Source organism: Dendropsophus ebraccatus, chromosome 9 (genome assembly GCF_027789765.1).
Source record: "Dendropsophus ebraccatus isolate aDenEbr1 chromosome 9, aDenEbr1.pat, whole genome shotgun sequence".
Taxonomy (NCBI): domain Eukaryota; kingdom Metazoa; phylum Chordata; class Amphibia; order Anura; family Hylidae; genus Dendropsophus; species Dendropsophus ebraccatus.
Genome location: NC_091462.1, coordinates 36,192,080 through 36,264,168, shown reverse-complemented (window position 1 = coordinate 36,264,168; position 72,089 = coordinate 36,192,080). Strand labels below are relative to the sequence as shown.

Below are 72,089 nucleotides of genomic sequence, written 5' to 3'. Positions count from 1 at the left end.
GTGTGGGGATGGAGGTCAGGTGGGGTAGTGTGTGTGTGTGGTGATGGGGGGTCAGGTGGGGTAGTGTGTGTGTATGTGTGGAAGGGTCAGGTAGGGATGGGTCAGGTGGGTAGTGTGTAGAGGTGAGTGAACCGGCCAAGGTTCGGGTTTGTATGAACCTGAACTATCGGCTTCTGATTCCCGCCTAGAAAACTGGGATACAGCCTATGGCTGTGTGTGTGTGGGGATGGGGGGGTCAGGTAGGGTAGTGTGTGTGGGGATGGGGTTAGGTGGGGTAGTGTGTGTGTATGTGGGGATGGGGGTCAGGTGGGTTAGTTTGTGTGTGTATGGGGGTCAGGTGGGGTAGTGTGTGTGTGGTGATGGGGGTAAGTACCTTGCGACAGGTGAAATACAGAGGTATTGACACACCTGGACTGGTACACTACAAAGGTTTCTGCCATCATGACACTGATCTCATTACAGCTCATTGATAAATGTATAAAAAAAAATTCTTAAACCCTTATTGTCCACTGTCTCAATCCGCCTTCCGCCTAAAGAATTCACATGTCAGTCCTGGCGAATTGATGGCTTGAGTCAATGGGAGAGGCGGACCATCAAGCGGAGTCTGCCACACGGCCACCGCTTGAAATTTCTGTGCGTATTCCATAGTGTGAACATACCCAAAAAACAAAAAAAAACTTGCATTAAAAGATTAGATTAACCTAAAATAAATGCTTAAACCAATATGGCTGGCAGCATTTCAAAGCAAGTACATGGCAGGCAGAGACATAGAAATACAATATAAAGACAAGAACTACAAGGATTATGGAAAGAAATAAAATCACAGTTCGTAATTTAAACAATGATAATAAATAGAAGACTAATAAAGTCAGAGGCTTAATAACATCCATATGTGCAAATTCTCCAATTTTCCACATCAGCAAAAGAGATAGCAGATATTAAATCTGTCATTAAGACATTATCTTGTTCCCACAAAGTACCAATAAATAATTCAAGCTGAAATTAATTAAAATATACACAAATTTTGTTTCTATGTTTCAAACTATTACTTCATGCTACATATATCTGCCTATTAGTATTTTCTTTACAGTCCATTTACTGATGTTAACATATTGAATTTAGACTTTTATTATATGTTGTACTCATATTTCCTATCACAAAAATAATTTATAGTAATGGTATTTCAATCATTAAGCTTCCTTTTGATAGTTGTGAACTTCATAATATACACTACTCACAAAAAGTTAAGGATATTTGGCTGAAATTTATAAAATGTGATATTATATAATGAATGTAGGGCATTTAAAGGGGTTATCTGAGTCATCCATTGATAAACAATCGCCCAGAATTATTGAACAGTTTCTCCCGTAAATAAAAATAGATGCACCTCTAAGGCTGCCTTGAAAACATGGATACAGGCATAGGCTGTATCAAAGTTTCCTAGGACTCCCTAGGGCGGCATCTAACTTCTTTAGCCAAGAGTAATCAAATACAGATAGTTGGGATATGAATGGAGCTGCAGGGTGGCATTGTTTTGGTGCAGAAACCACACAGTTTTCTGCATCAAAAAACTTTGAGTGTAACTTTTTACTAATTTTATTCTCTCTGTGGATTTTCATTCCGCTGCGAGAATGTTGTGAAAGCCATATTGAACTGATTAGCTGTCGATAACAATAATAAACGGCAAATGCTTACCTGCCCGCACTACCTTATTGCTTCAGTCTCCTGGTCCCAGCTGGTATGTGTGAATGCACCCCAAGGCTCTTTTCCACAAAGTATTTGTGCTTAGTATTTTGCAACCAAAACCAGGAGTGGATTGACACACAGAAAGGCTATGTTCACAGACTGTTGAATATTAGTTGATGTCGGCCATTTAATGGCAAATAACTGCCCTTGGTATTTTAAAACAACGGCAGTTATTTGCCTTAAATGGCAGCCTTCAACTAAATTTCAACAGTGTGTGAACATAGCCTTTCTGTTTTTTCAATCCACTTCTGGTTTTGGTTGCAAAATACTAAGCCAAAATACTGTGTGAACATAGCCTAAAGAAATATTTTATTTACATAAAGCAGCATGTTCAACTGTGGCTTTTTCAGTGGTGTAGTAATGTGGGAAACTAAAAGAGTCTCAGGAAACATATGGGTAATTCAAAACAGAAAAAGCTGCACTGTCAGGACCCCTTAGGGTATGTAAAAAAAGGATTTTATTTGCATATTGACAATCCAAAGTTACTTTTGTATTTTTGCCTGTCTAAAGTACAGTGATTTTTGCTAGCTTTAATATCAAATACATAATAAAAAGCCATGTTTGCTCACCAATGATATTTATTTGTATACTAACACACTTGTAACATACACCTTTCTTTGAATAAAAAATAACATTTCCCTTTCTATGTGACCACTATACAGAGGTTAGACAAAATAACTCAACCACTAACTACAGCTAACACTTTTTTTTGTTTTGTTTTTATAGTAATAGGTAGTACAAAACTTTTGCACATATAAGTGCCGAAAACCATTAAGGGATGGTGATACTTGGCAGTGGTTTTAAGGCAGTGAGGACTGCAGGCTTCATCCAGTGATCTCCAAATATACACCAGAAGTTGAAAAAACTGTGAAACTGTCAGGGTCTGTATTGATTATTGATTATGATTATAGAGAAACATTTCAATTTGTTATGAGTCTTAATAGTTAATTCAGATCGGACCTCCAGATCGGACCTCCAGAACTTCCTCTTTCTGGATGACTAAGGGTGCCTTCACACCTACCGGATCCACAGCGGATCTCAGTTCTGCGAATTTGGAGCGAGATCCACTGCGGATCCGGTACCATTCACCCTAATGATAGCACATACCCGCAGCGGGATTGACATCGCATCCCCGCCTCCTGCAGCTCCACCGCTGCCCCCATCAGCTCCGGCGCCTGCATCCCCAATCGCCGCCCGCACGCATCCTCGATCAACGCCCGCATCCCCCATCATCTCTGCAGCCCGTCCGCATTCCCGATCATCCCCGCAGCCGGCACACATCCCCGATCGCCGCCCGCAGCCCCCCCGCCGAGAGCATACATTACCTGCTCCTCGGCACAGCTGCTGGGATGATGCGGGCGGGCTGCGGGGATGATCTGGGATGTGTGATGGCTGCAGGGATGATGGGGGATGCGGGCGGCGATCGGGAATGCGTGATGGCTGCAGGGCTGATGGGGGATGGGGGCGGCGATCGGGAATGCGTGATGGCTGCAGGGATGATGGGGGATGCGGGCGGCGATCGGGGATGCAGGCGCCGGAGCTGATGGGGGCAGCGGTGGAGCTGCAGGAGGGGGGATGCAGCGGGGCTGCGGCCATCAGGGGGTTAAAGCTCATACTCACAGCGGGATGTCAATCCCGCTGCGGGTATGTGCTATCATTAGGGTGAATGGTACCGGATCCGCAGTGGATCTCGCTCCGAATTCGCAGAAGTGAGATCCGCTGTGGATCCGGTAGGTGTGAAGGCACCCTAAAGGAGAATCTTGACAGCTTGCAAATTGCTAGGCAGACAAGCTCCTAAAACTTGCTATATACCATATCAATGCAATAATATAACCGTTTGTTGCGCACTTTTATATACTATTTATATCTGAAAATCAGGTTATCCAATCATGCTATACCAAACAGATACATGTGACTATGTAACCACTCCTGTGTTCCGTGATTATAAAATGAAACATTTTTAATAAAGAGGAAGTTGGTGTGTGCACACATCCGTGGTATCTGGTTGTTCTGCGTCTAAGCTTCTGATGCGGGCTATCTGCTGTACCACCTGTTAGCGAATTAGGACAGAGACAGTTAATTGATGCAAGGTGACTAAAAATAGACTCATCACCTTGACAAAACTAGACACGATATCACATGCTTTTATGCCTCTAGAGTCCATGTTTGGTGGTCTTTAAACCAGTGAACACCGCTGGGCATTGTTTTGGGGTGTCAACAAAGGTTTTGCTATTGAGCTGTGTCATAGATATCTTCTTTGTGCAGTGTATGTCTGACACTCATACTGGTGCCTTAAGCTTCCATTTAACTTTGCAGTAATTTGAGGAGGGGGGCATAGTTTTGAGTTCTTTGGCTAAAATTCAACAAAATGCTTTTTCGTCTCGTGCACCAAGCCACTTTCAACCACAGGTTCTTTTGTCTCCAGATATATTTTTGGGCCCTTGCATAATTAGATACAAACAAGGAAACATTAGACCTTGACACATCCATTAACTCAGGTAACAGAAACGCCCACCAAAAGCGGTAAACAATCATTGCCTGGGACTTTCATGGCTGCAGCGCCATACCCCCCTGCTCCATTGAAAGATGGGAGAAGTCACTCATTGGAGAAAGACTGCTATACTCGCTGTCTTGTGACAGCTTGTCTGATGCACCCCTCTTCTCCACTGATGCCTTCCAAGCCTCTGCTGGGTCTGGCTTCTGTGTATCAGGATATTGCAGATGTCTTTTCAGAGAAGCAGGCTGAAACCCTTCCGCCTCATCGGCCTTTTGACTGTCCTACTGACCTGCTGACAGGAACCTTCGGGGCAGGGTCTATACACTGTTGGTCTGATTCTACATGGTCTATGTTTCCATAAGTCTCAGGTACCATGTTGGGATACATCAACAAAAATAGAAAGGGCTTACTCACACGTCCTTCTCACCAGCTGGTGCCAGGTTCTTCTATGTAGAAAAGAAAGATAGTTTCCTGCTTTCACCCTTTAATTTTAGGGGCATCAACAAAATAACTGAAGAACTTTAAACCTTTATCTCTGATCCCTGAATTGTTTGATTGGCTCTGTGGTGCCAAAATCTTTTCCAGGCTGGGCTTGCGGGGCACCTATATTCTTCTTCGGATGCATGAAGGCGACAAATGAAAGACAAATTTAAATACCTGGGGCGGGCATTTTAAGTATTTAGTTATGCCTTTTGGCCTATGTAATGGCCCGGCGGGCTTTGAGAAATAAGTAAATGAAATCTTCAGGAATCTTCTATATTCTTGTGTCGTTGTGTACCTAAATGACATTATGATCTTTTCGTCCAACCTAAAATCTCTTCATACTCATGTGCCCCAGTTGTTAAGACATGTAAGAAATAATTACCTCTACACCAAGCTGGAATAGTACATCTTTCACTAGACCAGCCTCCCCTTCCAAGGGTACATTATCTCTGATAACTCTGCAAACGGATCCTGCCAAGCTGTCGGCTGTCTTTCGGTTGCCTTGTCCAGTCAGCCTCTGGGCCATACAGCACTTTTTGGAATTCGCCAATTGTTACCGTTAATTCATCCTGCATTTCTCCAATGCTCTCTTCTGTGCCTCTGATATTATTGGCCAGAAAACCACATCTCAGAACATATAGTTCCTCCCGAGCACCTAATTACCGAAGGACCTCAAATGGACCTTCCCCCAGGAAAGACCTATGTCCTGACCTGCTCTCAGGAACAGAATAGTGAAATGGGGGCATTCCTCAGTGGTGGTCGGGCATCCTGGAGTATGCAAGTCTGGTCAATGTATGTCCCGTTACTAATAATGGCCAATTCTCATTAAGGACGTCAAAGACTTCGTGCAACCTTGTTTCATCTGTGCCTGTAATAAGATGCCCCGTTTTAAGACAGCATCTCTGCTGCAACCCTTACCTATTTCAGAGAGTCCATGGACTCACTCTGCAATGGATTTCGTCACTAATCTTCCACCCTCCTCCAGTAATACTAACATTTGGGTGGCCACAGATACCAGTGGGTGTCACACTTCATACCATATCATCTCCGATGTATTAAAGTTCTGGAAGGCGATCTGCTCCCATCTGCAGGTGAAACTGGACTTTTCTTCTGCCTACCACCCACAAAGGAACAGTTAAGTTGAGAGGGTAATCCAGGTCATGGAGAACTACTTGTGACATTTTGCTTTGGCATGTCAAGATGACTGGTCCAGTCTGTGCTTTGGGCAGAATTATCCTATAACCACCTGGATTTTGCAGGTGAGTCCCATTTTTTTTAATTTTTTTATCTATGGACAGAACCCTAGTCCTCCTCTGCCAATGTTCCCACTGTGGATGATTTGGTCCAAGATTTAGCATCCACTTGGATCGAGACACGCCAGCCAGACTTATTACAGGCATCAGCATGTATAAAGCCCCAAGCGAATAAAAAGAGGAGACCTCCCTTGACCTTAACTCCTGAAAATAAGGTGTGGCTATCTGCAAAGTATATATGACTAAAAATTCCCAGCTACAAGCATTTTGAACTCCTTCCATGTTCCTCTACTGAAGCCAGTAATTCCTAATTGTTTCTCTTAAAGAGTCACCTCTCCTGCAGATACCACAGACGTCTATGCAGTAAGAGACTCTTACTACCAAGATGATTAGGGGAAGATAACACTTTCTGATTGATGGTAGAGGTTTGGGCTGGAGGAGAGGTCCTGGAAGCTTGAGGCCAATATCCTAGACTAGGATCAACTTAACAAGTTCCTAGAGGCAAGAAAGAGGGGGAGGCTCCTTAACCTACTATTGGCATCTTGGGGCAAACACGCAAGCCCCGTCCCTAGTTCTTTTGCTCACCTCTCTTTGTGCCCTTTGCTCTCTCCACCTCCTAGGTCACGTAGGTGCTGGCTTTATAAAATCTAAATGGCCAGTGCGCCCGTAATTGGCTATTGTCAGTAGCTGACCTTACATTACCCAGCTATCCTATGTCTTCCTTGCCAGATCTTTAGTGCCCTTAGCCTATTGTCCCTACAGTATGCCAGATTCCTTTGCCTTTGTCCTTTGACTTCGTTTGCCAGCTGCCTGTGCTGATCCTCCTGCCTGTCCCTGACTACGAGCATGTCTTACAATTTTGTTCTGCACCACACCTCAACTGGCTCCGCAAGCTGTGCCGGGGTAGTGACATGTGTATTGCCTGTTGGTAGGATCAGCAAGAATGGCACTCCCTTGCAGTGCCTTTAAAAGGCATGATAAATTGCATGGTCGAGCCGCATGAACGATTGCTATGTCATTTGTGCAGCCTTTAACATGCATTGCTATTTACATGGAGAGATGTGTGGTTTAAATCAGCTGACAAGCGCGTGTTTGCTTGCTCATTGTCTGATCTCTGGTACTTTTACATGGGCTATTTATCGGCTGAATGGGTTTTTGTTTGTAGGAACTGGCAGCTGGTAACTCTGAATTTGACTGAAGCATACCACTTGATCACTAGACTTCACTAGACTAGAAGCAAAGTCTAGTTTAACTTCACTCAAATCTCAATGCGGCCTCTAGGAACTTTTAAGTAAATTGTACACCATGGCCAGTAACAACATGGAAAGGTAAAAAGAATAAATGGAAGATATGCTGCAAAAAGATGTTGGCAAGGTCAGTTGCAGAAGGCAGACATAGAAGCAGGACAAAGTGAGCTATCCTAGAAAGGTGATTAACCATTAACTAATAGAGTTTTGCAGCATTTAGAGGTAGTTCAGTATAGGAACATCCTTTTCCTCGCCACCTGGCCCAGACACCATGATGATTTATTGCAGCTACAATTCATATCTTCAGAACAAACATCTGTTAGACAAACATCTTAGAATCCATACTTTTCCAGCAACTTCTCCTGCTGTGCCCCCATATAGTAATAATGACCCCTGCTGTGCCACAATATAGTAATAATGCTTCCTGCTGTGCCCTCCATATAGTAATAATGCCCCCCTGCCCTTCTGTGTCCCCATAGCAATAATGCCTTTTGCCCTGTTTTGCCTCCATAGTAATAATGCCCCTGCTGTGGCCACCACATAGTAATAATGCTCCCTGACTTGCATCCCCATATAGTAATAATGCCCCTGCCCCCATCTAGTAGTAATGTCCTCTGCCCTGCCCCCCATATAATAGTCATGTCCCCATCCCTGCTGTGCACCCCCATATAGTAATAATGTCCCATGCCCTATTGTACCACCATATAGTAATAATGTCCCCTACCCTCCTGTGTCCCCCATATAGTAATAATGTCTCCTGCCCTTCTGTACACCCTTATATAATAATGTCCCATGCCCTGCTGTGCCCCCAAATAGTAATAATGCCCCCTGCTGTGTTGCCATATAGTCATAATACCCCCTCCTGTGCTTCCATATAGTCATAATGCCCCCTGCTGTGCCCTCCATATGGTAATAAGGACCCCTGCTGCATGCCCATATAGTAATAATACCCCCTGCTGCATGCCCATATAGTAATAATGCCCCCTGCTGTGTTGCCATATAGAATTTATGCCCCCTGCTGTGCCCTCCATATAGTAATAATGCCCCCTGCACTGCTGCTCCTCTGTAGAGTAATTATACCCCTTTCCTGCCTTTCCTCCCATAGTTAATCACCTAATCTGACCATGGAGCAGGTCCCTCCATCTTCTGAATCTCTCTTCTCCACAGGCTCTCAGCCATGGGATGGACCTCCAGCAGACACAATGACATCATATCACTGCCAGAATCCTCCTCCAGGCGCAGGTCTAAGAGATAGTAGTGATATAAAATAAAAAATGTATTAAAAGAATTATGCGACACAACGTCTGAGATCAGAGAGAGGCCGCTATGCAGAATCAGATGGGGGTGGGGTTGGATCTGACTGGTGCCGATGTCAGTGGGGTCTGGGGTAGGGGGTGCTGATTTATACCGATGCCAATGAGGTCAGGGGGGGGGGGTAAATTTGATGCCAATGTCAGCGAGGTCCGGGGGCGGGGCAGATTGCTATATATAAATGTAGATCTATACTGCCCATAGCAATAAATCACAGCTCACCAGCTGAATGTATTTGGAAAAAGATTTAACTTAAAGAGTCCTAGAAGTTTAAACTAGTTCTCCAGGGTAAAGCAATTCCCTGGCGATCAGCTGTTTACTGCCTGCACTACTGTAAGAACAGAGCCGGGAGCTGTTCACTCCGTTCCCTGTATAGTGGTGGCATTGATGTACTGCAGCCTTGGCTCCTGTGGTTGCAGTGCACCAACTCCTGTATGTAGTGTGGACAACGAACAGCTGATAGGCATGGAATCTGGTAGTCTGCAACCCCTGATTAACTTTGATAGCATATCCTGTATCCTGGACAGCCCCTTTAACTATCTTAGCAGGGATATATGATAAAATGTACAAGATGCCCCACAGGGATTTACATTGGGGAAAAAAAACTGAAATTACAAACTAGAAGCAATTTACCTACACACAATAAAAAGAAGTCTCAACACCACCGTAGGCCAACATTTTTCCAGGACCAGACCATAGAATGACAGATTTAAAGGTTATGGTTCTCAAAGGTCACTTCCAGAGTGACAAAGAGAGGAAGGTGTGAGAATTAAATTTTTCTTTAAAATAGGTATAGGTCTAAGAGCTTAAAGGAGAAGTCTGGCGAAAATTGTTATTAAAGTATTGTATTGCCCCCCAAAAGTTGTACAAATTAGCAGTATACACTTATTATGGGAAATGCTTATAAGGTGCTTTTTTCCCTGCCCTTACTACTGCATCAAGGCTTCACTTCCTGGATAACATGGTGATGTCACTTCCTGGATAACTTGGTGATGTCACGACCCGACTCCAAGAACTGTGCGGGCTGTGGCTGCTGGAGAGGATGATGGCAGGGGGACACTGAGGGACATAGGGCACTGGAGGAACATTGAGAATCCCTCTGCCGTCATCTACAGCAGCCACAGCCCGCACAACTCTGGGAGTTGAGTCGTGCCATCACCATTTTATCCAGGAAGTGAAGCCTTGATGCAGTAGTTTGTGCAGGTAAAAGAAGGTCTTTATAGGCATTTCCCATAATAAGTGTATATTGGTGATTTGCATAACTTTTGGGGGGCAATACAATACTTTAATAAAAATTTTTTACCGGACTTCTACTTTAAGTGCTTGACGTGTGTGTGTGGGTGGTGTAGCAGTCAAGTTAGGGAACCTGATAAGCCTGCTTGAAAAGATGTTTTGAGAGCATGTTTGAAGCTTTGGGTATTGGAGGTGAGTTTGACAGTCTTAGGGCCCTATTCCACAGGACGATTATCGTTCGAATTATCGTTACATCGTTCGGATCTAAACGATAATCATTCAGTTGAATAGCAGTTAACGATTAAACGACGAACGAGAAATCGTTGATCGCTTAATAAGACTTGGACCTATTTTTATTGTTGCTCATTCGCAAATCATTCGCATTGAATAAGACGTTGTTCGCAGTAGCAACGAACGCAATAGCGATGACAAGGCGACCGCAAGAACGATTATAAGTAACGATTATCGTTCCATGTAAATGGGTGAACGATTTCAGGCCGTTCGCAATAGCGGTTGTTTGAAATCGTTCATCGTTAACAATTATGCGAACGATAATCGTCCCATGGAATAGGGCCCTTAGGTAATGCATTCTAAAGAACTGGTGCAGCTCTGGTAAAGCCCTGGAGGATGATAGGTGAAGGTCATTAGCAGAGCGTAATTCATGGGTAGGGTGGCACTGGCTTATCTATATGATGTACAGTGCTGGCCAAAAGTATTGGCACCCCTGCAATTCTGTCAGATAATACTCAATTTCTTCCAAAAAATGATTGCAATCACAAATGCTTTGGTAATAATATCTTCATTTATTTTGCTTGCAATGAAAAAACACAAAATAAAAAAAGTCAAATTATTGATCATTTTATACAAAACTCCAAAAATGGTCCGGACAAAAGTATTGGCACCCTCAGCCTAATACTTGGTAGCACAACCTTTAGACAAAATAACTGCGAACAACTGCTTCCGGTAACCATCAATGAGTTTCTTACAATACTCTGCTGGAATTTTAGACCATTCGTCTTTCGCACATTGCTCCAGTTCCCTGGGATTTGAAGGGTGCCTTCTCCAAACTGCCATTTTGAGATCTCTCCACAGGTTTTCTATGGGACTCAGGTCTTAACTCATTTCTGGCCACTTTAGAAGCCTCCGGTGCTTTCTCTCAAACCATTTTCTAGTGCTTTTAGAAGTGTGTTCTGGGTCATTGTCCTGCTAGAAGACCCATGATCTCTGAGGGAGACCCAGCTTTCTCACACTGTGCCCTACATTATGCTGCAAAATTTGTTGGTAGTCTTCAGACTTCATAATGCCATGCACACGGTCAAGCAGCCCGATACTCCAAAACATCAGGAACCTCTGCCATGTTTGACTGTAGGGACCGTGTTCTTTTCTTTGAAGGCCTCATTTTTTCCCCTGTAGACTCTATGTTGATGCCTTCTTCCAAAAAGCTCTACTTTTGTCTCATCTGACCAGAGAATATTCTTCCAAAAAGTTTTTGGCTTTCTCAGGAAAGGTTTGGCAAACTCCAGCCTGGCTTTTTTTATGTCCCTGGGTATCCTACCATAGAGTCCCTTTTCATTCAGACGGCGATGGATAGTGTGGGTTGACACTGTTGTATTGCAATAAATAGTTCTTTTTAAATATCCCAGTCTTTTGTCTTATTGTCCATTTGTTATGTGAGTGTTTATATTATTGCGTTTTTATTTACACAAAATTATAAACTGAAGAGAAAACTTACCTTATTTTTCCTTTTGGACACTCTTCAGATTTGATCCTTACTGTCCAACGCGTTTCTTGTACCACACATTTTCAAGGGCCATGGGGTAGGACTCACATATTCTTAGGGTTTCGGTGCAGACGATTCACTCCCTACAGCTCTGGTGCTGGATGTACAATGAAACAACGCTCCCGGCTTCTTTTTATGTGGTGGACGTCTCCACCCACTCCTATTACAGACCGCTCCTCGCTCCAATCATTACCTACGTAGCAGTCACGCTGGAGCGATGACGTTGCAGTCCGGAGTGATCAGTGTCTTTGCATGGTTGCTTAGTAACTCAAGACGCTACTGCGTTTCAAGCCACTTTCTGGATCCCGTTCTTGAGCCGCAGGTCTGTATCTTTGTTACAGATGCTTGTTGTGACTTTACTTATTAGCGAAAAGACATGTAAGAGATATAATCATTAAGACCATTAGGTCGCATTGAATTTAGCTGAAAAGTCCATTGCGCCTCTCTTTGCAGTAGTTTCTTGTCATAGTTCCCTCTCATATTTGACTTCTGAACCACTTCTATCCCATTTTCCTTCATGTTCTTGGAAAAAGTGTGCTGCTACGGGGGTACCATGTTTATTTTTAATGTCACCAATGTGTTCACTCAGTCTTTTCTTTAAAGACCTGAATGTTTTCCCCAAATAATTCTTTGGACATGGGCACGTTAGTATATAAATAACTCCTCTAGTGTTACAGTTGGCAAAGTCCCGTATCTCATATTTCTGCCCAATGCTGCTACTTTCAAAACGTCTTTCCCGGTGTTATATACTGCACTTTTTTTCTTTATTGCTCCATTTTTTGCTGGAAAATAGCTTTGAACCAGTCTATCTTTGAGGTTACGACCTCTGCGATACGTGATTTGGGGTCTATCGGGTATAAACCGATCAATCACATTGCCCAGTTTCAATATTGGCTAGTATTGGGACAAAATTTGTCTCACCTCCTTGGATTTCACATCGAACGTGCCAATGATTCGACTTATCTGGTCAGTGTCATCTGTTTTTATCTTAGGTGTGAGGAAATCATTTCTATTTTTTTGCAAGGCCCTCCAATAAACACTTCTCAACACCTTTTTAGGGTATTCCCGTTTAAAGAGTCACTGTCCTATTTTTTTTTTTTGCAGAAATCAATAGTCCAGGCGATTTTAAGAAACTTTGTAATTGGGTTTATTAGCCAAATCTGCCATTATCTGCATGTAAAAAGCCTTTTCCCAGGTCCCCCCCTCCTTCCTCTTTTTCATCCACTCCCAAAAATCTGAAAATTGTGACTTGTTGCAGGAGACGTACCCTGTCTGCTCTAGGGAGAGGGGAGGGGGGAGGAGGAAGGAGGGAGTTAGCCGGCAGCAGAAAGCAGATAACAGAGGATTACAGGCACGGAGCTGGGTGACAGCTGTAATCCGAGCTCAGACAGGTCACTGGTGATGGTCAGAACAGATAACGGGTGAGGGATTTGTAGATTAACTCTTTGTTGTCCTGTTTTGGTCTTTTCTTTAGCTCTCTCCATAGGAGAACAATGAAGACAGGGGGGAGAGCTTCAAACTGCTTTTTCATGATAAAAATGCATTTTTCGGATAATAAACCCAATTACAAAGTTTCTTAAAATCGCATGGACTATTGATTTCTGCAAAAAAAAATTTCACGACAGTGACACTTTAAGTAATCTGTTCCTTAGGTCCATTGCTTTCTCTTTGAATTCAGTTATTGCAGTACAGTTACGCCATATTCTGTAGTACTGGCTCACTGGTATGCCAGCTTTTAAATGTGCACTGATGTATTTAATTTGCCATTGGGCATGACCTGTATGTTCAAATCTAAAAACACAATCTCACTGTAAGGCTATGTTCACACTACGTAAAACTACGGCCGTAGTTTTGTGGTGTGGACAATGCCTTGTGTGCAATGGGATCCCGGTCGGAGCCTACACACATCGTATGCACTCCGGCCGGGATCTATGCGGCGCCGGAAAAAACTGACAGGTCAGTTTTCTACGACCGGAATTCAGTGAATTCCGGCCGCAGAAAGACCTGTCAGTTCACACAGTGAAGTGAGCGGCTCAGGCCGCTCGCTTCACTGTGGGCTATGGAAAGCTCTGATGCTGGCGCCCGCTGATGCGCCCGCATCAGAGCTCTGCGGCGAAAGATCATCCGGCCGGTACTTAAGTACCAGCCGAGATGATCCTGCCAGAGACCGGCCGTTCCGTGACCCGGCCGGGGTCACGTAACACCCGGTCTAATATGTAGTGTGAACATAGCCTTAAAATAGGTGAGCTGTCATCCGCGCCCTTTAAAATCTTGCATACCAGTGGGCCAGTACTACAGATTACGGCGTAACTGCACTACAATAACTGAATTCAAAGAGAAAGCAATGGACCTAAGGAACAGATTACTTAAACGGGGATACCCTAATAAGGAGTTGAGAAGTGCTTATTGGAGGGCCTTGCAAAAAATAGAAATGAATTGCTCACACCTAAGAAAAAATTAATAAAAAGTGATCAAAACATCCGATCTTCACAAATATGGTACTAATAAAAACTAGAGATCATGGTGTAAAAAAATGACACCCCATACAGCCCCATAGGTGAAAAAAATTAAACCGTTACAAGTGTCACAATAGGCCCATTTTATTAATAATTAATTGCCAAAAAAAAGGATTTTTATAAAAAAAAAATATATATAACATTAGAGAATCTGTGTAAACCTGCATATGGTTGTGTTCGGACTGACCTATAGAATAATGATATCATGTCACTTTTACCGTATAGTGTATTGCGTAGACATAGGAACCCCCTCAAACGTTACCATATTGCATTATTTTTTTACGATTTCACCTATTTATATCTTCTTACTATTCCTGTAAAAAACAAGCCCTTACACGGCCTGTAGATAGAAAACTGAAAGTGCTAGAGCTCTTAGAAGGGGAGGAGGGAAAAACGATAACACTAAGATCAAAATTTAGGAGGTCCACTGGGTCATTTTGGGCCTGGTCCTCAAAGGGTTAAACTTCTTGAAGACACTGCGCAAGGTAGACACAGGAACATTCAGGCTATATTCACGCGCCTGTTGTTCTGTCCGCAAAACCAAAACCAAAGTTATTCAATGGCCCCGTTCACACGTCCATCCGTGCCGCAAAAAAAGGACATATTTTAATGCGGACCATTTTTTGTGGCATGGATCACTAGGGTAAGTCAGTGTGAACATAGTACTTTGTAAAGCACTGAGCACTATGGATGCACATTCGCAGTGCGTGCCGTGGCCGCAGGCGTCACTACAGGTGTGTGAATACAGCCTTAGGTCTTTGGAGATGTACTTGTAGCCTTAAAGATTGCTCATGCTTCCTCACAAAGTGGCTTCTCAAGTTCTCAGACAGTTCTTTGGTCTTCTTTCTTTTTTCCATGCTCAATGTGGTACACACATGGACACAAGGTAATAAAACCTGTCATAGTAGTTGTTAGGTTACCTGACAAATGTTGTTTACAGGTACTACATGGTGCACACTGGCAGTGCCATTTCTCCCTGTGTACATTACACCACATTGAGGAAATTCCCTCACTAGAACTAACAAAGAGCGTCGAAATCCATCTGCTCGTCCACACACTGGTCCAGGCGTCCTACACACGTGACCCGCACAACCCCGTTCTCAGCCTCTCGTAGCCTTCCCGCCCTTTTTAAAAGCGCCACGTCAGGAAGCGCACATGTGACACGCCTTCGCTGCGTGATTGGTCGCTGAGTGCGCCGTGCGTGTGACGACAACGTTTGGAGGCGTGGAGGGCGGGGCCGGCTTTCTTGTGGACGGCCGTCGCTGTATGAATAGTTTGCAAGTGAAGGGGAAAGAGGAGGCGTCGGCTTTGTTGTAGCCCTGTCACTCGCAGGTAACGCTGGCTCTGCGCTCCGGAGGACGGTGACCGGGGGTGGGCTGTGGAGAGAGCCGGCTCTGGTCTGGCGGAGGCCTGTGGGATGAGCTGGCTGCTTCTCCTCAGCTGTATAGCATGGTGTGGCCGTATGATAGCTTCACTCGTGTCCTGCCTGCCCTCATAATCATCGTGTGCCCTGAGGATTAGTCTGTCACCTGGCCTGCAGTGTAGTCAGTGCTCTACATAGATGTCATTCACCCCTATAGGCGGCCATTTATTCTGACTGGGAATGATGACTGGAAGTCCATAGAATAAGCACTACCTTATGTCCTCCTCAGCTGTGGGGATCCCTACTTCATACACTCACCCTATAGCAGTGTCCTCTGACTCATGCTTTTCTGGCTGTTGCAAAACTGCAACAGGGTAAGATGGGAATTGTAGTTTTGCACCTGCCAGCCTCAGCTTGGGGAGCATTGTCTTCAAGGGATGTTCCATAATGTGTGCTATGTGGGAACTGTCCACTGCTTATAAGATTATTGAGATGTATGGCAGTGTACATTGTCTTGTCTGCCCTTGCATAGACTATGAAGGTGTTGCTATACACATGGTGATAATATAGGTTACTGTATGCACAGTATTCTGCCAGGCTGAGGCGGCTGTATTGTGGGTTTCATCCACTGTCACTTAGACCATCTTATTGATACATGATGCCGGGGTGGGAAAGAGTCAACTACAGGGCAGTCCTGTCCATAGGTTCCAAGTTATACCGAATGTGACAGCCCTAACACTTTCAAATTCAGTATAAACCAGATGGACCCGGGAGGCAGCATAAAAAAACGTTGTCAGGTCACGTTGAAAGGGAAAAATGTGGAAGTCTGGGGTCACTATCTGTTAGTGTTCTATGGATGTGTTTATGATGCCATTTGCGCCCTGATTTTTACTGTAAGAGCCAGTTCGCATGGAGTAAAAGCGGCGGAACTCTCGGTTACGCAATCCCACCCACCTCAGTGTCCTACAGTCTGTCTATGGGGAGGGTTTTTGTCAACTCTGTCCCATAGACAGACTGTATGACAGTAAGGCAGACGAGAATTCCATCGCTTTTATTCCTTGTGAACTGGCCGTAAGGGTGGGTTCACAAGTATCGGATTTCACACTGTGAGTCCCGCAGCAAAATCTGCCGCGATTCCCAGTGCTGTCAGTTTGTATGGGTTTACATATCCGTGGTGGACTTTTCATTTTTGTGTGAGAATGTAAATCCCCCCTTAACCCACCGCTGACTAGTCAATACTTTACCCCTCTGCGCTCTGGCCTGCTTTTGTGGCTCCCTGAAATCCCGCTCAGCCAATCAGTGTGCTTCCCTGCCGCAGTCACCGATTGGCTGAGCGGGAGGTTTGGGAGCCACAGAAGCAGGCTCCGGTAAAGTAATCAATGGTCAGCGGTGGGTTAAAGGGGGCAACAGGGTTTACATACTCGCAGCGAAATGAAAAATCCGCTGCGAGTATGTAGACCCATGCAAACTGACAGTATTAGGAATTCCCAGCGGAACTCACAGCATGAAATCCACTTCGATTCCACTACGTGTGAAGCTGCCCTAAGAGAGTAAAGAAGCAAATGTGTGCAGTTTTCTTCTTTAATAAACAGATGAGACCGGTTCCAGTCATGTACATAGCAGTGCTCTGTGCCAGAGACTGTTCAGCAGCACCTGGTGTGAAATCTAAGACAGAAATAGCGCCTCTTCAAGTATGAAAGGGGTTATCCAGGCTACAAGATAACAGCTGCTCTCATTAAAGGAGAAGTCTGGCGAAATTTTCGATTAAAGTATTGTATTGCCCCCCAAAAGTTATACGGATCACCAATATACACTTATTACAGGAATGCTTATAAAGTGCTTTTTTTTACCCTGCACTTACTACTGCATCAAGGCTTCACTTCCTGGATAAAATGGTGATGTCACTTCCTGGATAAAATGGTGATGTCACGATTCGTCTCCCAGAGCTGTGCGGGCTGTGGCTGCTGGAGAGGATGATGGCAGAGGTACACTGGGCACTGGAGGGACACTGAGCATCCCCCTGCCATTATCCTCTCCAGCAGCCCCAGCCAGCACAGCTCTGGGAGTCGGGTCGTGACATCACCATGTTATCAAGGAAGTGAAGCCTTGGTGCAGTAGTAATTGCAGGGGAAAAAAGCATTTTATAAACATTTCTTGTGATAAGTGTATATTGGTGGTTTGCATAATTTTTGGGGGGCAATACAATACTTTAAATGAGGCTTCACAGGTTCTTTTGCATATTCATGTTTCCCAGGGAGCAATGCACCTAGGATTTCACTGCATTGAGTGCTTTAACTGGCAGCTGGCAGTGTTATCGTTTGGCTTGTACCAGTGCAGGATTTGTTGATTCAAAAATCAGTGAACCAAACTTAACCTGTTAGACCGTTTTTGGCCCATTTCTTAAAGTGACTGTACCACTAGGCCCAGGCTCCGATCTTCATTCAGCGATGTCGTCTTCAGCCGAATCCCTCCGAGCGTCCTGAGTGCCGGCCGCCCTCTTCAGCGTCATCGGCTGCTCAGCCGCGATTGGCTGAGCATAACTGTGCTCAGCTAATTGCGGCTGAGCATCTGATGACGCTGAAGAGGGCGGCCGGCCCTCAGGACGCTCAGAGGGATTCGGCCCGGCCGTCCGAAGACTACATCGGAGACTAGTCGGCACATGACAGGTATGTATAGCGCACCACACTTCCGGGTACACGGGTGGGGGTGGTGGGACACGGGGAAGGGGGCCATTCACAGACATAACATTACATTACAAAGTTGTATAACTTTGTAATGTGTGTTGTTCTGTCAATAATTCTTTACCGCCGCACTACCTCTTTTAAGAATCTCTGCTTGCAGCGTCACTAGCTCACCAACAGGTGCTGGTCTGTTGTTTCACACATCTTCCTGCATCGTCATGTCCTGGCAGGAAATACCTGTGGGCATTTTTGAGCTGTGATGTGAAGTTGCAGGATTGGGAGCTGAAGAGCGGCGGGGGGGTTCATGGGAGGTGGTGGTGCTGGGGGATGGGAAGCATAGCTTTTTTTATTATGTCTTGTACACCCTTCCTGCCGGGGATGTTTACATTTTCCTGGAGTTCTTTAACATCACTCTGCAGGCTCCAGGTGTTGGGAAAAGATGGATCCAGTCCTGGGAAACTGGACAAATCCCTGCTCAAAAAATCATTGTATGGCGTGATATACATTGTCACATGTTTATGCTAGTTTCTTTCACTTCCCAAGTCGCTACAATTAGAGATGAGGAGCTGCACGAAGCAGAGCAGCACTGAAAGGCCCCGTTCTCACTGAGCAAAGGTAGCGGAATTCCGCGACGGAATTGTCCGCCGCGGAATGCCGCTAGCCTCCCGCTCATAATGGGAGTCTATGGGAGGCGCGCTCCTGCTCTGTACGCACTGAAGAATGCTTGATGAGTGGAGTGCAGATCTTACGAAGCGCTTTGCTTTGTTTACATCTGTGATTCGCTCATCTCTATCTACAGGCTCTATTGTAAGGGTGGTATTACACGGGCTGAGCAGGGCCATATAATACCTGTAAACGAGCGCCGATCTTCTAGATCGTCGCTCGTTTGCTGGGCCTATTACACTGCCAGATAATCGTTTAACAAGAGCTGCAAGGACATTGTTTCCGATGTCCTTGCAGCCCTTGCTAAACTGGCATACATTACCCATCCACGTTCCAGGGCTGCTCCTGCTGTCCGCTTCTCCCCGTGTCCTGCGCGCTCCAGCTTCACAGTGGCCTGTCAGCTGATAGGCCGCTCAGCCAATCACAGGCCCGGACCGCCACTGCCTGTGATTGGCTGAGCGGCCTATCAGCTGACAGGCCGCTGTGAAGCTAGAGCGCGCACGGGACCCCGGGAGAAGCGGCCGGCAGGAGCAGCCCTGGAACGTGGATGGGTAATGTATATCGTCAGTCGCCGGCTGCACACCGCTATTAGACGCAGCGGTGCGCAGTCGGCGCCGAACAAAAATAGGTTCTAACCTATATCAACAATCAGCCGATGATTGTTGTCATCTGCTGATCGTTGCATTTATTACACGGAGCGATAATCGGCCGAATCGGGCCGATTATCGTTCTGTGTAATAGTATCTTAAGACTGTGGATTGGTCTCCTGCAGCAAGCCAGGGAGTGAACCGATCAGCCATGTGCTTCTCTAAGCTCTGTCCAATAGTTGTGGGGGGTCTGAACAAACAGACCTTGATTAATCAAAACCTGATATGTCTGTGTGATGTCAAGGTTTTTTTTTTAATTTTTATCCTTTTATTGCCCCCCCCATTTCTTAGTCTACATGTGATTTGGTATCCTTTGATTTTTAACTTTGATATCCGAAGAGCAGATCTTGCATAGTCCACTGTTCTAGCTGTTGTGTGAATGCAGACCTACAGGCAGTGTTTGGTTCAGTATTTTGCATCATCAGGTTTTTTTTCTTTTCTTTAAGATAAAACGAGAAGTGGCACAAACAGAAATATTTGGGCTGGAAGAGGCTTCACTTGTTTAAGATACTACTTTTGCTTACATTTCCTTATACTTAATAGTGACTAGATAGCGTTATGTAGCAGCAATGTTAGACCACTTTTACTCTGAATTATTCGGGTCACTACTTTGTGTCCATATTTGTGAGCCAAAACAGGAGAGAGCTATGTAATATTACCTTAGTTTTTCTCTTTGCAGGTTCCACATCTGTTTTTTGGCATGCGAATGGCGATGTATAATATTGACCTAATACTGCTATGTGAAAGTGACCTCAGAGGGACAGGCTCCACAGCAGTCTATTCCCTAGCTGCAGGACTTAAGAGAAATCATAGCGTTCGGGCAGCGTAGAGCTCCTGACCGCTTACTTTCAAGCCTGTTATGGCCGCAACACGTGGCTGCAGGTCTGATCTGAAATAAAAGCATCATAGATCCTTGTGAATTACTTAATAATCTGACCCGTGATCATTCTGGGACCTGCAGCTGTAATATGGGTGCAATAAGGCTGCATCTTGTGTTCCTCAATGCTTCCGAAACAATGTCCCCTATTTTTTTTTTCACCAATAGGTACACAATGTTTCCAGGACTATTGGCAACATCGCACAGCTATTGGTGGCCCTATTACAACCTTGAGAAACTGGTTCACTTTCTGTAGCATTCAGCACTATTTTTGTGTCGTTTTCACATTATACCATGCAGCAAGAAACTGTACATTATCCTTATTTTGCGGATTGGTGTGCAATACTTATATTATGCAAAAAATGCAAAAAATTTTAATCAATGTAATTTTTGTCATTGCATTTCAAGGGCCGAAACACTTGTTTTTCCATCTATGTAGCAATATGATATAGCAGATCTTCATTGTGGCTCATAGTCGTCTCCAGAGAACAGTAACCTTTCGACATCAGTATTCCCTAATGGTACATGGGTATGAGTTCTCTGAGACAACTCCTCTAAGCTTCAGTAGCCTAAAGCAGGAAAGCCCTCATCCGGCTATGTCCCAATGTATGTACTACTGCTCTTACTAGAAAACGACTCCTGGCACCCTGTGCACGTTACATCACTGTTGAATGCTGAGTATGCATATTTGTTGCCAGCCTTGAAAACTTTATGGCTTTTATTCATTGCTTGTGAAGAACGTGGCTTTAATTTGCATGTGTCAAATCTCATTGGGGATGAACCTAGGCTTTAAAGGAGTATTACACCTTAATAAAGCCTCATTAATGTGTTTTCTGATGAAATTCCAGTATTTGTTCAGAACATGCCTTTTTACCAGTCCTCTGAATGGGAGGTGCCTTTAGGATACTAGTACTCTGTACTCGTGGCGCACTTATGATGTACAGATTTCATTGGGACCAGCTGACCAATGTGTATGGTGTATGATCGATTTTCCCATTCAGGTTAGGGAGAGATTTATTGAGGGTTGAGGTGGGGGAGAAGCATTGCACTGATGACATGTGGCTCAGGCAGTGTGAAAGTGACGGGTTACCTTTTATATATGGGTGTCTATAAGGCTTCTTCCGAGTCCTTTTCTATTCTGAATACTTTGCAGTATCAGCTACAGATTGTATAACCCCGAGCTCTGAATGAGAAACTTATAAAAATTGGAGATCCGAAATAAAGATAACTGTAAAAATCCATATTTAACCTGCATTTTATAAGGATGTGTAGTATGGAAGTGCGAGAGATGCTTTAGGGTTTTTGTGTCCTGTGTTACACACCTAGATGTCAGCTGCTTTCCGCCAACCTGTATTGCCTGGAGTGTTCTCGGCTGAGAGGAGCTTTGTCCCTCCCATTTGACTGGGTAATTTCATTTGCTTCAGTACATAACACTGGTTATTAATGCAAATATCAATCAATTAAGCAACTTCAGGTGTAAATTATGGAGACTTCATCATCTGTTTGTATACAGTTGCCCAGCAGATGTTGACCATGCATGAACTATCTCTGCAAGTAGTTTAAAAGGATTCTGCCATCATAGAAGTTTATGGAATACCTTATAAATATGCACAAATTTCTAATGGGTGCTGATCTCAAGGAAACTTCAGGCGTGTATTCTTTAACCCCTTAAGGACAGAGCCTGAAATGGCCTTAATGACAGAGACAAATTTTATGAATACGACCAGTGTCACTTAATTCATTAATAACTTCGGGATGCTTTTACCTATCCGGCTGATTCTGAGATTGTTTTCTCGTGACATATTGTACTTTACATTTCTGGAAAATTGAAACTTTTTTGCTTATACAGAAAGTGGTTATACCACATAAATTATATATTAAATAGCATTAGCAACATGTCTACTTTATGTTGGCTGCATTTATTAAACGATCTTTCATTTTTTTTTAGACAATAGAAAGCTTAAAACATTAGCAGCAAATTTCCAATTTTTCAGTAAAATTTTAAAATCAGATATTTTTAGGGACCTGTTCAGGTTTAAAGTGTATTTGAGGGGCCTGTATGTTATAAAGCCCCACAAAGCACCCCATTTCAGAAACTGCACCCCCCACACTCTGCAAAAGCATATCCAGAAAGTTTTTTAACCCTTTAGGGGAGTCACAGAAATAAAAGCTAAGTGTGTAAGAAATTTGAAAATTTTTATTTTCTGTGCAGAGATTTTATTGTAATCCAATATTTTTTATAATTATAAACCTATTACCAGAGAAATGCACCCCAATATTGATTGCTCCGTTTCTGCAGTTTATAGAAATACCGCATATGTGGCCCTATTGCGCTATTTGACGCAACCACAAGCCTCAGCTATAAAGGAGTGCCTAGTGAATTTCAACGCCTCAGTTATATTTGGTCATTTTTGACCGTACCACTTCAGGTTGGCAGAGGCTCTGGGGTGCCAAAACGTAAAAAACACCCCTAAAGGGACACCATTTGGAAAACTACACCCCTCAAGGAATGTAACAAGGGGTGCGGTGGACATCTGGACCGATCTGGACATCTGTGGCGATAAAGCGCCAAGGGGGGCGCAGGACTAGCCTCCAAAGGGAAGAAGCGCCAATTGGCTTTTGGAAGCTGAATTTCACTGGAAAGGATTTCAAGGGCCATGTCGCCCTTACAGAGCCCTCGTGCTGCCAAGACACTGGAAACCCCCCACAAGTGACCCCATTCTGGAAACTACACCCCTCAAGGAATCTAACAAGGGGTTTAGTGAGCATATGGACCCCACTGGTGATGGGCACAAATGTGGAACAATGTGACGTGAAAGGGAATATTTTCATTTTTTCACTTTCATGGCACAAATGTGCCAGTCATCAAGGGGTCCATATCCTCATTGCACCCCTTGTTAGATTCCTTGAGGGGTGTAGTTTCCAGAATGGGGTCACTTGTGGGGGGTTTCCAGTGTTTTGGCAGCACGAGGGCTCTGTAAATGCGACATGGCGTTCATCATCCATTCTAGCCAAATCCAACCTCCAAAATCCAAATGGCGCTCCTTCCCTTCGGAGGCTTGCCCTGCGCCCACATGGCGCTTTATGTTTACATGTGGGGTATTTACGGACTCGGGGGAAATTGCTCTACACATTTTGTTTTTTTCCCCTCTTTTAACCCCTTGTGAAAATGATAAATTCAAGGCTAAACCAACATTATAGTGTAAAAAATGTAATATTTCATTTTCACGCCACATTGTTCCACATTTGTGCCCGTCACCAGTGGGGTCCATATGCTCACTACACCCCTTGTTACATTCCTTGAGGGGTGTAGTTTCCATAATGGGGTCACTTGTGGGGGTTTTCAACTGTCTTGGCAACACAGGGGCCTTTTGAATGCAACATGGCCCCTCGAAATCCATTCCATCCAAATCCAGCCTTCAAAAACCAAATGGCGCTCCTTCCCTTCAGAGGCTTGGCGCTTTATGTCCACATGTGGGGTATTTCCGTACTCAGGGGAAATTGCGCTACACATTTAGTGTTTTTTTTTTTTTTTATCTTTTAGCCCCTTGTGAAAATGAAAAAATCATGACAAGATTAATGATTTAGAGTAAATATTTTACAAAAATTACACTAAATGTTGGTCTAGCCTTGATTTTTTCCATTTCCACAAGGGGTTAAAAAAGAAAATGAACACAACGTGTAGGGTAGTTTCCCCTGAGTACGAAAATACCCCACATGTGGGCGTAATGTGCCATATGGGCACAGGGCAAGCCACCAAAGGGACAGAGCGCCATTTAGAGGCTGGAATGGAGGATGAGGCAATGTCGCAATTACAAAGCTCCTGTGCTGCCAGGACAGTAGAAACCCCCGACAAGTGACCCCATTCTGGAAACTACACCCCATAAGGAATCTAACAAGGGGTGCAGTGAGCATATGGAACCCACTGGTGACGGGCACTTACGTAGAACATGTGCCAAGAAAATAAAAAATACCATTTTTTTTATTTTCACGGCCCAAATGTGGCCGTCACCAGAGGGCCATATCCCCGCTGCCCCCCTTGTTAGATTCCTTATGGGGTGTAGTTTCCAGAACTGGGTCACTTGTGGGGGGTTTCTACTGTCCTGGCAGCACAGAGGCTTTGTAATTGCATCATGGCAAGTCTCTAATGGGAATGGCGGCCATACCTATTTAGCTGGGGAAAAGGGACAATTCTAATTTATTTAGGGGGATTAGGCCAATTATTGGCTTATAAGGTTGAAAATGACAGGTGTCCATCAAACTCAATCTGTGTTGATCCAGAGGAAGGCAAAAAACCCTCGTAAGGTAGACGACAGTAGCCTCATCACAGGGGAAAAATTCCTTCCCGACTCCATAATGGCAATCAGAATAATCCCTGGATCAACGTGACCCCTGAAATAGGAATAAGGGACAGAATTTAGATAATTTAGAACCCCAGTGACGTGTGGTGCGCCTTGAAGCGATCCAGTATGCAGAGGCCGGGGGGGATCAGGACAGGTGTCACACTGGAAAATGGTGTCCTTCCTGATCCCCCTGTTACGCCACACTCTGCACTTCTTCTGGGATCTCCCGTTCTCCAGTGTGTGGGACGTCACCTGGAAAATGTTGCCCTGGTGCGATACGGTGTCCTTCATATCCAGAAGCGCTGGGTCTGCTCCATGGCTGCTAAATATTAGGGCGCTATTACTACTTCTGATATGTTCGGACCGTGCCGCAAGCTACAGTAGCTCGGGCAGCAAGGGACCGGAAGAGGGGGGTGCTGGTATAAAAGTTATCCCCGAACAGGTGGTGGTAACCTTTATCCAGCAGTGGGGAGGATCAGTTCCCGAACGACCTTCCCACTAACTCTGAGGATGGGGGGGGGGGGGCGCATCTGGGGCTGGATTCGGGTGTCCCTTCCTACATACTCTAAGGGTATGTGCACACTGCGGAATCGCGACGGATAACCCTTTGTGCATTCCACAGCTGGCACCCACCGGCGGAGTGATGCAGGCGCACGTCTCCATCTGTGTCATAGACTTCATTCTATGCACGGGCGGATTCCGCTCTCCGACCAATGTGTTCATTCTTTGGATGGACGATGGAATAGACTGCATAGAATGGAGTCTATGACACGGGTGGAGACACTCGCCTGCATCGGTCTGCTGGTGGGTGCCAGCTGCGGAATGCACAAAGGGTTATCCTTCGCCATTCCGCAGTGTGCACGTACCCTAAATCTGAAAGTGTACCCTGAGGTACTTTCACAGAGATTGTAGAATTTCATACGGTCATCTCTTATTGGGACGGTACTGGCGGAAAAGACGTGTCTGGGGGCAGCGTACGCTACGCTACCCCCAGACACGTCACTGGATGATGAGGATGAATGGAGAAAAGAAGGATCCCCCCCATTCATCCTCACTGGCTGTTTCGGTGTCGGAGGCAATAATAACATATCCCTCTTGACGCCGAAAACACCCTGGGGGCCATCTTTATACAGGGATTGGTATGTGGGATATGTAGTGGTGTAGTGTCAAACTTTATTCAATGTAGTGTTTTTTACAGTAAGTATAAAAAACCTACGCCAACAAAGGAGTTGCTGATAAATGCTGCACTTATGTGCGGCACTTATCAGCAGACCGTGGCAGTAGAATATAGAAAAAAACACCCTACGCCAAAAAGGAGTTGCTGATTAGCAGCGCACTTTCGCGCGATGCAGATCAACACTCAGCGGCGATAGGGTGCGGAAAATAGAAAAAAAAATAAATAAAAAAAAAAACAAAAAACTTTTTCTACATTCTGAACATCCCTGTAGCTGCTGATAAATGCATTACACATATCAGCCGCTAGAGGACAGCAAAGCGCAAAATCCGGAAAAAGACGAGGCTGGAGCCGAAAAAGGCCGATGGGGACCGCCGGAAATAGCCGAAGACCCGACAGACTGAGGACGCCGCGAACCCGGAAGACGCCGATCAGGACCCCGGGACAGGTGAGTAATGTACAAATACCTGCTCTGGACCCCTCAGCTACCTAGCTGAGGGGTCCAGAGCAGGTATTTACTATTTCTGTGGACTCTGATCGCCGTGCCACCGGCCCGATCGCCAGTCACGGCGATCGGGCAGGTGGCACAGTGACCACCATTACTTTTTACAGTAATGGCGGTCGGTGCTGTCCTCGGACAGCACCGACCGCCATTTTTTCCGGGTCATCGGATCACGATGACCCGGAAAGGTTCCGATCGCCGCTATTGGCTGATCTGAATTGATCAGCCAATAGCGGCGATCGTAAGCACGGGGGGGGGTGTTAACCACCCCCCCTGCCGAGAAGCTAAGATGGCCTGCTATGATTTATAGCAGCGATCGGGGAAACATCGGGCGTAAATTTACGCCCTGATGCGTTAAGTACCAGGGCGCGAGGGCGTAAATTTACGCCTGATGTCATTAAGGGGTTAAAATGGGTTCACAAGCCATGTAAAAGGCTCTTATCTGGCATGGCTCTGCTATTCTAAAATAACCCATAAAATATTGGCCTGCAGAAGCGCATAATGAGAAATGATGCCACTGTCCCATACATGGGGTTACAGATTGGAATGAGTTTCCAGTTACATAAATTTCTATGGATCCAATGCATTCGTTTAGGGTACAGTATTTACTGTGGGTTTTTATGCTGCTGGCTTTATACAGTGTTGAGTCATTTTTACACATTTCAGGCTGTGTAAAGTACCTGTGCGTCCAGCATGTTCAATTTAAGTACATGGGCTTATAATAATTAAAAATAAAAATGGATGCATGCCATCGGCTATGTATACGTAATGGCACACTGTCAACGCTGGCTGATGTGAGAAGATAAAAGTAGTTTCCTCGTGTAATGAATCTGGGTGTAGGTATACTTTGAAGCGTTAAACTATACCTGTGACTTTACTGAAAAAAAACAAAAACCTTTTTGCCATGTCGTTGAGACGTGAAAAGTATTGATCGGTTGCAATGTTCAGCCCTTCACCATAGAATGTGCAAGGACAAAAGTGTGTCTAAGCGCTTCTCGCTTCGTTCTCTGTGCGAGCAGCTGAGACAGTCCTATAGACTTACAGTTGGAGTCTGAGTCTGGCATTATCCTCTCCAGCAGCCACAGCCCGCACAGCTCTGGGAGTCGGGTTGTGACATCACCATTATATCCAGAAAGTAAAGCCTTGATGCAGTAGTAAGTGCGGGGGGGAAAAAAGCACTTTATGAGCATTTCCCGTAATAAGTGTATGTAGGTGATTTGTATAACTTTTGGGGGGCAATAAAATACTTTAATAAAAATCTGCGCCGGACTTCTCCTCCTTTGAGCAATCTTCAAGCAGTCGTAATAACGATTTTTCGAACGATTAATCTTTCCATCTAAACGCTGATGGACATAAAAAACAAATTGTTATTTCCATATAGTTAAATGATCGATTGGGTGAATTATCGCTGCGTGTAAAAGGACCATAAGTCATGTGACAGAGAATGTGCTTAGCGCACTCTAATCGCTTTAGTGATCGGTCGGGGTCTGGCTGTTCATGCCCTTCCACACTGACATGTACCACCACTTTGTGTATTCCGTAGATATTGTAGCAAGCACAAACTTCAGATGGGCTTATAATACACATGAATTAAAAAGCAAAACCAAAAATGCCAGGAAAGTGTGATTTTTAAGAGGCCTGTTTTATAGTCAAGAACCTTTTTGCTTTGACTTGCTTTGGTCCTATTAAACAAAACTATGATCTCTATACGGTAAAATTTCAGTGTTTGAACTGTGATACGAATAATATAGTTCCCTCTTGTGGTATTTGTAAACCATTGGGCCTAAGTGGGTTCACACCTTGCATTAATGTCTTTATAAAGAAAAACTGACCCACGTTTTACCACAGATTGCCACTGTTTAGCGATATGGTTAATGCCATAGGGTTTTTAAGGCAGATAGCAATGAATAGCCTTGCTTTCAGCCTGATGCTTATAAATTCACTGAAATAACTACGAGCTAACATACATAAGTCTTAAGAAAAAAATGTTCTGTTGTTCTTGTTCTAAGCTTACAATGTAGTGAAAGCATTTCTCATTATTGTGACTTACAGACAGTTACTTTACACTTGGACGTGTTTTCTAGATGCTGCGATGGGAACCTGACAATTCTTAATAAGCGGTTAACAAATCCAAGTGGGAAAGGATATAATTAAAAGGCATTTCTAACCACAGATCTTTGCTTTGCTTAAACACACTGTCTTTTTTTTCTAGCTATCTTATTTTTTTTATTTTTGGAAAAAGTACAGATTTGTCAAGAATTGTTGAAGTTGTCTTTAGCTAGCCATTCATTTTAATGGCTGCCGGACAGACATGTCCTGAATAGGGAGAGCCTTGGAAGCCACTGCTAGGGGGTAGCAGATTCCCACTAAGGGGTGGTATTACATGGGACAATTTTTTTGGTGATTAAAGGGGTTATCCAGCACTACAAAAAACATGGCCACTTTCCCCCTACTGTTGTCTCCAGTTTGGGTGGGGTTTTGAAACTCAGTTCCATTGAAGTAAATGGAGCTTAATTGCAAACCGCACCTGAACTGGAGACAACAGTAGGGGGAAAAGTGGCCATGTTTTTGTAGTTCTGGATAACCCCTTTAACCCCTTAGCGACCCATGACGTATCTGATACGTCATGGTGCCGCAGGGGGTGTTCAGAGCGGGGTCCCGCCGGGACCCCGCTCTGAACGGCGCTGATCCTGGCTGACACGTGCAGCCGGGCAGTGCCTCTATTAGCCGGCGCGGGTCCCGTTGCCGCGCCGGCTAATTAAGCCTCTAAGTGCAGCTGTCAAACCTGACTGCTGCACTTAGAGGCTTTGTACACACTATCCCTGGCGTCTAGTGGCTCGGATCTCCCCCCCACGATGCGATCGCGGGGGGGAGATCCGTTCTTCTGCCCGTGCCGGGCCTCAGCGTCGGAATGACGCTGATCCCGACTCGGCAATAGATTGCTATGGCCTGCAGCAGGCCATAGTAATCTATGACCGATCTAATCGATCTTTGCTGTGTATATACACAGCATTGATCTCTATGAGAGATCAGTGCTGTCTATATACAAGTCCCCCAGGGGGGCTTCTAGTTACAGTAAAAAAAAAAAGTAAGTGTTTTTATTAATAAAAAATCCCCTCCCCTAATAAAAGTCCAAATCACCCCCCTTTTCCCATTTTATAAATATAAATTAATAAATAAATAAACATATTTAGTATCGCCGCGTGCGTAATCGCCCGAACTATTAATTAATCACATTCCTGATCTCGCACGGTAAACGGCGTCTGTGCAAAAAAATTCCAAAGTGCAAAATTGCGCATTTTTGGTCGCATCAAATCCAGAAAAAATGTAATAAAAAACGATCAAAAAGTCGTATATGCGCAATCAAGGTACCGATAGAAAGAACTCATCATGGCGCAAAAAATGACACCTGACACAGCCCAAAAAATGACACCTGACACAGCCCCATAGACCAAAGGATAAAAGCGCTATAAGCCTGGGAATGGAGCGGTTTTAAGGAACGTATATTTGTTAACAATGGTTTGAATTTTTTACAAGCCATCAGATACAATATAAGTTATACATGTTATATATCATAGTAATCGTAACGACTTGAGGAACATGCATAACAAGTCAGTTTTACCATAGGGCGAACGGCGTAAATGCAAAACTCCCCGAAATCAAAACAAATTCGTTTTTTTTTTTCAATTTGACAGCGCAAATGACTTTTTTCCGGTTTCGCAGCATATGTTATGGAAAAACAATGCCTGTCATTGCAAAGTACAATTGGTTTCGCAAAAAATAAGCGCTCATATACGTCTCTAGGTGAAAAAATGCAAGCGCTATGGACTTTTAAACTTAAAATGGAATAAGCAAAAGCGCAAAAACGAAAAAAGGCTTTGACCTTAAGGGGTTAAGGATCCAGAGTGCCTGACTACTCTCTAACCCTGACATTTACAGTTGGCATAGTTGGACTTGTTTTACATGTTGCTCAAAATAAAACATTATTTTTGGGGTGTGGAACAAAGTGTCTGCATTTCAATTATTTTTTATGGGGAAATTTGCTTTTCTCTTAAGAGTGATTTGGATTACAAGCACAGTCCCGGAAACGAATTTATGACCGTAATCCAAGGAACCACTGTAATTGAAGGGACTTTTGCCTGCACCACTGACCTTGATTAATCTCTGGTGGTGGGGTGGGATAAGCCACCAGGGGCCATGACAAATGTTTGTTTGGGTAGCAAGAAAATGATAACAGGTCATCTTTAAAGGGGTTTTGCAGGGAAATAAAAATACTGTGTACTGCCTCTGTGTTAAAACTACAAACTAGTGCATACTAACCCCCTCGCTCTCCTGCTGTGCGATCTTCCAAGTCTGGCTGTGTTACTGCTCTGCCTGCTTCCGATGTCTGCTCTGGGATTGTGGCTGACCAGGAAGTGGGATGTCATCAGAAACTGGCACAATGGAAGACTGCACACCAGGAGCAGTGGGGGAGCGGATGAGGGGAGTATGTGCTTGTTTTAATACACAGGAAACATTACAAACAGTTTGTGTCCCCAGAAAACTCTTAGGTCTGGCCCAGGCTCGGCTCACGCTAGTGTGTTGCCTTCTGTCACGTTTGTGTTGATGGACAGTATAGCTGACTGACTTCATTGTAAGTCAGTGGAATGTGTCATGAATCTATTAAAAACTGAGACCAGGATAATAACCTGAACGAAAGTTTGTTTCATGATTTCCTATGTGAAGAGGGTGAGGTCCACTTTATGGTTTTGCATGTGATATCTCAGACTTGAATGCGTAAAATGCCTACATCTTAAAATTGTGTATTTTTTCTGTAAGCTCATATATAGCATTATATTATTTGACTTGCCTATAGAAACGACTATATAGTCTGTACATACATACAGTCGGACAGTCCCATTGAAATCTGTATTGAATCCACAATGTGTGATCGTACCTTGCATGCCTTGTCTGTCAAAGTACAGGAGCTACTTCACTATTACCGTTCTGCAATATTATGATAGGGTTGTTGATCAAAATTCTAGTTTTTTCCTAGTGTTAATTTTCTTTTAATTTTGGATATTCTTTCTAGGTTCTGGTGGATTTTACAGCACTAAGGATTTGAATTCGTCTACATTATGGGGGCGCTCCTTTCCAGATGGAAGGTACGTGTGTCGCCACAAAGCGGTTGTCTGTCGTTGCATTGGAAGATCAATCTGCTCATGTTGCCGTAGGATAAGGAGTTTTAGGAAACTACTACTAGGATGAAGCATTTCCTCCACCCATGAACAGCAATGGAACTTTGCCATTGTACACTGGATGTTGGCAATAATTTTCTTCTCTTGAGGCAGCTTAAGGCTGCAGTCACACCTCCTGTGTTCTGTCCGTATAACACGGACGTTGAATGCAAACCCTGATCTTTTTCCCTGGACCGCATGACGGATCAACGTCATGCCGGCTGCGGGGAAACTCCTTGAATTGCCACGGACAGAACACTGGACATGTGAATTCATCTTAAGTAACGAAAGTGCAGATTTAGAAGGGAAAAGTGGGCCAGCTACACTTAGAAACAGGTTAAGCATTCATTTTAAGGGTGTCTGCCTGTAATGGCTGAATAGGTGGACAGATGTAGAATCTTATTTTGGTACTCCAGTTGTCTTATTCCCCCACGGTCAGCACACAAACAGCCCTTGCACTGAATACCAATAAAGCAGGTATTGTGTTTAGAACTCCTAAGAATACCTCAGAATGCAATGTATGGACTGTGTGTGGGTTTACTGTGTGTGGGTTTACTGTGAGGGAATGCAAGGAAGTATATACAGTACATGTGAGAACTAATCATTACAGTAATTTGGGGCATAGGGGACTGTGACAGATAATTGTCTAATGATTCCTTCTCTTTTAAAATCCTGATATCTTGTAGTTTTCATTGTGCCCGTAAACCTGATAAGTTGGTAGTTCCTGTTCTGTAAAAAGTTTTTAACTGTCTCCTCGTTGTCATCACACACAATTACAAAAAGAGGTCCTCCTGCAACCTCTTTGGTTCCTTCGCTGAATGTTCCTACTGCCACCTCTGAGGTGGACTCGTCATGCCAGTGACAGCTTGCTCAGGCAGTTGTTTGCTGCGGCGCTGGCCTGCTTCAGTAAGCGATTGGCTGAGGGCTCAGACTTTTGGTATATGATGTGGGGGTGTCATCTGTTTCAGACTTCCTGGGAGGAGTAGATGGCTTGCTTAGATATGTCTGGAATATTGAATGAGGAGAAATGGACACATTATTAGAGAATATTTCTGAAAGAGATGTTTATGGCTGGTAAGACTATAGCGCTAAGGTGTATGGAGATCCCAGATCACCCACTCTGGCAAAATGGAAATCCATTACTAATTTGGTGGTTCTTTTCTAAAGTGTGGGACGGGTGGTGGTGGTCTAATAATGAACTCCACTCCTAATCAACACAAATCCTACAAAAACGGACATCACTATGTATTAATTCATATTAACAACTTTATTATTCAGAAATTCATAAAATACATACTATAGATGAACTGGTTAAAAAAGAGCCAATGGCTGCACACACAAAAAACAACCACCCACAGGATAAATGAATATATAAATAAGAAGGCGGTCTGATATAAGATGTACACAATGGGTCTAAGTTAAATGATACCCAGTTAGGGCTGGGCGATAATGGCCTAAATCTATATCGCGGTTTATCGTACATATAACTGCGGTAACGATAATTGAGCGATAATTATGACACGCCCCTTTTACAAGCCACACCCACTTGGTTGTGCCAAATGCAATATTTAGTTTCAATAACGTAAAAAAAAATAATAAAAATTAACTGAGCAGCAACCAAGGCTATGTACACACTACAGAACATGTATAGACAGGTATACAGCCACTACAGGATGTGTATATACAGGTATACAGCCACTACAGAATGTGTACACAGACGTATATAGCTATGTACACAATACAGGACGTGTATACACAGGTATACAGAGCATTGTCTACACTGGATACAGCTGAGCGCAGGACTAGCCATGTACAATGTATCAGTCTAGAGCTCACAGAGCATTGTCTACACTGAATACAGCTGAGAGCAGGACTAGCTGTGTACAATGTATCAGTCTGGAGCTCACAGAGCATTGTCTACACTGGATACAGCTGGGAGCAGGACTAGCTATGTACAATGTATCAGTCTGGAGCTCACAGAGCATTGTCTACACTGGATACAGCTGAGCGCAGGACTAGCCATGTACAATGTATCAGTCTAGAGCTCACAGAGCATTGTCTACACTGAATACAGCTGAGAGCAGGACTAGCTGTGTACAATGTATCAGTCTGGAGCTCACAGAGCATTGTCTACACTGGATACAGCTGGGAGCAGGACTAGCTATGTACAATGTATCAGTCTGGAGCTCACAGAGCATTGTCTACACTGTATACAGCTGGGAGCAGGACTAGCTATGTACAATGTATCAGTCTGGAGCTCACAGAGCATTGTCTACACTGTATACAGCTGGGAGCAGGACTAGCTATTTACAATGTATCAGTCTGGAGCTCACAGAGCATTGTCTACACTGTATACAGCTGGGAGCAGGACTAGCTATGTACAATGTATCAGTCTGGAGCTCACAGAGCATTGTCTACACTGGATACAGCTGGGAGCAGGACTAGCTATGTACAATGTATCAGTCTTGAGCTCACAGAGCATTGTCTACACTGTATACAGCTGGGAGCAGGACTAGCTATGTACAATGTATCAGTCTGGAGCTCACAGAGCATTGTCTACACTGTATACAGCTGGGAGCAGGACTAGCTATTTACAATGTATCAGTCTGGAGCTCACAGAGCATTGTCTACACTGTATACAGCTGGGAGCAGGACTAGCTATGTACAATGTATCAGTCTGGAGCTCACAGAGCATTGTCTACACTGGATACAGCTGGGAGCAGGACTAGCTATGTACAATGTATCAGTCTGGAGCTCACAGAGCATTGTCTACACTGGATACAGCTGAGAGCAGGACTAGCTATGTACAATGTATCAGGCTGGAGCTCACAGAGCATTGTCTACACTGTATACAGCTGGGAGCAGGACTAGCTATGTACAATGTATCAGTCTGGGGCTCACAGAGCATTGTCTACACTGGATACAGAGCAGGACTAGCTATGTACAATGTATCAGTCTGGAGCTCACAGAGCATTGTCTACACTGAATACAGCTGAGAGCAGGACTAGCTGTGTACAATGTATCAGTCTGGAGCTCACAGAGCATTGTCTACACTGGATACAGCTGAGCGCAGGACTAGCTATGTACAATGTATCAGTCTTGAGCTCACAGAGCATTGTCTACACTGAATACAGCTGGGAGCAGGACTAGCCATGTACAATGTATCAGTCTGGAGCTCACAGAGCATTGTCTACACTGTATACAGCTGGGAGCAGGACTAGCTATGTACAATGTATCAGGCTGGAGCTCACAGAGCATTGTCTACACTGTATACAGCTGGGAGCAGGACTAGCTATGTACAATGTATCAGTCTGGGGCTCACAGAGCATTGTCTACACTGGATACAGAGCAGGACTAGCTATGTACAATGTATCAGTCTGGGGCTCACAGAGCATTGTCTACACTGGATACAGAGCAAGACTAGCTATGTACAATGTATCAGTCTGTAGAGCTCACAGAGCATTGTCTACACTGGATAGAGCTGAGAGCAAGACTAGCTATGAACAATGTATCAGTCTGGTGTCCAGGCTGTTTGTATCCAGTGTAGACAATGCTCTGTGAGCTAGACTGGGGCAGGATGGCTCTACTGGCACTAAACAAGCTAGGAACAGACAAGGATCTGATCATGTAGGGAGGGCAGAACACGTGTGCCGTGTGGACTATGGGACCGGGCTGAGTCGCGCAGCGCTCCGTGTGGTATCCACGGGACATGAAGGGCCGCATCGGACGACTGGGGTCTGCTCTGCTGTGGCGGGCGAGTTGGGGCCAACTGTGCCGGGGGCTGCTCTGCCATGTGGGGTGAGTGGGGACCCGAGGTGTCGGCCGGCCGGGGGCTGCTCTGCCATGTGGGGTGAGTGGATGACCGCTGTGCCGGGTGGGCGGAGGGCTGATACCTGTGTCGGGCTGGTGGGGGCCGCTCTGCTGTGCCGGGAAGACCGCTGTGATATGCCGGACGGGGGAGGATGGCAGGGGCGCTCTGACACACGGTGCTGGTCTCCTATGTGCAGTCCGTGCATCCCTGCACAGACTGCACATAGGAGGCTTCCTCCGGCCTGTGCAGCGCTTAGGGCTCAGGTAGGAAAATAGTAAAAATACCGCAGATACCGTCCTGGCAAAGTTGAGGTCGGTTAACCGACGCCAGAGACGGTATCGGTATTTTGACGGTATACCGCCCAGCCCTATACCCAGTGGACTATTTTCCAAGAGACACATTGCACCACCCCCAGGCCTACAAAGTGACAACAGTGATTGCATGATGCCCAAATCCTCAATAGTGGCCAAACTGGAGGTGAGGTAAAAATAATGCTGGTGTTACCTGTGGTATGGAAGTGTGCACGTCCCCCTCCAACGCACGTTTTAGCGCTGAGCTTTTTCCAGGAGGTGTGGAAGCCCCTGCTAGCTGCCCTTCTATGTGTGTGTATATATATATATATATATATATATATATATATATATATATATATATATATATATATATATATATATATATATATATATATATATATATATATATATATATATATATATATATATATATAATTTTTTTTTTTTTTTTTCCCCTAATCAGTATATAAGGGTGAGGGAAGTAATGGGAATATCAGTGTAGGAAAGAGACCTTAGGTACAGTACACAAAGTACTGTATAACTTCGTATTGTGTTGAAACTAAGAGGCCCGTGTATAGTTAGTTATAGGGTAGCTTCACACACACTGTATTGTAGCGTATTTTCTGCTGCGGATTCTCTACGTTTGAATGAACCCATAAGTTGGATGTCCAGCTGTTTGTACATGTCTATTCTTGTATGTTATTGTCTTCTGTGATGTACTGTCTTGTTTTTACATGGTGTAAAATAAGTTTTAAAATAATTTAATGGCTGGAGTACCCCTTTTTAATATAGTTTACCCCATTGTTTAATCTTAAGTCAATTTTAGAGAATTATTCATAGTTTTATTTATTTTCCTCTTTAACAGGCAAAGCCTTCCACTGTTGAAGTTTTGGAGAAAATGGAAAAGGTATAATAACTTATTGTCACACTTCCTTCTGTTAGCTGTTGCAAAAAAGACCAAATTTATGAGCGTAGTCTTTGGAGAAATGACTAGGATCTCTTCAGCATTTTATTTCAGAATCTCTTTATCTTAATAACTTGGCTGCTAATATTTATAAGAACTTTTGATCCTTGCTCAGCCCCCATCTTCTGCATGGTTCCACTGAATAAAAAAATTGACATTGGCAGGACATGTATATCATTTAACCAATTAAAACTATATCCTAGACCTATTTATGACACTCCTCAATTAGTAGTGGGAGACTCCAAAACCGTGGAAAGTTATCAGATGAATGTAGCCCCAAGGGCCCTATTACATGGAACGATAATCTGCTAAATTAGGCCGATTCGGCAGATTTTTACACCGTGTAATAAAGACAATGATCAGCTGATGACGACGATCATTGTCTGAATGTTTTTTAGGTAGGACCAAAAGACACAATCTGCCTCAAAGTGCATATCACCACGTGTAATAGCGATGTGTGTCTGATGGCTGACTGTTCAAAAAAAATAACAAAGTTCATACATTACCTCTCCACGCTCCTTGGTGTTCTTTGCTGCTGTCCGCAGCCTTTGGTGGAACTTCAGAGCCAGTCTCTGAAATGTCAGGTGGCTCAGTCAATCGCTGGTCTGTATGGGACATCTGCAGCCAATAATTGGCTGAGCGGCCTGTCACTTCAGAGACCGGATCTGAAGTTCCACTGGAGGCTACGGGCAGAAGAGAATATCTGGGAGTGTGGATGAAATGTATGAAATTTATTTAACATTTTTTAAAGCAAGGGCTGCACAGACATCATTAACTAGCAAACGATCGGCTTGTTTGCTATAGTGATCAGGTTGTCAAATACGGCCCAAAGTATCTTCTAGAAAGGTGTGCATTGGTACAGTTTTACTTAGAGGCTGTCTGGGATAAAACTGTTTAAATCAATTGTCGATTGGCGTGGTGCTGATTCCTTGCTCCCCTGCTGATCAGCTGTCGGGTGCCCACGTTATGGTGAGAACTGAGCTGGAAGAAGTTGGCTCTGCTGGCTGCGGTACATCAGTGCCTAGCGCCAAACAGGCAACGGAGTAAACTACCTCCAGCTCGGTTCTCACTTTAGTGCAGGCACCGAACAGCTGATCAGCAGGCAGCTTGGTTGTCACCCCACCAATAAGCTATTGACAGGCTATCAATTGTTTTATTTTAGACAATGTTACTATAGAAGATAAAATGACTTTCACCTAATTTTTATACCATTTATGATTTTATTTTCTAAACTTAAATCTCTTAGGAAATTCAATCTTTAGAAGAGTTTCAGGAAAAGAACCAGAAATTGCGGAAGATTTGGGTTGGAAGATTACTTCTGTATTCCATAATATTATATCTTCTTACATGTTTCGTCGTTTACTTGTGGTACCTTCCTGTTGGGTTAACGGCAAGACTGCTAATAATTATCCCTTTTTTGCTGTTCCCAGTAATGTAAGTAATTCACGGTTTGATAATTTCAAGTTAAAACAATATTTGACAACGTTTCTATGAGCAAAAACAGTGCAGTGTTTTTGTTTGTATGTATTTTATGGGGAACTCTGAGTAGCCTTTAAAAAAAAAAAAAAAAAAACAACAAAACAAAAAACTGCCAAACAATGCAAGGTTCTTACCTATGTTCACCCCCTGACACACTCCATGTGGTTTTACAGTAGTCCTGCTCCTCTGATGCAGTTTTCTGCCTGCCCTGTATCTCTTGCTGTTCCTCTTTCTGTGCACTGCTGTCAGACTACATTTCCCAGTAGTCTTTGCGGTGAACACAGTTTCTCTCTTGCTAAATGTTCTTCTGTGGGTGGGTGGCCTTCAGTTATTCAAAGTGTATGGAGACCTCTAAGACTATGGAATAAAATGTAGATTTAATTTGTCAAGAGCCTGGTATCAGATTTAACCAGTTAATTAGTTAAAATTGTTTTTGTTCGGTAAAGTACTTATCCTTGTATTATCTAATGTAATTACCTTTTTTTTTTTATTTATTTTTTTTTTAATTTTCATACAGAATATGGTTTGCTAGAACACTGCTGATTGTTTGGTTCTCCAAACGCACAGAAAGGAATAGTAAGTGTGGATCACCTATTTTGGGGAAATTTGTTCATGTCTGTAAAGGAGTCTGCTGCGCCAGGGCCCTTCCATTTGTTCTTGAGTGACAGCTCTAGCAAGTCAAAGTGTCCTAGAATATTCTAGAGCCATCTCTTAGAGGAGCAGCTTGGAAGGGTGTACTGGAGAAAGTTCAGGCATGACTACCCCCCCCCCCCACCCCAGCAGCAGCCCAGAGCAATACAGCACTGATCTCATGGATCAATGCTGTATAATGTACACTGCACTGCTCTCTATGGGAGAGCAATGCAGTTGTATTAGAAGGCCCCCAATACACCTGCACTGCGAAAAAAAAATATTTTATTTTTTTTCTTTTAATAAAAAAAGTTTGAATCACACCCCCCCCCTTTTCCAATTTTATAAACAAAAATAAATTAATAAAAAAACACACATTTGGTATTGCCTCATATGTAATCGCCCAAACTAATAAATTATCACCTTCCTGATCTCGCAAAAAAATGCTGTAGCACAAAATTGCTAATTTAGTGACTTCAAATACAGAAAAAGTGTAATAGAAAGGGAGCATATACGCAAGCAAGGTACCAATAGAAAGTACAGATCATGGCGCAAAAAATTACACCATACAGCCCCATAGACCAAAAAATGTTATGGTAATAGAGCAATTTCAATATTTTTTTAAGAGGTTTTAATTTTTGATAGCCATTAACCCCTTCATGTCAGCAATCCGTATATATACATTCCTACTGCACATACCCTGTGCAGTAGGAATGTACATATGTTTGTGACTTAAGGGGAGTGCAGCTGCTTGTCATTAACCCCCTAAAAGCCACAATCTACAGCGAACGATCGTATCGCCGATAACTCTGATCTATGCTATGCTATGGCATAGCATAGATCAGTATATGCAATCTATTGATTGCATGTTTTAAAGTTGAAAAAAGTTTAATAAATTTTTTTTAAAGTATTTAAAAAAAACTCTTATAAACCCCCCTCCCAATAAAAGTTTAAAATACCCCCTTGCCAATTATAAAATGTTAAAAAAAATAAACATATCGTAGCGTGCGGAATTGACTGATCTATTAAAATATAACATTATTGTTCCCGCACGATGAACGGAGTAAAGTACAATTAATGGCACAAAAAATAAGGGATCATGTGGGTCTATATAATTCAGGCACTCTGGCCTTTTAAATACACTAATAGGTGTATAAGCTAAACCCTGTATTATGTATTACAGATGAAGCACTTGAAGACTTAAAAGCACAGAAGAAAAAAATAGTGAGTAGATTGGACTGCATTTATTTTTGTTGGTTGTGGCTGCATTGTCTGTCTTCTGAATGAGTGTGGTGAGTTCTTTTCCCTTACAGACACCACATGTTTCAGTATAGGGGAGAGTAGGAGGAGACTTGATTTACTGCAGCCCCTTTCTTCTTCCTGACTGTTGGGTAAAACTAAAATCCCTTGGATGTTTTAAGTGTCCTCTGTCTCTGTAGAGGGAATGAGCTCAAATTCTGCATGGATATTAATGTAAGCAAGACACATGGTAATGTGAAGTGAACAGAAGTTATAAAATGTTAGTAGTTTTCTTTGCTTGAGGAGGAGGAATTGGAGATACACCCAACAATTGATATAAACTGAAGTCCTATACATATACAATGCATTTTAAGAGAATGTTATCGAAGCATGAACTGTTTTAAATATTTTTAAATTTTCATTTTGCTGCCTATATAAATTAATGAAGTCTTGTAGTTTTCCTCCTGGCCACTACACCTAATAAAAAGCTGACATTTTCTGTTCTGTAGAGGGAATCTTCCATCAATCTTCTGGCTCGGCATTTGACTCCAGTTGGCTAGAGACAATGAATGATATATAAAACCTAACGTTTATTAAATACGAATAAAATTATACCCCACATAACCAGACCAACACACAACACAAAACAAATCTGCAATCGCTGTTCTCAATAGTATACACCTAGAGCCATCAGCTGTTGTCTAAATGTGCTGCTTCAGCTATGGTCATAGGTAATTAATGACACCAGGGTAGAAGGATACACTCGGAGTAGGGACCATATAACCCTATTATGCCCTAACCGAGTGGTATGTGTATACTACCCCTACTCGCACAGGGGGGAGCGGGGCACTCGCCCTAATAAGGGCGACCCCTACCCTGGTCTACCCCTTGGTGAATCAACACCCTGTTATGCCCTAAAAGCAGTAACGCTGGTCCCTCTGACGCGTTTCCTCCAGATGGCCGGATTTCTCAAGGAGGCAAGGTACAAAGCAGGGAATAGTTATGGCTGGGGCTTAACGGCTGCTGCAGTGGCAAGCAAAAACCGTGATACACTCCGTGCAAGTGTGCACGCTGAGTGTGTGTCTTGGAGCAGTCAAGTCTGCAGCCACTGCTCCAAGACGCACGGAGTGTGTGTGTGTCTTGGAGCAGTGGCTGCAGACTTGACTGCTCCAAGACACACACTCAGCGTGCACACTTGCACGGAGTGTATCACGGTTTTTGCTTGCCACTGCAGCAGCCGTTAAGCCCCAGCCATAACTATTCCCTGCTTTGTACCTTGCCTCCTTGAGAAATCCGGCCATCTGGAGGAAACGCGTCAGAGGGACCAGCGTTACTGCTTTTAGGGCATAACAGGGTGTTGATTCACCAAGGGGTAGACCAGGGTAGGGGTCGCCCTTATTAGGGCGAGTGCCCCGCTCCCCCCTGTGCGAGTAGGGGTAGTATACACATACCACTCGGTTAGGGCATAATAGGGTTATATGGTCTCTACTCCGAGTGTATCCTTCTACCCTGGTGTCATTAATTACCTATGACCATAGCTGAAGCAGCACATTTAGACAACAGCTGATGGCTCTAGGTGTATACTATTGAGAACAGCGATTGCAGATTTGTTGTGTGTTGGTCTGGTTATGTGGGGTATAATTTTATTCGTATTTAATAAACGTTAGGTTTTATATATCATTTGTGCACCCCTTTCTGTGAATTCTATGATATAATAATGGGGTGCAGCTGAACACGCTCCCCGAGTGGATACGTGTATTGTAATTTCACTTAGAGACAATGAATGCAGCCCAAGGGATTCTTGGAAAACATGGATATAGCCATAGGCCATCCAACTTCTCCAGCCACCGGAAGTCAAATTGCCAAGTGGTATTTATCACTACTTCTGGCTATCTTGTTTTACGTCAAATGGGTGTATAGTTTATTTTACTGTCCCTATAATTTCATCTATAGTTTGTCTTCCGCTGACTCTGTTGGTTTGAGGAGGGGTGTGTATCTGCACCCCTCCAGTTAAGTGACAGCAAAGGTTGTTAAGTATCGGTCCTATTCCGTCTCACTCTGAGCATTAATAAAAAATACAGAATATTTTGTGCTGTGTATAGTATGCCTTTGTTAGCATGCCAGTTTAGTAGTTAGATTAGAGCATAGTGCTGTTAATAAAGTATCGGGTGTGATTCTATGCAGTTTATGGTTGTACCCTGAGCTATTGATGCAATAAACAAATATATGATTACTACTGGTATGTATCACAACATAACTACATTTCAGCTGTTAAAGGATTTTCATACAGAACAATGCTCATACAGAAGTATGAGATGTCTGTGTAATAGATTACGCTGGATGATTTGGTGTGGCCTCGCATCTGCAAAAATAGCGTGCATCTGTGTAGTCAAAGTCTGTCAGCATGTAACATCATTGAAGAGGTGACAGTTTTACTAGATATTGTACAAAAGGCCACTAAGAACTTAAAACCTATCAATCATTTAAAATAAGAATCTGAAAATGTCACAGGTTTACTTTTGATCAGTGGGTGGTAACCGATCAGGAGAACAGAAGCAATGCTTCACTCCCCTGCTGTCGGTTATCTTCATCCAGGCAACCCCATAGACCTTACATTGGATCTGCCTTGACAGACAACGCTGCAAGCTGGGAAAGTGATGCATTTCTTTCTCGTTTGAGTAACTGGGATTGACAGCGTTTTGCAAGAAGAGCTCAGTTCTTCAAAATTGTAACTTGGTTTAAGAGCATTGCTTTGGTTTAAGAGCTACCTGTACTGGATGGGAGGGGGAGTGGGAAAGGGCATGGTCTGCATAGCGGGGTCTACAGCACTGTACTCTGACCCAGGAAGTCTCCCTCACCTTCCACATCATGGCGGATCCACTTCAGGCTGGGGCTTGCATCAGATGACAGGACTGTGGAGTTAATCTCTCCGTAGCTGTAACCCCTCTCTCCCCAGAGATTACTGTTTTACTGTTCCCACAAATGTCGTGCTCATTCCATCATGTCAGCCCTTGTGTTTCCCATCCTCTCCATTCCTGCTATAATGTGCTTGCACTTACACTCAGCTATACACACTGCAGTATATACATTATACTCTACATGCTGATTGCTATACTGTACAGTAACTTATAATATCACTTATTCAGCTGTTTCTAAATGTTTGTTTCATTTGTTTTAGTTTTTCAGTGATTTCTTATGGGGAAATTTGTTTTGGTTTAAGAGTGGATTTGGATCACAAGCACAGTCCCATAACAAACTATGCTCTTAATCCAAGTTACCACTGTGTGTGTGTGATTATATATATATATATATATATATATATATATATATATATATATATATATATATATATATATATATAATATAATTTTATATTATATTTTACATTAAAAAAAAAATTTCAGTAGCTGAAATGCAGCGGTACTCTGTCACACGAAAGTTGTCAAAATTCATCTAGGATGGGTTTCTACAGTCTTTCCTTGAAAATAAGACTCTGTATTATATTAATTTTCGCTCCCAAAAATGCACTTATCTTATTTTCAGGGGATGTCTTATTTTTCCATGAAGAATTCACAAAAAATTAACAAAAAACATTTAATTTATACTGTATAGTAGTTGTCATCACGAACCAGCATAACCAGACATAACCTTGGTGGTGGCAGGGGTCTTGCATTCGGGGATGCCTTATTTTAAGCTATTCTGTAAATCTTTCTCTATGCTTTATTTTCGGAGGATGTCTTTTGGGGAAACAGGGTGGTAAAGATGGGCGCAACTCAAGCATGCTCCAGTCATTCGTCATTTGAGTGCTGGAGGCTGAAGAAGTTGGGGCCACTCTATGTTTTGGAGTTGCACTTAACTCTAGTTTCTAGTCATAGTTGGGGCCAGCATGTCTGTACGCTGATCGTTCCACATGACTACTGCTGCAGCCAATGTCCTAGCCCCTAGCGTTGGATGTGCAATCTGAAGAGATTATGCATACTATCATTGCCTTCTAACATGAGCGTATAGGTTTATGACCCTCCTTAGTGCGTCATACAAGGGCAGAAGTCTTGGGAAATAATGCAAAAGTTTTTATTCGCATAAGCTATAGTTATATAGAGGATGCTCTGGTGCCAAATTCAAAATAGCTTTTTGCTCACGAAAAGGCAAAAAATACTCTGGTGTGAATGTTGCCTAATATCTTTGAGCATGCACACATCTCCATATAGCAGTCAGACCTCCCAATGGACCAGAGAGATATATGTAAAGTAATGTAATCGTAACCTGTGCTGGTTCTCTTTAGCCTTGTTACATAGTGGGATTTCCTGTCACTTTGAGTGTAGGATGGAGTAGCTTCAAATACAACTTCTTGGAGTCTAGCGAAAGGAATAAAGATTTTTCAGCACTCGCAGAAAATGAAGCTTTAACCTTTAAAGACAAGCCGGCAAGTTTGGGCAATGTTTTCCTCTTATTGAGTTTTCACAGCATTTGGAGGCAGCTAATTGCTTCTGCTAATAAATAATCTACAATCGATGCTGACAGCAGTTAATTGGCAGCGAGACTTTATTCAGCAAAGCGCTTGGCTAACGACCTTCTTTAAATTAATAGCATTAAATGGTACGAGGAAATAAATCTGAGCAATTGCCTGTCATTTGCTGTCATGTCTAATAACTTCCGATAATGATGGCTGATAGATTTTTGCAGATTTCATTATTGAAGTTGCTGCATGTAATTATTCTCCTCATTATATGTAAACAATTAGCAACATTTGGTGTTTCCTTGCAATAAAGCCGTTAAATACCGACGATACATTTCTATCCTTTCTTTAAAGAGCTGAAGGAAGGGAAGATGTGGGAAAGTAGCACTGTTCTGTATTACGTGAGATGCCTGTAGAGTAGGCATTATCTCTAGAAATGGCCTAGATTCAACATTGCTAATAGTGAATATTCTTCTGTTTTCTATAACTGTTGCATTATAGATAGATATTTGTAAAAAACAAAGTCCTTAAAGTTAGGTGGCATAGATGTACACTACAGCAGTATTAAAGGGTTTTTTCAGGCATTAGTGTTTGATGGCCTTACTTCAGGATAGGCCATGAATACCTGATTTGGATCAGCACTTAGGTGTATACAGTGATCAGAGCTATAAATTAGGACCCTGTTCCTTGTGTAAGGGCAATGCCAGGTTACTGCTGCCTTTCTCACACTCAGTAGGAGCTAAGCAGTTACCCAGCATGACCACTACATAATGAACAGAGCAGAGGCTTGCAGATCTGCACTGTATACATTTGGGCACCATAGCTCTGCTGAACAGGTGCTGACCTCCCACTGATCATATATTGGTGGCTATCGATATCTAAGTTCTGGAAAACCCCTTTAGGGTGTGTTCACATGTACAGGATCTGCAGCAGATTTACTTTGAATCTGCAACTTAAAGGGGTTATCCAGCGCTACAAAAACATGGCCACTTTTCCCCCTCTCTTGTCTCCAGATTCTGTGGGGTTTGTAACTCTGTACCATTGAAGTAAATGGAGCTTAATTGCAAACCCCACCTGACCTGGAGACAAGACAGGGGGAAAAGTGGCCATGTTTTTGGCGCTGGATAACCCCTTTAAAATCTGTGCCATCAAATCTGCTGCAGATCCTGTACGTGTGAACGCACTCTTAAGGATGTTTGATGTGGGAATGTATCATGTACATATAGAGGAGTATGAATATGTATCCATTGGATCATGGGTCTCTGTGGCTTTCCTTCACTTGCAGAAAGACACAGATCGGTTCAGTGAAATCACTAGTGTGTTTTTGGAATTAATGTAGATTTCAAAAGGACATGCTCTGGGAACGCATCCTGTGGAAACTTGTACTATTGACTTGTTTTCATAAAATACCAGTGAACCTACTGAGGATGGCAAGTGCCGGGCTGCTCTTATATCTGGGGACTCCCCTTGCCATGTGCACCACTTATCATGCAGAGTGCTGATCTTCTGTTCCTAATAGTATAGTATATGAGAGATATGTAAGCCATTTAACAGGAAGTAAATGTGTCCATCTGAAACATTATGCAAACCTATTACAGTTTGTTCCTTGCCATATCGGGGGGGCTGCTCTTTCAGTGAAACATTACTTAATCTGAAGACATGTCCTAAAATTGCTCTCCTCACATTGATGCGTGATTTATACCTAGGGTTAGGGTTGGGTTGGGACAGGTTTTCAGCCTGTTCATATTTCATTTTACTGACTGCAAGCTAGAATCTTAAAGTAAAACTTACATTTTTTTAAAGTTAAAATAAGCAAACAAATGCGTGTCACATAAATGTAAAGGCGTACAAGTGTGCCATTTTAAGGAAGTCTGTTATATCCCTGTACTTTTCTCTCCCATGGTTCTGATCACTTTTTCTGCAGACGATGGGTGTATAACCTTGCACATCGAGACCACCTGCTGCAGTGAGTCAGGGACTGTAATTCTCAGCCAAGGATTTCTCCCAACTCTAATCATCGCTGGGCGTCTGAACATTCAGACCTAGATTAATCAGAACTTTAAGGACATCTCCCCCCCGAATCTCTATCTTAAGTGACAAGGATGTATTATGTATGTAACACAATAAAGTTTGGCGGCATCTTTTTTTTTTTTTTTACTTTCTTACCTCTAGGCTGTTGGGAAAAAGATTAACCAGGACTTGTTTGCTTACAGTAATGACTGTTTATTGGAAATCCATACAAAAAAGATAAACTGAACAGAGATTATAAACTATTAAATCAGATTAGTGCATTAAATTGTAATCTGAGCATCAAGTCAAACACTTAAGATGGCTTATAAGGCTTATTTTAAGGGCAAACCTGGTGTGTGAAAAAATTTAGTAAATCCAAGGTTGTTGTAATGCAGGAATAGTTCACTGTAAACATCCAAATTGCAAAACTTCCTTTATTTTTATTAGGATCCCCCCCCCCCCCTTTGCACCGCCAGTTTGCATGACATGTTCCCTTTTCATTGTAATAATAGCTGTACACAGTTGAAGAAATGGGTAAATCTATAATTTGCCCCAGTCATTGTGGGTTTGTTTAGTGCAAGAGAAATGAACAAATCATAGTGATCAATAGGCTGATAAATATAGCAGACTAGTATGTAGATGACATATGATCTATTGTATGAATATGTCAGATGAGGAGATCCGCCCGATTCATCGCTCCCCTATTTTCTCTTTGGAGAGGGAAACTGCTACCAGAGGCTTCTACCTCCTAGTTGTAACACATGTACACTTGGGTGAGTGTGCATAGCTATAGGGGCTCAGGGAACAGTTGTCTGCTGAGTCAATGGCTATATGGTGTATGACCAGCTTCATTTCAGGGCCCTAATGTTGATCATGCAAAAGAGCCCGTGGAGCCTTATCAAAGAGTCTTAAAACACAGGACTAGCCAGATATCCCCCCCGGGAAGGACCCAGCCACGGGGTGGCTCCTGTAAGGATACCACCAAACTAAGTGGCCCTATAAGTCAATGTAGTGACAAGGGAAAAACAAAGGCCAGGTTCCATCCACATACAGCTGTTTTGGGGTGTTGCCCCTCATCATTGTGGAGCAGGATTCTGGCTAGGTGATGTTGACCATTTTCATACTAGTGGGGATCTGTCATAAGGCACATAAACCATTAATGACTCACTATTGACACACCTCTCTTCCTTGATTCCCATTCCCATTTTCTAGAGGTGACACGCTTACTGGCACATACCTCTTAACTTTAGCCAAGCCATGTATATATCCAGTGACTGCTTCTCTTCTGCTCCTATCCATGTTTCAGGCATAGTAGCTTGGACTGACTTGAGTGAATTGGGAGCCTTCAAAGAATCTGCACCCCAATTGTCATTGCTGGTTTACTGAACAATAAATGACAAGTGTTTCAGTAGTACTATTTATCCATAGTTATAAGGTTACGGTCACACTTCTGCTTGGGTGGGTGTGTGTGTCTGTTTAGTATTTATCTGAGCAGACAAAAAATACTCCAAACTGTAATTTTTTTTATTTGCTGAAATTCTGCAAAATAAATGACAAGACTCTGGAGTCAGTGGGATCTCTGGGTATCTTTTTGCATCAATTAGGGTATGTTGTTGAATGGACTGCCTATCTCTGTCCTGTGGCACCAAACGGACATGTGTGAACCCAGTCTAATGCATGTAATCCATTGTGTACTGTGTGACTTGATTTATGCCGGCATCGGGGAGAGGTTGCACAGTCTTGTGTGCAGTAAAAGGTGTACATGTAGCCGCTTCCTATTGTTTGCATTAGCTTGCAGTATACACGACTATTTGAGTTTTACTTATGTTTGTAACAAATAAGATTTTCAACCCTGTTTGTCTAATGTGTTTGCTATCACAGCTCGAGGAAGTAATGGAAAAAGAAACTTACAAAGCAGCTAAACTAATCCTTGAAAGATTTGATCCAGAGTCAAAGAAGATCAAGGTAAAATGTTTTCTGTATTTTAAAGACACTTGCAGGAAAAAACTAAGGTCGATAGTGTTAGAACTATACAAGTCAACGATAGTAGTTCCCTTTTTAATATGTGTTTTTTTTTTTTGTTTTTTTTTTTGTGACTACATTAAATGTATAATCTGTTTTAGTTAAAATATGTACTGGTGGTCTTTCCACACTTACCACTTTATTCTTGCCTTTTAAAGGAACTTGAACCTCCAGCTGGTACACCTATCACTCCAAGACCTGGCCAAGGTACTTTAAATACTGTATTTTTCATTTTATAAAATAGAAAACCTTGTTAAAAAGTTCCTTTTGAGTTTAGGAAGCAGGGCGACCCTACAATTAGCACATGACTGAGAAGTGTGCAGGTAGGGATAATTTGTATTATCTGCCTGTCCTCTAAAACCTCGCCCCCCTCTCTGTGTCTGTCTGTGTAGCAGAGCTGGGTATGTATGATCCAGCAGCAGAGCTGGGTGTGTATTGTGCATGCTGCAGATCTGTGTATGTGTGGGTATAATCTCAAAGGAGAGTGGTAAAGTGGCTCTGTCATTTCAATAAACTTTGACCCCTTCACTGCCTTAGATTACTGGAGAAACTTAATTAGGATAAAATATTCTTTTTTATGGTTTTCAGTTGTCTAAGCTAGGGGTGCATATTATAAAGTGAAAAATATGTAAGTACAGAACAGAAGGCCTGAACAGTTATTCACACCAACTTGAAGCCTGAAGTTGACCTTTACTTGCCTGCAGTCTTTGTACTACTTCTACACTGAGTGTTGTACTAGCACCGAAAAATCACAAGATTGAGGCTTGCACAAATATTTGTAACGTTTTGCCCTCTTATGCCTCTTTGAAAAAGGTTGACGGGCGTTTTAGCACAGTGCTTGGGCAGCGAAAGATATGCCAGATGTGCCTGTATCCATTGCCAGTGTTAAGACTGTGAAATGCGGGTCTTGGTAAACCCTCCACCCCTAATGGTTTCTTTTAGGTGACTTATGTTGATGAGTGGTTGGGTCAGGACCCCTGCTGTTTTGATGAATTGTGTCCATCGTATTGAAACAATATTTGTGTGGAAATTTGTATGTTGTGTACTTGTGCACTTACATACAAAGGCCTATAGAAATGTATAAAGGAAGTATAGGAAGCACAGATAATACATAGGGTAAATTGGTGGGGACAGGAAATTTAAAGTTAAGAGAGATCGTGTAGCTTCATTAGGAAGTTTTAAATGGGGGGTGTGAGGTTTTCTGTGCAGTTTAGGGAAGGAAGAGAAGTGAACTTAAAGGGGGTTTCTGTGCAAAATGTACTGATTGTCGGTAACTGGCGTAGCACATTCAAGTAAAGGAGAGATTAGTTGCAGCTACCTCTTACTACTGCTAAACGATGGACAGAGCCAAATGTCATTCAGAGTTAGGTGCAGTGGAGAACAGCTGAATGGTGCAGGTTAGGGTGCCTTTACACAGATTTCTGACAGATTTTTGAAGCAAAAGCCAGGAACAGACTATAAACTGAGAACAGGTCATAAAGGAAAGAATGAGATTTCTCATCTTCTCTAATCCATTCCAGGCTTCGGCTTCAAAAATCTGTCAGATAATTCACTCGGTGTAAAGGCATCCTTACTGGTGAACTTTCCTAATCTGCTTACTTTGCTCACATAGCCCCTTTAACTAGAGATGAGCGAATCTGGTTCGAGTCGATCCGAACCCGAACGTTCGGCATTTGATTAGCTGGGGCTGCTGAACTTGGATAAAGCTCTAAGGTTGTCTGGAAAACATGGATACAGCCAATGACTATATCCATGTTTTCCACATAGCCTTAGGGCTTTATCCAAGTTCAGCAGCCACCGCTAATCAAATGCCGAAAGTTCGGATTGACTCGAGCATGCTCGAAGTTCGCTCATCTCTACCTTTAACCCATTTACTCCACATCCACTTTTGGCGTTAAGGTCCAAGGCCTATTTTTTTCAAATGTGCCTCATTTTATGTGCTAATAACTTGTTAAATTAACACTCATCCAAGTGGTTCTGAAACTTTTGGTTTTCTTGTGACAAAATGTATTTCTTGTTAGTAGTAAATTGTGGTTCTTTTCCTGGCGCTGAACTCCCATACACAACAGGAGAAATTAGAGCTGTCAGAAGCCACAGTTGGTCTGTCTGTTTGGATATACACTCACCGGCCACTTTATTAGGTACACCTGTCCAACTGCACGTTACCACTTAATTTCTAATCAGCCAATCACATGGCGGCAACATTAAGGCATGTAGACATGGTCTAGACAATCTCCTGCAGTTCAAACCGAGCATCAGTATGGGGAAGAAAGGCGATTTGAGTGCCTTGAGTGGCATGGTTGTTTGTGCCAGAAGGGCTGGTCTGAGTATTTCAGAAATTGCTGATCTACTGGGATTTTCACGCACAACCATGTCTAGGGTTTACAGAGCATGGTCCAAAAAAGAAAAAACATCCAGTGAGCGGCAGTTCTGTGGGAGGAAATGCCTTGTTGATGCTAGAGGTCAGAGGAGAATGGGCAGACTGGTTTGAGCTGATAGAAAGGCAACAGTGACTCAAATAGCCAACCGTTACAACCAAGGTAGGCAGAAGAGCATCTCTGAACGCACAGTACCTCCAAATTTGAGGCAGATGGGCTACAGCAGCAGAAGACCACACCGGGTGCCACTCCTTTCAGCTAAGAACAGGAAACTGAGGCTACAATTTGCACAAGCTCACCGAAATTGGACAGTAGAAGATTGGAAAAACGTTGCCTGGTCGGAGTCTCGATTTCTGCTGCGACATTCGGATGGTAGGGTCAGAATTTGGCGTCAACAACATGAAAGCATGGATCCATCCTGCCTTGTATCAACGGTTCAGGCTGGTGGTGGTGGTGTCATGGTGTGGGGAATATTTTCTTGGCACTCTTTGGGCCCCTTGGTACCAATTGAGCATCGTTGCAACGCCACAGCCTACCTGAGTATTGTTGCTGACCATGTCCATCCCTTTATGACCACAAAGTACCCAACATCTGATGGCTACTTTCAGCAGGATAATGCGCCATGTCATAAAGCTAGAATCATCTCAGACTGGTTTCTTGAACATGACAATGAGTTCACTGTACTCAAATGGCCTCCACAGTCACCAGATCTCAATCCAATAGAGCATCTTTGGGATGTGGTGGAACGGGAGATTCGCATCATGGATGTGCAGCCGACAAATCTGCGGCAACTGTGTGATGCCATCATGTCAATATGGACCAAAATCTCTGAGGAATGCTTCCAGCACCTTGTTGAATCTATGCCACCAAGAATTGAGGCAGTTCTGAAGGCAAAAGGGGGTCCAACCCGTTACTAGCATGGTGTACCTAATAAAGTGGCCGGTGAGTGTATATATTCATTCATTCATTATTTTTTTTTTTTTTTTTTTGGCTGCTTACCCTAACTATGTGATTGGCAATGATCAGTTATTGCAGACCCACAAACTTAATATGAATTAAAGGTGACTAAACAGCAGACCGTTATACCTATGCACATGCTGTGGTTGAAAACTTCATGTATAGTATAAAGTACACTAGTGACAGTCACTGGGAAGTATAAAGGTCATTTAGATGTGTTATGCATGTGCTAAGTTACACTTGTATGTCCTTGTGTGAGGTCTTAGCAGTTGTTCAGGTGCAATTACAGTGAACTTTAGATGAATATCTTAGTCCAAAGCTGAGCATTTGATACATGTATATACTTGACATTTAATTATGTTCTTCATCAAAGGGCATGTCCTCAGCATGTATATGCCTTTTAGCAAAATTAGTGAATACTTTCATTAAATGAATGCAATTTTTTTTTTTAGCTGTTTAGACTTAAGGAGTCCTTCAAATTATAAACTATATTAGGAATACCCTTAAGTTAAAATATTTTTTGTGTGTTTATTTAGCACACTTACCTCCTGATATGCTGCTCTTTACCTCCCATTGTTACCAGCCACCACTCTGCTCTAAAAGCAATGCTCTGGCTTGTGTGTGACAGTGTGGACAGAACATGCTTACAAATATGCCCTGTACAAACAATGTGTGAAGATTTTAATTGTCTCTATGCCCATGAGGCTCGCAGTAAAGCATGTCCCTAAATGCTGTTAGAACTCCTTAGGCAAGATGGCAGCCCCCATAATGCAACAAAAATAAAAAATGACAATCAAAAAATAGAAATATTAAAACCAATGTTTCAATATCTGGATATGATTGGTGAACAAACCTTGGCAGTACATTCCCTCTAAAAACTGCATGAGAAATTGTATTTGGTTTCAGGTTTAAAACTGTAATTAAAGCCAGGAATTGATTTTAAATGGGGAGTCTTTCATTCTTTCATTGGGTTAGTTCCTGGCTTTATAGTTTTAATATCTGTTTTAAGAAAACCAAACGTGTGAGAATACTTAAATGTGCACGGTCACGAAGAAAACTTTTGACTCTTCAAAAGTTTTGACTGGTTGTGATCTAAATGTTCAGGCCACAACTAATCAGGGGAATAAGTCAGGAGAACTCAAGGAGTGTCATTTTCCGGCTTGCATAGAATTGCATTATGCAGCCACCCTGGTCAGATAAGAGCCAGGACAGACCCCACAGTGTGCAGACTTCTCCTGACTTGTTCTCCTGATTTGGTCTACAACACTTAAAACTTTTGACATATCAAGCTTATTTTTTTTCCATGGTAGGCACTCTTTACAGGGAACCTGTCACACTTAGTTAGTCACCCAAAATTGCGGTATGCAGAAGACTGTATTCTGTCCAGTCAATTGTGCTCATGATAGGAAGGAATCCCAGACCGTAGAACAGATGAATGTCTGCACTTACAGAATAAATTATGCATGTTTTATTAAAATGGTTCAAGCAGGTACATAAAGGACGCATTTCAGCTTAAGACCTTCATCAGCTGATTAAGGCCATAGGCCGAAATGCGTCAATGTATCTGCTTGAGCAACTTTAATAAAATAAGCATAATTTATTCTGTGAGTGGCAGGATTCATCTGTCCACCCAAAATTAACTTGTCACTTATAAGGGACAAGTAAGAGATTGCGGATGGGTCCAACCTCCGTACCCCCGCCTATTTCCATATCTTGCCCCTGCTTTCCATGAATACAGCCCGGGGTATGGCACGTGACCTGCGGCGTTATTCATTTCTATAGAGGTGCAGGAAAGAGCTGAGTGCTGAACTCTGCTCACTCTGGTGGCTCCATAGAGAATAATTGGTGCTGTTGGAGAAAGCAGAGTACAGCACTTGGCTCTTTCCTGTGGTTCAATAGAAATAGAGCTGTGGGTGACATGATGCATTCATGACACAGAATCCGGGGGCCCGATATTGAGATTGGCGTGGGGTACAGAGGTTGAACCCTGCATTCTTTCTTTTTATACCTGTCTAATATGTAAGAAAAAAAAACACAAAAAATACAAGCTTTATGATATGGTTATTTTTTGCTCTAAATAAAGTGAATTGCAGCTTATAACGACTTACAGCCTACTTTCAAAAACGTTCTGTTGTGCTTTTCAGTTTGGCACTATTTATATTCTTGTCCATTTTCCTAATTTTTCATCCTCCTTGTGACCATTTTTACAGTGTTACTTGATCTCTATTACTTGCTTTCAGCAGGGTTAAAAGAATCATTAAATTTCTTATGTACTGTACACACTTCCCTCAGATCTGCGCCAGAGGACGGCAGCTCAAAGAAATGTAAGTGTGTCTACCCCAGTAAACACAAGCCAGGGAACTCCCCAAGTTCCTGGGATGTTGGCGGCAAGTCCAAGTCTTCAAAGGGACACTTCAGCTCCTGGTGGACCCCCTGAGCGGACTGTTCAGCCAGGATTACAGTCAGGCCTCGTACCGAGACGCCCTGGATCGCCTGCTCTTGCAGTATCTGGAATGGGTAAACAGAGCACTTACTGTTATTTACAGTTTATATAGTTTTCTCTGGTTACCAATAAACCAGGTAATATTCAGACACCATGGAAATGGCATTTCATTTGGAAATAGGAGCCCAGTTATCTGATTAAGCAGGAGTTCCATATTCAATTAGCCATAACTCTTTACAGCTGGCACCTTGTGATACTGAAGCCTATTGCTGGCGCTCGTTTAACTGTTATGGCTTCTTTGTTTAAATGGCAATAAAACTTTGCAGTGTTCTGTAGTCAACGATATATAACATACCTTTTTACAGCCCTGGGTTTAGGAAAGCTTCAGATTTATATGGATCCGTTATAAAGGCAAACACGTCTAGAATATATATTCTTACTTTACAAATACCTGCAGTTTTTTTTTTCAAGTTTTTTTTTTTTTTTTTTTTTTTTTTTTCTTTTGTCTATAGAGCTTATTAGAAGAGATCAATCTAGATGCAGACTGCATAGACTGATAGGCATCAAATCTTGTGCGATTGTAGATGGCGAGATTAATAAATGTTTGCTTTTAATTTGGCTCTGCGCTTTCTCACACACACTTTTTTTTTGGGGTGGGGGGGGGGTTATGCTGGGGATGTTCAGGTCACATGTTGCAGGCAGAGAATTTGTAGCTTATCACAGTACTAGCCATGTGGGTGACATTTTAAGAAATATGAATATATGAATAATTTTGTACATGCATTTGTTGCAATTTTCTCCAATGACCTTAGTGGGAAAGTCAAACTCTGATATATTGTATCGGTTTTTGTTAAAGCAAATTTTTATTTTCGAAAAATTCCTTGCAGGAAATCTTTACCAACAGTCACATGATGTGGATTTCCTGCATGCAAATCCTGATGAAAAATCATCAGCATTTCCATCCTGTGTAGCAGTATTCTTGATGAGGGGTATACCAGTTTTAGATAATTGGCAGATTACAGGCTACCAAGGCTGTAAAATGACAAATGAAAGCTCTCTCCCTGTCCACCCTAATGTCTCTGCTTTTACAAACCTATTGTAACATCATGCTCTCTGTAATTTGCCTGGATATTACCCTTTTAAAAGCGGGTTTTCAGATTTAGTGGAAAGCAAATTAACTTTTTAATACAGTGCCCAGGGAGGTGGGAAGTAAAAAAAGCAGAACAGAAACACTTACCTCCCTTGTTCTCCTGCCAACGCCAGGTTCATACAGCCCTCGTCTGTCCTGTTGCAACAAGCTTCTGGTTTTGGAGACATGGTGTCACAGGGTCAGTAAGCCAAGCAGTGGCCAGGATTCCAATGATTGGCTGAGCCTGTGATGTCACTTTACCAAATCCAGAAGCCTATTGCATCAGAGACTGGTTCCTGCAATTTTTGAATCTCTGGATTTCCATTCTCTATTTTCAACAGAGAATATAGCATTGCCGCCAGACCTTCAGTTATTTTATTTTTTTTATTTTTTGTAAGAAAGATACAAGAATGTGGCCACATATGAAAGCCTGCTAGCAAGTTTTTTTTTCTCTTACATTTTGCTGTTAACTATTGTAGAATATGACCACTCCCAAGGTTTCTTTCACCAGTTTTGCAATGTAGACAATTTTCACTTTATGCAACATGCACGATTTGCACTTTAAAGGGGTACTCCGGCGCTGATAAAACAAAAAAAAAAAAACAACAATCAAATGTAGTTTTTACATTTACCATTCCTCTTGAGTCTGTCTCCGTTTTTGAATTTCCCGCTGTTTGCAGGTCCCTGAAGCTCCAGCTGGTGGCTCCATTTTTTTCTTTACTTCCTGGTTTGGGCTTTCCCATGATGCACTTTGTCTCCTGCGATGTCTAACTGACTCTGTAGAACTGTTAGATGGCTTACAGCTTGCTCAGCCAATCGGAGCTGAGCAACCTGTCATCTGACAAAGGGAGGCTGGCTTAACAGGGTTTAGACCCGCCTCCCTCTTGATGATGTCATGGTCACAAAATTGTTGACCCCAGGCTGCTTTGTGGCAGCCGTCATTAGGTAAGAATTAGATTACTTCACTTCCTGGTGGGCAGATAGGTGATTAAAGCTTATTACAAAGCATTATAACTTTGTAATGTGTTTCAATTACTGGGAAAAGCTTTTTGCTGGAGTACCCCTTTAAGTTAAAAAGATTTCTTGTCTGTTTTCACTTCCAAATAACATGCAAGATATGTGGAGCATAGTCGAAATATTAAAGACATCTATAAATTATAGCACAAATCTATTCCTTGCCCATAGCAGCAATAGAAGTTTGCCTTCTGTCTGTAGGACATCCTATGATACAACAAATTTTATAAATAGACTAGCACTGTTTGGTGCATTTTTTTTTTTTCCTACTTAACACCATTCTTACTACATTCCCCCAGTTTGGTTAATATAGTTTAGCATTATACAAGAGTGTCTGCAGTTGATTTTGCAATATTGCCCTTCCCTCTGTGAAGGAGAATGAATGGCACTGCTGATCTGTCTGGCCATTGTGTGCTTGGACACTTGCTGTGAAGAGAGCAGCTGGGAAGCTTGACTTGTTTCTAACCCGAGTAGCAGATGACAGTTTTGGCTAACCTGTCTGTAAAAAGCTAACAACATTTGTTGGATGCACACACAAAGTACGGCATTATGAGCTGCACACGTTTTATATGGAGCTCCAGCACAGACCAATAAAATATTGGTTGCTTGCAATCAAAAAGTGTTAAGAGAGCTCTGTGAGACCTATATTTTCAGCCCCTTTATTTTCCTCAGATCCCTAACTTTTGTCCATCTGCCTCACTTCTTGAGAATTATATTTTTGCCATTAATGCACAGATTGTGGTAAGTTGTGGCTATTTGTTATTAAGCCTTCCTGTGCATATTTCACCGTAGTTTGTGGAGGAAAAAATCAATTGTATGATTCCCAGCTACTGAGATCCCATATGTTGGAAAATTAATAACCAGCAGGTAGTTGAGACAATGCCAAGCCTGCAGAAATGACCAGTATCCTGCAATGATTGCTTTGATGTTTATATTAATTACTGTTGTCCGTAACAGCGTGAGTAACAAGATGCATGGCTGGAGAGGCACGCCAGTCCAAAGACCATTGGAAGGAGTAGAGTAATGTGCCTCCTGATACTCTAGTTTATGCTTATACCTCTTATATAACCGAGCTGATGCCATTCCCAAAAATATAAAACTGTTAAGACTTTTGGTGTGTTTTTTCCCCTCTAATTAGGGATTTTCTTTCAACAGGAAACCTATATTAGGTCTACATTGCAAAAAGGCTGCAACTTAAAGGGAATTTGTCAGCTATTCATGTTTAAAACTGCCGACACTGTTAGGGCAAGGAGACACAAGGTGTCTTTTAATGTACTTGTCTGTAAAATGCCTTTTATTCCATAGTAAAAAGAGTCAGAGGCTTTCCCAAGCTCATGAAATGCAGCAAGCTGTAACACCTCCATATTGGAACCTGCCTGAGACCCCACTTCCAGGTGTCAATAAAGCAGGGACGTGGCAGAGAGAAGGCATTCTAGCTTGCAACTTTTCGGGAGTTTTAAAGCCTATTTGAGTCTTTCTGAGAGGGAATAAAAAAGCATTTCTTTATTTTCTGGAAGCACAGACTAATTTATATTAAAGGTAACATATGTTGGTTCTGCTGTCAGATTCCCTTTTAAGTAGTCTTTATTAACAATTTCCTATCACTTTACTCCTGCAGTGTCTGTGAGGGGCTGAGGGAAGGCATACATAGCAGAATAGTGGAGAGAAGGGAACACATACATGGAGGGCAGTTTACACAGGCTGTAATTGGGGAGAGAAGCAAATATGACAGGCAATACTTACTTGGGATGTGTATAGAGAAAATTGTATATTTTAGGTTTGAATATCACATGAATTGAGGTTTCCACATTACATGTAGCATTATGAAAAAGTTAAATTGTAGGCTATAGACACATTTGCACAAATTTGCTTATAATTTGGCTTTGTTTCAGCCTTTATAGTGTTAACAAAGGCACGTAACTAACTTACTACTGGTTTACCTTTTGTTATATATGGGAATATAACTACTTTACCCAGTAGATCTGTTAGACGTGGTCACCAACTTCTAATCAAAATATATATTTCTTTCTTTTCCTCCTTTCTAAAGCTCTCCATCCACCAGGGCCTCCCCTGGCAAGACCAATTCTTCCACGAGAGAGAGGGGCTGTGGATAGAGTTATTGAATACCTAGTTGGGGATGGGCCCCAGAACAGGTAATTTGTCACATCTGGAAAAATTTAAATATATTTGTAAAAGTATTACAGCTTACAAAAATGGTGCTGGAGTAAACAATTAGGTCTCATTCCTTTTCCAGGTTCAACCATATGAGCAGAGAGGAGTTAGCGCTAGGATTTCTTTTGTATGTATAGGCCCAGAGGGCTCTAGGTGCTTTACTTAGCCATGTGTAATGTCTATAATATAGAGAATTGTTAGTGATGTATGTATATAAAATACACACAGAGAAAACTGTGCCTAAGGCATGCACCATCTGTATAGTGGTGCTGGTTACTGCAGTTCAACTCCTATTGAATTAAATAGGAGCTGAGCTGTACTAACCCATGTCACTAGTACACACTGCAGCTGCTCCCCTAAACAGTCAATCAGAACCCCACTAATCAGATGTCTATGGCCTATCTTGTTATAAACCTGCAAAACCCCTTTAAGGGTCCATTTACACAGTAAGATTATCTGACAGATTATCTGCCAAAGATTTGAAGCCAAAACCAGGAATGGATTTGAAAAGAGGAAAAATCTCAGGCTTTCCTTTATGACCTAATCTCTGTTTATAGTCTGTTTCTGGCTTTGGCTTCAAATCTTTGGCAGATAATCTGTCAGATAATCTTTCTGTGTAAGTGCACCCTTAGTCTCCCTTGTTTATCTAGTTAATGTAGTGTACCTACAGTTGTGTTCTTTAATCCCAGTACTGCACAATGTGTGCGTTTGCTCACAAACAAGACAGAATCTAAAGTCTCTGCACAATATTATGTTCTGTTAAGACAAAGCTGATTAAATATAGAATATATCGGCTCTATATGGGAATACGTATTCGATTTTGTGGATCATTAATACTTATAATAGCTTTTCTATACCCATTAAATAAGTTGGAGATGTGTTAGTCAAGCGGTCATTAATTTGATCATCATTAAAATGGGAGAATGAATGAAATATAATCGTGGTATTAAAACGGAGTAAAGCTTAATTGCTTTTAAAATATGCTTTTGGGAGATGGCAAGATTGTAAGACTAATGTCCTAGATGCTTGCAATGAACATGAAAATCAGTAGCACGTTCCATTTATTACATGGGATGATTTTCTTTGAATTTAGTGGTATAGTGCTTCTCCTATTCCAGTGCATGACTGGTCCTCAGGTATAACTGAATACAGCCATACCCTGTAAAATGGCTAGGCTGATCATTTATACTTCCTATAGCTCCCTACCAGTTTGCTCTTGCACATTAAAGAAGCAGTTCAGTTTTTTTTTTTTTTTTTTGGCCCCCCCTGGGTAGTCGCTGTCATGTATACTTACAGAAGATGATCGGTGTCCCGTAGGTCAGTTCCTGTCCCGCGGTGCCGTTTAAATCGGGCGCGCTCACTTCCGCCGGCGCTGTGACTCCTCTTCTCGGCCTTGTAATTTGAACGCCGGAAGTCACGCGCTTCCATAGCGATGTATGGAAGCAAGTGACTTCCGGCGTAAAATCACTGGTCAGAGAAGAGGACTTGCAGCAGCCGGTGGAAGTGAGCGCGCCCGATTTGAACGGCACCGCGGGACGGGAACTGACCTACGGGAACGGGACACCAATCATCTTCTGTAAGTATACATGATAGCGGCTACCCGGGGGGGGAGCGAAAAAAACCCAAAACTGAACTGCTTCTTTAAACACCTTTTTTAGGATATGTTCACACAACATGTCTTTTCGTAAAAGTACAGCCGTTGTTGCAATCGTCAACAACGGACGGACTTTTACGAGAAGATATGTTGCCTTGTGCTCTATGGGATCCCGGCCGGAGTGAATACACATGGTATACACTCTGGTCCGGATCCCTTGCGGCGCCATAGAAAACTGACATGTCCGTTTTTTGCAGCCGCTATTCAGTGAATAGCAGCCGCAGAAAACCCTGTCAGCTCACACAATATAGCGAGTGGCTCCGGCTGTACGCTCTATTGTGCTGTGGGGAGTTGTGATGCGCGCGGATGCACCCGCATCAGAACTCTTTCAGAGACCTGCCGTTCCGTGACCCGGCCGGTCTCTTACAGAATGTGAACATGGCCTTATAGCGTGTTTAACTTTTGATACCAGTTTGAAAAGGAATAAGAATAGAATTAGGTTAAAAAATAACATTTTGTCCAAAAAGATTTGAGTTTACTCAACTTTGTGAGCCACACTGCGGCAGATTTCCTAGTCACGTATTTACATCCTGATACTTTGCTATGGTAGCAACAGAGTTTAGAACAAATAGTGAAACTAAATGGTGGTTTTCTTCCACAGTGGGATCTTATTCATGACAGGTTTATATTCTTGTTAGCTTTGAAATTCATGACAGGTTTATATTCCTGTTAGCTTTGAAATTTAGATATTTCAATTTTCAATAATCTCTAGATAAATGGGAAATAATAAGGGAAAATAGAGCTCAGATTAATGAACTCTATAAAGCTGTGGCCATACAAAATGCTTTACAGGCCCACGTGCACATTCAGCTTGATAGAGCGTGCATGTGTTTTCTTGTGCCAGTTAAAGGGGTTATCCAGCGCTACAAAAACATGACCACTTTCTTCCAGAGACAGCCCCACACTTGTCTCCAGCTTGGGTGGGGTTTTGCTGCTCAGTTCCATTGAAATGAATGAAGCTTAAGTGCAAACCGCACCTGAACTGGAGACAAGAGTTGTGTTGTCTCTGAAAGAAAGTGGCCATGTTTTTGTAGCTCTGGATAAACCCTTTAATAGTAAAATAGTAAGCGCCTTCCACTCTCTGCTGCAGGTAGGCAATGTTACCTTTTTAGGTGTCCATGCAGTAGTTTTAAAGCCCTTTATCAGAACAACAGAGCTCTGACTTATATAAAGAATAGAGATGAATGAATCTTGAGCACATTTTGGGTTTATCTGAACCTGAACACTCTGCATTTAATCACCAGTGGCTGAAGAAGTTGTATGCAGCCCTAGGGAGTCCTAGAAAACAGGACTATACAGCTCATGGTTGTATTCATGTCTTCCAGATATATATTATAAAGTTTAAACCTAAAATGACACGAACGTAAAAGGTGGACAAGTCACCTTAAGACAGCAGTTAGTTACGTTGCTTTTCTGCTTGTTTTGTTCCTTAATCTAAACTTCCACTTCACTGTTGTCTTAAAGGTACGCCTTGATTTGCCAGCAATGCTTCTCACACAATGGGATGGCACTGAAGGAAGAGTTTGAATATGTTGGTAAGTGTCCCTTCATATTGGCTTGTGTTGTAACTCTGGTCCAGGCTTATAAATATAGCGTATAACAACTGTCACCAGCACTGGACATTTACCGTGCTGTTAAACTAGAAAACAATAGCGGGTTTGGCGACTGTTAATGAAAGCTGGCATCTGATTAGACGGGTGCTGGATTTCATTTACACAGTCCGACTTTCTAACAATTTTCCCTCTACCGCAATGTACTGATGTTAAAAACTGTGCAGGAATTTCTTCAGAAAGAAGAGGGAAGCATGTAGGATTAGTTTAGAAGTTCAGAGGTGGATAAGTATATAATACACTTTTTTGTGAGGAAGGAAATGCTTATCCTATAGCTTTGTCATCCATTGAGCAGACTAGAGCCTAAACTGGGATGCCATATCCTGATAGTCTTATAGCAGCTATGGTGAAAATAGTTTGTTCGGAGAGAATGCCGAGGAGTCCAGATGCTCAGGTTTGATCTTTATGGCGTTCCCAGATAACTAGAATAGTTTTTTGTAGACAGATTGTCCTTGTGTTTTGTAATTGTATTCTGTGTAAAAGCTGTGTGCACAAAAGCTGTCTTGGGTACGTGTAGATGCAGTTATTGTTACTGTCGTTTAAATTTTTTTTTTTTTGCAGAAATTAATACAGGCGATTTTAAGAAACTTTGTAATTGGGTTTATTAGCTGAAAAATGCTTTTTTTATCATGAAAAAGCAGTTTGAAGCTCTCCCACCTGTCTTCATGGTTCTCTTATTAAGAGGGGAGGGGTTGAGGGAGATGAGGCTCTAAAACAGGACAACAAAGAGTTCATCTACAGCTACATCACCAGGCTATCTCCTCTGAAGTTAGCACTGACCTCTCTGACTTCTGAATACACTTTCAGGCTTTCACACAGGTCCCGCTGTGTAATCCTTTGTTCTCTGCTGTTGGCTCCTCTCCCTCCTTCCCCTCCCCTCTCCATAGGTTACACAGTGCTCAAGAGTTGAGATTTCCTGATAATGAGCAGTGAATGAGAGAGATTAAGGATGGGGGGGGGAGGGGGTAAAGTCTTTTTGAATGCAGATAATGGCATATTTGCCTAATAAACCCAATTACAAAGTTACAAATCGCCTGTACTGTTGTTTTCTGAAAAAAATAAAATAAAAAATATGACAATGACACTTTAATGTATACACTGCAAATGGGCTTTTCTTTGATAATATATATGCCTAACACTTTGAAACGCATACCTGGAACATGTACACTGCTATATTTAAAGGGGTTGGCCATCTGTGCTTATCTCTACACAGTCTTCACTTGAAGGCTGTCTGCTGCTTATGGATTGCATATGGAAAAAATGGACAACAGCTGCTTTTTCACTTTCAGGATGTAGCATGTAATATAGCCATGTGACTGCTTCCCAACTTTCCCTTGCTGTACCCAAATTTGCAGAAGTGCTAGACGTTAGATAAGAGCGAATTTACTGTAGGAACAAAGCAAATCGCTTTTAAGATTGTCTGGTAGCTTTAATGGCCAATGCCGCTCTGTGCCCTTCCTTGCCAGGTGCTGGGAAAAGCTGGATATAGTCCTAGGAAGAAACTGGGAGTGATCCAGGACTGGATCCAGCTTTTCCTGGCACCCGGAGAGTAGCAACATGGTCTTAAAAGCCTGCAGCCTGATAAGTTGCCGGCTGATCCTAAGTGATTTGCTTTGTTCCTACTGTAAATTCACTCACACCAAATAGACATGTTCAGCGTGTGTGTGGTTGTCTTTATCTGGTCTGATGTAATTTTGTCATGAGTTGGTTACCAGTATAGGACTCAAAAGTAGTATCACATGAAGTCCGAGCTCCAGGCCTTTTGCCATAAGGGCCGAATATGTAAAATTGTTACATAGATATACAGGAAAGCCTAATGAGTGATGGGGAGCAAGAACCTTCTGCAAGTAGTGCTTCTAAACTTTTGGTTGATCTTTTTAAATTTAATTATTTTTATTTAAATTTTTTTTTTTTTTTTTTTTTTTTTTTAAGCATTCAGGTGTGCATACTGTTTCTTCTTAAATCCTGCAAGAAAAACTCGTCCTCAAGCACCACGACTTCAAGAATTAAACCTGGAGAGAAAGCTAAGAACAGACTCGCAGAGTTCCACTAGCATGTTGCAGGCTGCCACTGAAGAATTGGAAAACCAGACTTCCTCAGGTAGCATTTTTTATTTGTTTGCTTAGAAGGGACTGTTTCATGAAGACAGCCTGCCTATGTACCCCTTTAGGGCCTATGGATGCCTATGGCAGTCCTCTCACTGGAACCCTCATTTCTGGGCCAAAACAGAGAACTGCTGCATGAAATGCAAGTAGTCCTTGTATTACATACAGTTATTCATTCGAGTGGTTGGCATGGGATTACTGGACTTCACACTGCAGAAATGCCTGGCTGACTTTGATTTTGCAGTAAAGCAGCTTACCACATACCTCCTTTGCCTGATCTGGATGGTGCACAAGAGTTGATGAGCTGTACTTAAATAAATCTTAGAGAAACCCATTTAATTCTGTTATAACTATAAATTATTTTCCCCTTTCTGCAGATCCATCAGAAGTGGAAGAAACTCCAGATACTGAAGAAGCTGTTGGAGAGGAGGAAGAAAAAGGCACGGAAGAGGTACCTGCCGACATTGTGGAAGAGACTGAAGCTTCGCCTGAAGTTGTGCCACCTGCTAATGTTAATGAGAGCGAAGAGTCTTTCATGGAGACGGAGTGAATGTGCCACTTTGCTACTTTAGTTTATGGCAGCTTAGGCCCCACAAGCCACTTTTGACAACTCTAGCTAGATCTGCCTCACGCCCACAATGATGTGCCATATCTATGGGTCATCCGTATCTGTATCGCACTTGGGGAATGTATACTTGATATTTAACCACCTTTCACGCTAGAATTGGCCAAATGTGTTTTTGGCCTAGTACCAAGTATTGATAAGGCATCTATAGCAGAATTTTATTTTGAGTATTTTATGGTATGGAGTTTGCAGGTTTATTTATTTTACATGTAGCATTAAGAAAAGAGGGTTTGGGTAAATACATTTTGTATCAAGGATATTTATATATTGCTGATGTGTCTGGATGGTGAATGGACCACGCTTGGTACCTTTTTTTTAAGTGTGTCTGCAAACATCAAACCCATCTCCACTACTTGTATTTGTTTTAATTCCAGTGAGGAACGCACACAATAGTATTTTTGGGCACCTACTTTGTAGGTAACGTTGTGATGTCATTCTGTAACTTGCGTACAGACCCCGCTACATGTGTTTGCTGTTTGGTTCATGTTTACATTAAATAACATAGGAAGAGCTTGTATTGTACTTGAATGCTGCGCTATATTTATAAATGTACAGTTTACCAGTGGTACACACGTTAATAAATGTGCCTTGCGTGTTTTATGTTTTTGTCAAATGTAAATAAAGTTTGATCTAATTTAGAATGGATGAGAATTTATTTCCAGTATGGAATGGGTAATACTAATGGGTAATTCAGCTTTCCTAGACATTCCTTGTTCTAGTCGCCTATATATAGATAACCTAAGCTGGGGCTTACAAAATATATATGTTTGCATACAATCTACTTCCTAAAAAATTGTCTTGACTTCAGCAATATTATATATAAAAGAAACATCCATATTAATTAAGAAACAAAGGTTTATCTTCAGCCACAGAGAGCATGACATGCTATCCCAACATTGACATGGTTCAATAACTCTAAAGCCTACTCACTTTGGAAGACAGCTGTCTGCCCCTAATTGCCCATCAATATGCACGTTTTGGTTTTGCATGTACGGAGCAGGTGAAGAAGTGAACGTAACAATTCTCGCCATCCCTTTTCGGAATCTGTATGCAGTTTATATGTTGCAAACATTAATATATAACTCTGGTCTCAAAATTCACAAATTTTATTAAACAAAACTTAGCTTTAAATTTTCAAAATCTGTTTGGAGGTAATTGGAGACAAAAAAAGGTTTCTGGTGAAAAGTACTGTCTTTCATTAAGGATTCTATATAAATAATATATTTAATTGTATTTTTTCCCCTCCAATATATATTTAGTTTTATGGGAAAAGTTCCAGAATAACTTTATTCATGCAAATCTCTGCTTGTTCTGGGCTGAGTCATGTGGGTGGTCCTACATATCGATTGACAGCTAAATGGGTGGAATATGCACACAGTTGTCAATGTTTTAGGACCACTCAGATAACTACAAAGTTCAAAATGATCAGAGAATTACGTGACTAAATGTAAATGAGTTATCCTGGATCTCTTCCCTCAAACCTATATAAATCCATTCTCCTCCTATTCCATAACAGGCAGCTCAATGGGACAGGTTCCATTTTAACAAGTTTGAGACTATTTGGTCATAAAACTGCCCATTTTTTTATGGATATTTGAAGAAAATTTAGAGGGCAGCTCACACAGGCTGGAGAGAGGAAAAAGCAGGTATAAGGCAGTCTGTTAGGGAGAATCATATAGGCTTTCAATAAGCTAAGGAAATGTAATAATACAGACCTCTGGGAAAAATAGTGCTGTGATGTGGTGGCTTTCCTATAATTTGTTGGAGTTAATACTTGTGTACTTAATAAAGTAACAGTGCAGGTGAGAATTATTGAACAATAAAAGGGGGTGGCCACTTTATAGTAAAATTGTTCAGCGTACAGTATCAGTAAGTGTACTTACAGCCCTTACTGACAGCAGCTACTGTGTACCTCCTAGAGCTAAAATCAGACTCCTCCAGGCTGTGCTGTCCTGCTCTGTGGTGATTCTGGCCATAAGATGGCTGACATGGAGGAGCATGTGACCATGCCCCGCCCCCAGTGTCCTCCATAGGCATGTACAGGCTCAGTGATGGACACTGGGGGTGAGGCATGGTCAAATGCTTCTCCATGTCAGCCATCCAATGGACAGACTCACCACAGAGTAGGACAGCACAGCCTAGAGGAGGGGTGTATGATTTTAGCTCTGAGGTACACAGGCAGCTGCTGTCAGTATATACAATGAGTACACTTACAAATACTGTTCACTTAACTATTTTACTGTAAAGTGGCCAACCCCTTCAAGAATTTAAAGGAGTACACACAGATTTTTTTTTTTTTTTAATCAACTGGTGCTAAAGTTTTACAGATTTGTAAATTAAGTTTAACCTCTTAAGGACATATGACGTACCGGTACGTCATATGTCCTCACTTGCACTTCAAAGCGGGGCCGCGCGGCGGCCCCGCTTTGAAGTGCCGCGATCCCGGGTGCCGCGAGTAGCCCGGGACCGCTGCTATTAGCGGGCACGGTCGGATCGCCGTGCCCGCTAATTAGCTAATCGGAGGCAGCTGTCAAAGTTGACAGCTGCCTCCGATTACCGGAGGCAACGTTTCCCTGGTGTCTAGTGGGGGAGATCGCTCCTCCGGGACCTTGTCCCGGAGGAGCGATCTCCGTTGCTGATGCCGGCCGGGGACGCGTCCAAGATGGCGCCGTCCTCGGCTCGGCACTCGTTCGTTTTCGGCTGCAGCAGCCGAAAGCAAACGAGTGCCGATCTCATGGATCTCTGCAGCATATCTATGCTGCAGAGATCTCAATGAGAGATCCAAGTGTATATACTAGAAGTCCCCCAGGGGGGCTTCTAGTATATGTGTAGAAAAAAAAAAAAACGTGTTGTTAATAGTAAAAAGCCCCCTCCCCTAATAAAAGTCTGAATCACCCCCCTTTTCCCAGGTTTTAAATAAAAGTAAACAAATAAATAAATAAATAAACATGTTTGCTATCGCCGCGTGCGTAATCGCCCGAACTATTAATTAATCACATTCCTGATCTCGTACGGTAAACCGCGTCAGCGCAAAAAAATCCCAAAGTGCAAAATTGCGCATTTTTGGTCGCATCAAATCCAGAAAAAATGTAATAAAAAGCGATCAAAAAGTCGTATATGCGCAATCAAGGTACCGATAGAAAGATCACATCATGGCGCAAAAAATGACACCTCGCACAGCCCCATAGACCAAAGGATAAAAGCGCTATAAGCCTGGGAATGGAGCGATTTTAAGGAACGTATATTGGTTAACAACGGTTTGAATTTTTTACAGGCCATCAGATACAATATAAGTTATACATGTCATATATCGTTTTAATCGTAACGACTTGAGGAACATGCATAACAAGTCAGTTTTACCCCAGGGCGAATGGCGCAAAAACACATTTCCCCCAAATAAAAGAAATGCGTTTTTTTTTTCAATTTCACCACACTTTGAATTTTTTTCTGATTTCGCAGTGTACTTTATGCAAAAATTCAGCCTGTAATTGCAAAGTACAATTAGTGACGCAAAAAATAAGGGCTCATGTGGGTTTCTAGGTGGAAAAATGCAAGTTTTATGACCTTTTAAACACAAGGAGGAAAAACCGAAAACGTAAAAACGAAAATGGGCCATGTCCTTAAAGGGTTAAAAAAATAACTTCAGCCTTCCTGTACTTATCAGCTAATGTATGTCCTGCACAAAGTAGTGTATTTTTTATTTTTTCCAATCTGACTGCTCTCTGCTGCCACCTCTTTGTTCTGAAATCCCAGGGCAGAAAGTAGGTTATTGGAGATTTCCAACTGTTCTGGAATACACCACTTCCTGCAGACATACAGCAGCAAAGTACTGTAATGCTTGTGTTATTTTTAAGAAAAGTAATTTGCTTATTTGTGTATAGCTTTCTAGCACCAGTTAATTTGGAAAACTTCCCCCCCCCCCCCCCCTCTACCTCTCCTCTGGAGTACCCTTTTAGGGTATAAACCCACACACCGTATATGCAGCGTATTTACTGCTGCGATACGCAGCAAACTCGCAGCAGATTAGATCTAAATAACTGAACACAGCATCAAATCTGCACCATCAAATCTGCTGCGTATTTGTTGCATATCTGCTGCGTATACGGTGTGTGGGTTTATACCCTTATGGTGCATAAAAAGGTGCTTGTGGATTCTAATGCTTTCACTTTGTTTTGTAAGTTGTGTATTGTTGTACACAAAAGACTACTGACACTTGACTGGTATTGATTGTTTTAGTGAAGTTTTGCCTCAAAAAGGCCTGAGCCTTTTTTCCAGCATGCTGACAAAGCTTCGGTCTGTGCATCCAGCATGTGCTCCCTCCACTGCTCTATTCTTACAGCTGCTCTCTGTAAAAATGGTAGTGACACATTGCTTGGCGCGAGTGCAAAATTCTTCAGCTATCACATTTCATAATCTGTCCTAAGAAAAGAATCCTGTGGTATGAACTTTGTGCAAAGTAAGATGTTATCTACAAGGACATGCATGTGTTAGAATGGCTAACCTGCAAACTCTTACTAGTGGTAGTGAAAAAACTGATTCTAAACGGAAATGGGACTTTTATTTGTGTGGTTTTACTAACACAGGTTCTTGTTACAATTACAGTGAAGGTATGCTAGAACTGTTAATGTCAGATGATCCAGTGACATTTACACATGTAGATTAGAATGATCCTGCACTTCTGTAGCATATACATGTCTGGTTTGTAGCCTGTGACTTGGTGGTAAAAATCCAAGCATGCCCTGACACCTTGCAGCTTGACATGTCAGCTGGAGAATGCCAGGTGAAGTCATTGTACCTAGAGCACAGTCTTCACATACATCGGCATGATTTCCTCTTATTGGTACAAAATAGTAAGCAGTAGATGTGTTCTGTAACATGCAAGGCTGCAGGGGAGATATAGACTGACTTAGTTATCTTGCAGCTCCATCCCAGTTCATTCTGCACTAGTCAAGTATCCTATTCACAGACAGCTGTAAACTATGGTCTGCCAGCTGACCTACAGGGAACGAGGAGTGATTTCACTCACTGCTATGGAAGACTCCTGCAGATTGAAAAGAGATTGATAAAATACATTTATGAGGATAGTATTGGCGTGCTCGAAGTATGCACTTTAATAATCACATGTTTAAAGGGAATCGGTCAGCAGTAGTGTTGAGCGGAGTTACTGAATTGTTCGGGTAGGGTCTGGTATATGGGAAGAAAGAGCAGGTGTTACAGCCCTTAAAGGGTACCTATCATTTAAACAAACTTCTGACATATAGTGGCATGTTGGAGGTGTGTGTCAATCGAAATCTGGGTGCTGAGAACTCCACCAATTGTTAGAGTGAGGGGACAGATGCCCGCTTACCAGAAGTTTCATAGGGCTCCATTTTAAATCTGTCCACCGCTACTTTAGTAGTAAGACAGGGATGAAGAGGCAGAGCAAGTGCTGCTGCGTGCATCTGTCCCTTAATTTTAATGATTGGCGGGGTTTTCAGCAGCTGGACCTTGATCAGTACAAACCTCTGACCTGTTGCTATGGCAAGTCAGAAGTTTGTTTAACGTCAGTAACGTGTGTATATATATACACGTTCCTACTGCACATACTTTGTGCCGTAGGAATGTGTATGTATATATATATATATATATATATTATATGTGTTCCCTCACTGACTGGGCTTCTGATGTGTGCGGGACCGCTGCAGTAAGAGCAGTGCGTCTGGGGCCAGAGGTGATGAGAGGCAGCCGCATCTCATTAACCCCTTAAACGTTGCGGCGTTTAAGATACACGGTGACAGAACAAGCATCTGTCACTGAGTGATCGGGGTCCCGATCGCTTGTGCCGACAGGCGGTGGTTAGTCGCTTACCTCTGTCCTGTCGGATCGGCAATCCATGTATAGAGTCTGCTCTCAGGCAGGCTCTATACATAGATCGTTGATAACACTGATCTATGCAATGCTATGGCATAGTATAGAACAGTACATGCAATCTATTGATTGATAAAAAGTGTAATAAAAGAAGATTTTAAAAGTATTAAGAAACCCTTATTAAACACACTTTTAATAAAAGTTTAAAGTTTGCAGCGCCGCTAGGGGCCCCAGCCGGAGCGTATACTATGTGTATATGCTCCGGCCGAGATCCCATAGACACCCGGCCAACGTATTTTTACGGTCGTTGTTGCACATTGCCACAATGGCCGTAAAAATACGTTGTGTGAACATAGCCTTAAAGTGTACCAGTCATGTAAAGAAAAATTGTGTTTACATTAACTAATTTAATAACTTAAATTGGTTGTTATATACAGTACCAGAACCAAGCACAGTTTATTACTATAGTACCAGCATCAAACTAAGTACATGAAAATCAGAACCAAGAAAACCATTTATAGCACTAGAACTGAATAACTGGTTTCACAAGGGCATAATACAAAGCAAAATGTGTCTTTACTTAAATATTAGTTTAATAACTGAGGTGACAATAAATTGATATATTGAATATCCGTACATCATACAGTATAATGCCTTCAAAGGCCATATAGATCTTCCTGATTAGAACGCTCATGCTTGTGATCCTACAAGCACATCCTTATTGTAATGAATGATCTCAATAGATCCTTGAAGTGACATCTAACCTGGTCATTCTAAATATCTGACCCATTACTAACAAACATCTGCTTCATTTTCACAAATCTCTCCTTTAAGGGAAAAAAAAAATCAATTTTTACATGTACCATGAGTTGTTTAAAGATTGCAAAGAATCAAACATTGCTCCTTTTTAATGTGATAATGTACGAGTACAGAATGGTGACCTGTGATACATAGTAATATATCAATGTGACATAGCCAATAAACTCTGCAATTACCTTTGTTGCACCAAACATGTGAAGTATCTCCACAGCAATTGTTTTCATGGTTTATTAATTATGCCTGAGATAGAGGGGCGCAGTTCATATTGCATTTGTGATCTTTTATATACATTGTTTGTATTAGCATCTTGTTTTATAAATTCTAGTTTTATTTTGACTTTTAGAAACTATAACAAAAACAATGATTTTGTGGTAATTATATTTATATTTGAAAAACAATAAAATTCTTGTTTGATTAAAAAAAACAAACAAAAAAACCCCACTAATTTTTAATTAAGTTCCCTAAAGTCCCCCCCCCCCTTCAATGTGAACAGCACAGATGTAAAAAGTCTGAAAATTTTGCACAAAAAAATTACAATTCTTTTTGCCATCTGCATCTGGCACAAAGCTTCACAAATCCTCTCAGTTTTGTTTTTTTTTTTTTTAGAAAAATTTCTGAAATTCATAAACTTACATTTGTGTAAAATTTAAAATCCCACTTCTATTTCTGAGCCTTCACTTTATACAAACGCATGTGTAATGAAATACTGTATAGATCATTTATTTAGTTTACAATTTTCTTTATAAATCTAGCTTTTACCCTAAGCTGCCTACAAGGTTAAATATATGAAGATAGCTCAGCACTAATGACTGGATAATAGGATAAGTTCAGTAGTAATCAGACATTATATACTGTTTCCCTAAAAAAAATAAGACATCCCCTGAAAATAAATATGGAAGC

The 72,089-nt window shown here is 42.3% G+C and overlaps 1 protein-coding gene across 4 annotated transcripts; it reads left to right on the top strand.

The window, feature by feature from the left end:
• The first annotated feature begins 15,213 nt into the window (after positions 1–15,213).
• Positions 15,214–65,164, top strand: LNPK (lunapark, ER junction formation factor). 4 transcript variants are annotated; one of them, XM_069982993.1, is made up of 14 exons: positions 15,220–15,398; positions 31,388–31,460; positions 36,502–36,543; positions 37,847–38,034; positions 38,597–38,655; positions 39,893–39,933; positions 48,296–48,379; positions 48,595–48,643; positions 54,064–54,288; positions 58,405–58,510; positions 58,594–58,656; positions 61,648–61,718; positions 63,726–63,893; positions 64,276–65,164. In XM_069982993.1, the coding sequence occupies exons 2-14, from the start codon at positions 31,434–31,436 to the stop codon at positions 64,446–64,448; spliced, it is 1,296 nt and encodes a 431-aa protein (XP_069839094.1). In that variant the 5' UTR covers positions 15,220–15,398; positions 31,388–31,433; the 3' UTR covers positions 64,449–65,164. The 4 variants fall into 4 exon arrangements, with proteins under 4 accessions (XP_069839098.1, XP_069839094.1, XP_069839096.1 ...); XM_069982995.1 differs by having other exon boundaries at positions 15,221–15,398; positions 58,612–58,656; XM_069982997.1 differs by lacking the exon at positions 54,064–54,288 and having other exon boundaries at positions 15,214–15,398.
• The last annotated feature ends 6,925 nt before the right edge of the window (positions 65,165–72,089 follow it).

Bases quoted from the DNA above. Each gene is read 5' to 3' on its own strand.
- LNPK (XM_069982993.1), top strand. From the start codon at position 31,434: ATGGGGGCGCTCCTTTCCAGATGGAAG. The intron at 48,644-54,063 runs GTACTTTAAATA...CACTTCCCTCAG, and splicing joins CACTCCAAGACCTGGCCAAG to ATCTGCGCCAGAGGACGGCA. The intron at 58,511-58,593 runs GTAATTTGTCAC...GTAAACAATTAG, and splicing joins GGGGATGGGCCCCAGAACAG to GTCTCATTCCTTTTCCAGGT.